General features: G+C 48.6%; 2 protein-coding genes across 2 annotated transcripts; both read right to left on the bottom strand.

Annotated features, from left to right (window-relative positions):
- Positions 1 to 34,441: 34,441 nt before the first annotated feature.
- Positions 34,442 to 51,943, bottom strand: CNGA2 (cyclic nucleotide gated channel alpha 2). The gene is made up of 7 exons (XM_005700487.2): positions 51,549 to 51,943; positions 40,346 to 40,481; positions 40,020 to 40,112; positions 39,304 to 39,474; positions 38,156 to 38,263; positions 36,940 to 37,046; positions 34,442 to 36,592 (listed from the first exon to the last, which is right to left on the bottom strand). Exons 2-7 carry the CDS (start codon positions 40,453 to 40,455, stop codon positions 35,190 to 35,192), a joined length of 1,992 nt encoding a protein of 663 aa, XP_005700544.1. The 5' UTR covers positions 40,456 to 40,481; positions 51,549 to 51,943; the 3' UTR covers positions 34,442 to 35,189.
- Positions 51,944 to 55,135: 3,192 nt separating this feature from the next.
- Positions 55,136 to 61,628, bottom strand: FATE1 (fetal and adult testis expressed 1). Its single transcript, XM_005700486.2, has 5 exons — positions 61,467 to 61,628; positions 60,403 to 60,521; positions 56,936 to 57,042; positions 56,489 to 56,564; positions 55,136 to 55,724 (listed from the first exon to the last, which is right to left on the bottom strand). The coding sequence occupies exons 1-5, from the start codon at positions 61,573 to 61,575 to the stop codon at positions 55,593 to 55,595; spliced, it is 543 nt and encodes a 180-aa protein (XP_005700543.1). The 5' UTR covers positions 61,576 to 61,628; the 3' UTR covers positions 55,136 to 55,592.
- Between the last annotated feature and the right edge of the window lie 9,246 nt (positions 61,629 to 70,874).

Here is a 70,874-nt window from a genome sequence, read left to right as displayed (position 1 = left end):
GGACATGGGCAAGGAGGGTGACGGGAGGAGAGAGTTACGAGCGAGGCCAGAATGAATGAATGCTGGTAATCCAGGACCACTAGTGCTCCACTTGGTGGGTCAGGAGGGGTCAAATCTGACTAAACACTGGAAGATTTAGCTCTGCTTCCAAAGGGTGCTTCAGATATGTCAGCTTGGCTCCCTGCAGACCCCCTGCAGGAAATACACTGCTCCCATCCAACGCCTTCAGGCCTCTGAACTGACTGTGAAAGCCCAACTGGTACTGGTCACCCCTTTGCAGCTATCCTCTGCTTACCTTGTTGTGGGGCCTTGGGTAAGAAGATCCTTTCTATTCCTGGGCCCCAGTCCTCCCATCTGTAAAATGGAAAGCTGGTCCAAATGACTCCTGACTAAGAACCTTCCAACATTCCAACCATGTTGCCTCATGAACTCTGAGGTGGGAGGGTACTGGACTGGATACACAGTTGAAAAGGGTGGGGCTTAAAACAGGGACCTGGCCAGCAGGAAATGAGGCTTAGAAACAGCCTCCACTATGAAAATATGAAGGGCTGTGTACTCACACAGCATACCCAGAGCCAACTGGGCCTTGGATTAGGAGGTAGAGTGTCTAGCTCAAGAAGCTAGGCAGGCAGACAAGGACCTTAGATTTTCCCAGGCATGCAATACTAGGAACATACTCTACTGGTTCTTGAGCTGGACACTGGTTTGAGAGGCTAGAAAGCCTGAGGAGAACAGGGTCAAGGGAGAGAAAGGAGGAATGAAGCAGCCACCATAGAAGAGAAATTCAGGGAAAAGAGCCAAGATGTTTAAAGAAGCTATTTCATAAATGTTGCTTTATGATATATAATATCTCCCTGGCCTCTCCTTGAAGCCTTCAGTGAAATGTCATATTAACTGTCAATATATTTTTTGCTTTTGGATTTATCCCTTTTGAGGTCTGTGCAGTATGCTGAGACAACCCTCCAGAAGGGCCTCATGCCAGAGCAGGTGTCACCCAAGGAGGCCACGGCAGCTTTGAGTTACATATAGAAGAGTTTTACTAGTCTGGCTTGTCTGATAGCCCACCAGGTACTCTGCCACCTCTCTCTCCATATGCCCCATCCTGGGGCAAGCAGGCTACAGAATACCCTCTCCTCAGAAAGGGTGAGCAACCTCAAGAAAGAGTCAGCAGAGCAGGGCCTAAAGGTTTATTTCATGTTGTGGTCACTTGAAATGTAGACTCTGAGTCTCAGAGATCTAGGGAGTCACATATACAGTCTAAGCTCATCAGTATCATTGAAATGGACTGAATGTGTCTCCCTCAAAATTCAAATGTTGAACCCCTAACCCCCCAATATGATGATATTTGGAAGATAATTGAGTTTAGATGAGGTCCTGAAGGTGGGGCACTCATGATGTGATTAGTGCCCTTATAGGGAGACCCACCAGAGAACTCTCATGCCCTCTTCTCATCCTCATCCTCCCACTCCCCTCCCCTCCCCACTCCCCACAGTCCCTTTCTCATCTTCCTTTTTCTTCTTCTTTTCCTTCACTTTCTCTTTATCCATTTCTCTCTTTCTCTCCCATGTGAGGACATATTGAGAAGATGGTCAAGTAGCCATCTACAAACAAGGAAGAGAGTCATCACCAGAACCCAACCATACAGGCACCTTAATCTCAGACTTCTAACCTCTAGAATAGTGAGAAATAAATGTCTATTATTCAAGTCTTCTAGTCTATGGGATTTTGTTAAGGCACCCCAACTAAGACAACACTCCTAAGAGAAAACTAGAGCTTTGGCCTTTACATCAGCATCCTATGGGGTAGGTATGAAAGGAAGTGTTAGCCCCCTTCTACAGGGGAGGAAACTGAGGCCCAGAAAGTAGCCTCACTTGGCCAGGTTCACAAAGTGACCAAGTTTGGGGGCTGAGATTCAAACCAAGTACTTTTGAGTTCAAGTCCAGTATCTTAGCCCCAATTTCTCAAAGTGTGGCCCAGGGACAATATGTTTCAGACTGCCCTGCTGAGCTTTCTGAGCAAGCATAACCAGGGTGCCCCATCCCAGACTTACCAAGTCACAGTAACTGAACATAAACCCATGAATCTGCAGCTTAGCCAGCCAGCTGTTCTATGATGTTTAGACTTCCCAACAACAGAGAAGATTGTATCAGCTTGCTCAGGAGGCCATAACTGAGCCTCATAAACTGGGGGGCTGAAAAACAGACAAATGCACTGTCTCCTAGTTATGGAGACTTGAAGCCCCAGATCAAGGTGTGGGCAATTGGTTGCCTCTGAGGGTTTAGAGGGCAGGATCTCTCCCAGGCCTCTCTCCTGGGCTTGTTGACAGCCCGTGTCCTCTCATGGCCTTCCCTCTGTATATGTCTGTCTTAATCGCCTCTTTTTATAAAGATACAAGTCCTATTGGATTAAGGCTTATTGTAATGACTCCATTTTGATTTCATCTCTTTTAAGACCCTATCTTCAAATACACTCACACTCAGAGATACTGGAGATAAAGGCTTTGACATAAGAATCTTGGAGGCACAATTCAGCTCACAAGAGAAGCACTGACTGAAAATACAATTCCTATGCTCTATTCCTAGTGAAAAACAAGTTGTTTCTCTTTCTGTCCCCCTTCCTCCCACTGCCTATTCCTCTATAAACAGCAGCATATTGTCTTAGAGCACTGACTGCAGGAGGCCCTGCTTCCTGTTTCTGTATCTCCCCACCCAGTGGAGGCCTCTGAGGACCCTCAGGAAACTGGGTCTCAACCTCCCTTCCGTGATGGTGGGTGTGCACAGGGTGATGTATGGCATGTGGCTGGTGAAGAAATGCTCTGACCCTCAAGTGTGCAAGTCAGCTCCACCTGCTTGTGTCCAGATGCTGTGATTAACCCCAAATCAAGTGGAAGACATGCTTCCAGTAGCAGAAAACACACAGCCACCACTTTGGTTCATCACCAACATAGTAAATATTGTCTTTCATATCCTGCAGCTGACAAGTTCATGTAGCTCATGAAAGATTCAGGGCTCATCATCACTTGCAAACACCAGCATGCCAGCCGGAGAAAACAGAGGGTGGACGCAACCTCCAGGAGGGAGGCATGAGGCGACCCTCTCCTGCCACATCTTGTGTCCTGAGCCACAGTGATTTCAGGCGTAGTGCCAAGTGGAACAGCCTAGCTTTGCCCACAAGTCCTAGCATTGAGGTTGCAAATCTCAACTGAAGGGGACCCGAGCTATCCTGGGCCTTTGGATGCTCCTCCTACAGCACAAGTGGCATGCCAGAGATGCTGAAGCTCTTGTCCCAAAGACCTTTGCCCTCACTAACCTTTCACCCTCTCTGGAAGGCCTGGGCAATTTCCAAGGATCAACTGTAATCTTTACCATCCCAGAAATCTTCGAGCCCAACCAAAGGCCATGTCCTCTGAAGTCCCCAGCCCCTGGCATAGATTCCCGGTTTCCTTTTGCTCACAGCACAGAGTCTAGTCACACTGGGAAACTCAGTGTGTTCTGAGAGCCAGCCCCAAGGGCTGAGGTGATAGGGAGGGAGGTAGCAAGGCTATAAAGACCTCCCTGTAGCAGGATGAGAGAGAAGAAGGGAAGCAAGGCCTATGGATGCTGCTTTGTGACAGTCCTGCCCCTAGGAGCAGAGAGCTGGAGGTAGAGGGAGTGTATTGGGAGAGAAGGAGACAAACCAAGAGCTCAAATATGCAAAGGCCCACCCTGCAGGGACCCAGCATGCTGTGCGAGGCTCTTCCCCTTGCCTACTTGGGCATTTTGCATGGAGACTGTTCAGAGAATCCCTGCCTGCTCTGGAATGGTCCATCTTCACTCCTGGTGATGTAGGTAAAAGAATGAGAAGGGGGGCGGGTCTCCATCCCAGCATGGAGGCCTCTTCTGAAGGAGGCCAGAGAAGCCTGTGAGGGCCCACCCTGGTCCCACCAAGCTCAGCGGGCAGGAGCTAAGTCAATTCCAAGGACCATGAAAGCAGCTGCTGCGATGTCACTCCATGAAGACAGCTGTGTTGCACTGGAAGGCTTGATGTCATCCCCCAGGCATCTGGGTGGGATTGCAGGGCCCCCTCCAGCCTGCTTTTGCCTTATTTGTGTGTATACATCTGTCTTTTTCACTTAACTGAGAGTCTCTCCAGACCAGCAATGGCCTCTGATCCATTTCCATCACACTCATCCCATAGCCCACGCCCTCAAACCTGGCACAGAATAGATGATAGCTCAGTGTTTGCGAGGGGGCCCAGTAACCCGAGAAACCCATAAAGATGAAGCGTGAAGTCAGCACTGCAGATATGGGTCAGGAGATCAGTAATCCCAGGACACAGCTGGAGCTGGAGTGATGTGAGAGCTGTATGTTCATGAATTTAAAGAAGAGCTGGCTTGCTTCCCCACTCAAGAGGGCTGTTCAAGGTCTCTTAAAGAAGCACTGGGCTCTCCAAAAGTTTCCCACACCCACACCAGCTTGGTGAGGCATTTCTCCCCCATCCCTCCTCCTCTTCTTCCTTTTCCTCCTCCTGGTTCCTATTCCTCTTCCATATTTGCATGTGTATTGACTTTCTCCATTTTCCCAGCAATATATGCTCATTAAAGAGCATTTGAAACATTTCAAATAAGAGAAAGAAGAAGAAAATGTCCTCTACATTCCACCCACCTGAAGATAGCCATGATTAATATTTTGTAGTGTTTTTTTCCAATATTTCCTCTAATCCTTCTGAGCACAGAGGGTTTATGTGTGTTTGCTTTATTTCTACTGCTTAGCGACAACTGACAACCAGGTGAGGAGGAGGAAGCAGAATGCGGCAATGTAAATGTCAGGAGAGTGTCCTCTGAGTTCCTGCCGTGCTTCTGATGTACTCCCTGGTGGTTGGCATGCCTGACCCTCCCAGCCTACAGGTTTCCCCTCTGCATAGTGGGATACTGGATTAGAGACATTCAACACTTTGTTCCAACATAAAGATGCTTGGAATCCATTAGGGCATAAGGAAGGCTTCAGGAAGAGGTGGTGATGAGAGCTGAGATTTGGAAATGGAAACTCTGTTAAGAGATTTGGAAAAAAGCAGTCTAGGTAGAAGAAAACGCAGTTGCACAGACAGAAAGGTTTGAAGAAACAGGCTATCCTGGAGGGCAGCCCCTGAAGGGTTGAGTGTGTGGGAAGTGTCAGTGGAAAGTGAACTGGGGCCAGACACCAGATGCCTGGCATTCCTTCACTTGAAGACCATCAGCATCCAACATGGGTTCCAAGCACAGGGACCTGGGAGCCTATAGAGTACAGCATGGCTGTTGCTGGGCAGTGGGGGGTGCGGTAAGCAGGGGACAAAGCCAGCTACTGCTTAGCCAGTTACGAGATCTCAGGGCATGGAAGCATGTAGACTCAAAGAGGGCTGAAGCCAGAGCCTAAGGACACCACCAACTGCTAGCACAGTACAAATCTGAGGCGAAAGGGCTTCAAAAACCTGGAATCCCGCGGCAGATTCATGTTGATGTATGGCAAACCCAATACAATATTGTAAAGTAATTAGCCTCCAATTAAAATAAATAAACTTATATTTTAAAATAAATAAATAATAAACACTACCTAAAGAAAAAAAAAAAAAACCTGGAATCTGAATGAAGCAGCAGAAGCTCCAATAATACAACTCAAATAAAGAAGGGGGAAAGTCCTAGAAAGAGTAAAATGATGACTCAGAGACAGAGTTTAGATGATCCTGGATCTCAACCAGCCTTATTCTCATGACTCCAACACTGTTGTGGACAAGCTGGAAGGTGAGGGGTGAAGATATTGAGAGAAACAGTCAAATTTCCTAGGTAAGAAGGTTAGGGATAAGGGACTGGGCATTCATTCATCTATCTATTTAACAAGCATCTCCAAAGGCCTGCTGAATGGCCAGCCCTGTGAGAAAAAGTGCCTGCCAAGCTCTTGACCCTCCCTGTCAAGACTTACTTATGAGATAGGCATATCAGAAACAGTTGATCATGGCCCAGAACTTTGTTCCAATTTAAATAAACTTCGAGGGAATAGTGGTGCTGAGATTATTGCATCATGGTATTGCAGCTTGGCTTCTGACAAACATCATTAACTGGATCAAAGAAAATGTAGCCAGTGTTTCCAATAATCCATAATACTTTATTATCAAAAAATATAATAAGAGAATTTCAACTTTGGGCAGAAAAATTTGAAAGTCAATTAGTCCAGAACCATTATTATGGATTTAAACAGATAAGTATACATATTTATTAGACTCGGTGTTTCTAAAAAGAGACACAGGTTTCTAAATGCACACAGCTGAAGAAAGTCCCCAGCCACCTACCTCCTGCCATCATCCACCAAGCAAATGATATAGCCTGGGTTGAAGAGAAAATCCCCCAGCATGGTCTCTGGTAGGCTCAAGGCCTTCCAGATGTTTTTCATCAAGTTATATTCCCAAGGCAACCAGCCAGCATTTGGTCTAAGTTCAGCTGGACAGGCCTGGCGGCTGATTGGGTAACTTGGGGCATGAGTATGTCTGGCCTCCCTGAGAGAGCCCTGTTCACCTCAGAGGTATCTGCCATGGCTTCTTGCCCCCCCCCCTCCCCCGTCTCTCCTCTTTTCTCATGACAGTGCAAAAGGCAGAAGAAACGTCAGAGTTCGTCATAAATATCCAAAGGTGCTTTTTCGGCAGGCAGTCACCCACCTCAGCTAGTTTCTGAAACAGGTGTCCTATGTAAGAACTCCAGTCTTCTAGAAGCAACCGTGAGCCTCTTTCCCCACACCTGCTCTGAAAGGAAGAATCTGATTGGCCTAGAGATCCACCTCCTACCCAGTTTGTTTTGCCTCAACTAATCCTGAGAAAAACCAGTTGTATCCTTTAAGCCTTTATCAGTGGCCATTCTCTCTTCCTTCCTCAACAAGAGATTTGGAGTCTCTTAGGAAGACCCTAGAAACCCCAGCATGCGCTGGGGGCAAGATGGAGCCCAGAGAAGGCCCTGGCAGCAGCAGTGGTGGCCCTGATGGCAGTGGTAAGAATGGAGGGTGTGGCCCTGCTCACTTCTTTCAGGAGGAGGAACCTCTGCTTGGCCCCAAAGGTCCTCAGCTACATTATCAGCCTGATACCCTGTCCAGCATCTTTACTTTCTGGTCTCCTTGTTGAAATGCATCCAACACACTGCAGAACCACAAAGCAGCAGGCTTTTCATGCAGATCATAAAGGCACCTTCATCATCAACTCCCTTCATTATCTGTTTGCCCATGATAAAGTCGGCTCCATTGGTGTGACTGGGCCTCCCCTGGCCTCTATCTAGAGCCATCACTGTGCTTGCTGCTCTGGCTGCAGATTAAATATCAATGGGGCTGATAAATGGCCTCTGCAGCAGGAGCCAAAATACCAAGTCACCGTAGAGCAGCCAGTGGCAGATGATCCAACCAGGACAACCCTATACAGGGAGCCTTGTCCCTGGAGCCATAAGTGTTGCATCCACAGCAATGTACCCAAGCTCACCTGTGGTTCACCAGGCTCACAGGTCTGCCCAGATGGAAGGATGCCAAGCAAGCTTGCTGATGCCCCAGCTAGCTAGTAGCCCCAAGAGTGCAAACACCTACAATTTCCCTCTTGGTGAGCCCCCAACCCCAAAAGACATGGGCCTGGGCTTTCAGACCAGGCATGCAAGACAGTGCTTTATGGATGCAAACTAGGAGGTGACTGGAGGGAGGCTGCAGGGAGCCCTAGGAGAGGGGGACTGACAAGCAAGCTCCACATTTGCACATTTCTCCAGCATCCCTGGTAACCAAATCCATCTCTGGGCCATGGTATGTGATTTCGCCTCCAAAATGCTTGCTGCTCTGAAAGGTAAGGGATGGATTCAGAGTGCTGCAGCCCCTAGGACCTCATTCTTTTCCATACTAATTGGCAAGTTCATCTCCAAGGCTTTTGCGTCATTGCAGTCTCCCCATTCTCACTCTTGGTGAGTCATATTTCCTTGAGGGAGGGCTCCCTGGTGTCTCTGCTGCCTGCAATGCCACCAAGTGCCACTGTGGTTCTGGTGATGGGCAAGTGGGGGGGGGGTGATGAAAATACCATGGTACCAGTGAAGTGAAGATCACAGCTCAGTGCTGGGCACAGCTGAGCACAGCTCCTGTGGGGCTCCATGCCCCATTCCAGAGTGGGATGCTGCAGTGGGGCCACTGGCCAGTGAGGGAAGCTAGATGAGTGAGCTTTGATGATGAAGTCTTTCACTCCTGGTTATGCATTTGTTCATTACTCATTTGTTTGCTAATCATTCATTCATTTGTGCATAATTAATTTGTTCAAGAATACTTTCCTGAGAAGCAAACAAGACTCAGACCTTTTCAACAAGAAGTTTCTAGGCCAGAAGGCTCCCCATAGAAACAAGATGCCCACTGAACTATGAATCAGCCAGACCTGTGCTAAGAGCTGAGAATCCTCTGCCCAGAGTGCTGTACCTCTTCTATGAGCCCCTAGTGCTGGAAATGGAGACCATCCATCAGCTGGAGAGCTGGCCCAGCCTGAGACAAGACATGGAGCATTTCCTCAGACTCACAGCTCAAATGTCCTTACAAAACAGTGCAATCTGTTATTAGGATCAGGGATCACAGAAAGCACTTGCTTTTTGATGTTGGCAAAACAACCTTCCAGGAACCAACTGCTTCCTCTAACTTGCAGCCTGATGGCTCATCTTAGGATTTCCTTCTGCGGCCCACAAGCAGATGGGCCTATTCTTTCCTCCCCAGGACAGACTTTTAGAGGCCTCCAGAGGGTGGAACTCAAAAAAAAAAACTAAGATCATGACATCCAGTCCATCACTTTATGGCAAATAGACAGGAAAAAGTGGAAACAGTGACAGATTTTATTTTCTTGAGCTCCAAAATCACTGTGGATGGTTACTGCAGCCATGAAATTAAAAGACGCTTGCTCTTTGGAAGGAAAGCTATGACAAATCTAGACACTGTATTAAAAAGCAGAGCCATTACTCTGCCAACAAAGGTCCATCTAGTCAAAGCTATGGCTTTTCCAGTAGTCATGGATGTGAGTAGTAGGATGTGATTAGTATGGATGTGAGAGTAGGACCATAAAGAAGGCTGAGCACTGAAGAATTGATGCTTTTCAATTGTGGTGCTGAAGAAGACTCTTGAGAGTCCCCTGGACAGCAAAGACCTCAAATCAGTGAATCCTAAAGAAAATCAACCCTGAATATTCATTGGAAGGACTGATGCTGAAGCTGAAGCTCCAATACTTTGGCCACCTGATGTGAAGAGCCAACTCACTGGAAAAGAACCTGATGCTGAGAAAGACTGAAGGCAGGGGAAGAAGGGTGCAACAGAGGATGAGATGGCTGAATGACATCAATGACTCAATGGACATGAGTTTGAGCAATTTCTGGGAGATGGTGAAAGGACAGGGAAGCCTGGTGTGCTGCAGTCCATGGGGTCACAAAGAGTCAGATATGAGTCAGCAACTGAACAACAACAGTAGAGGGTGGCCATATTCCCCTCAAGAATCTGCTCTTCTCTGTGATGAACAGTCCTTTCACTTACCTCTCCTCTTCACCCATCCTGCTAGTTTTCTTTTTCACACTCCAAGTTGTCCCCAACCCTGCTCAAGTCTGGGGCCCAGAACTAAGCTTGAGCTTCTGGGCTGATCTGCTCAGTGGAGAATGGCTCCCTGGACAGCTTGTTCTCTAGCTACACCACACTCTGGACTCCTTCTGAGATTTGTGGTGAACCCTGGTAGGAATTTTTCTCTTGACTTTCTTCTGAGCTAGAAATCTTGAATCAGGGGCACAAAATTTATTTTTTTAAAACATGATGTTTTCCTACATGACTCTTTAAAAATTTATTTTGCCAAATTTGGCCAGGATGCTTCAATGCACACTGGCTATATGCTTCTTTCAAAACTTTGTATTGTTGGCAAATTTGGCAAAAATGCTTTCTGTGTCTTCAGATTTGGGGCTGATCTGGATAGGATCAAAAAAACAGTTCTGAGACATGTCACATTCAATGTATGTTTAATGTTGAAACCCAATTCTCAAGGTAAACCCTTTTGGTGTAGTTGCTCAGGTAGTTTTGAGTCTACCCAGTCATACAAACATTTAACTCATACTTCTGAGATGGCCAAGAGAGTCTGGCTTGGGTGTTTTAAAACATTTGGACTCCTAAAATGTCTAAGTGGAAGGTCCCTTAGTGACCACTTGTCCCCTTTTTTTTTTTGTTAATACAGGTAAAACAGACTCCCAGAGAGAGGAAGAGGTTGCTGAAAGCCAGCAGTGTGGCAGAACAGAATGAAGTTCTTGCCCCACACAATACAAACCTTGTCCTCCCTGCCTTGTGGCAGATTCTGTTTACAAGAGGCAATGGACAGTAGCATCATCTCTGTCTCTAGAATATGTAAAGCTTCCTTCTTTTTTTTAAATTTTTTTTTTTGGCATATACTTGATTTGCAATGCTGTGTTAGTTTCAGGTGTACAGCAAGTGATTCAGTTAAATATACACACACACACACACACACACACATATGCATGTATATTCATTTTCAGAATCCTTTCCCATATAGATTATCACAGAATATTGAGTAGAGTTCCATGTGCAATACAGTAGGTCCTTGTTGCTTATCTATTTTATGTACAGTAGCGTGTGTATTTCATCCCAAACCCAATTTGTTCCTTCCACCCATATACATACCTATCCTCTTGGTAATTGTTAAGTTTGTTTTCAGAGTCTGTGAGTTGGTTTATGTTTTAGATGTAAGTTAATTTATGGCAAATTTTAGATTCCACATATAAGTGATAGCATATGGTATTTGTCTTTCTCTTTCTCATTTCATTTAGTATGATAATCTCCAGGTCCATCCATGTTGCTGAAAATGGCGTCATTTCATGCTTTTTAATGGCTGAGTAACATTCCATTTTATATATATATATATATATATATATATATATACACAGAGACACACACACACACACACACACACACACATATATATACGCCACATCTTTATCCACTCATCTATCAATAGACATTTAGGTTGCTTCTATGTCTTGGTTATTGTAAATGGTGCTGCTGTGAACACTGGGGTGTATGTATCTTGAAGCTTCCTTCTAATTGACTTTGGAAATAAAAACAAAGAAAAGCCACCCCATAGTCTATTCTCCGGTACAGCAGTAGAAAGTCAGAAAACATTATTCTTTCTTTCCATTTGGCATTTCACAGCACCCAGTTCTCTGATACCTGTGTCAAGGCAAATCCCAGAGTGCTGCGGCAGGGACCCTAGAGACACAGACTGAGGTGTGGGACATAATTGTCAAGGCTGGATACAATCTCCAAGGATCATTCCAGATGGCAAGACTGAGGCTAGAGGACGAGGCAAACTAGGGCCAAACCCCTCAGCAGGGTGCCCAGATGGCCATTAGTTATTTCAAACTCTTCTCTGTGGGTGAGAAGCCTGTGTACCTACCTTCATACATACTTTTCACAGTTTGTTCTTGAAAGGAAGAAAAGCAATAGATATAAAAATTTTGCCGGTAAACTTCTTAGGTGGCCAATAAGCTTATTTTTCACTTGGCTTCCCTTGATATTCTTTCTTGTTTCACTTAACTTCCAAGTACGGAGCTCGTACATCCCTTTCACTGAGAGGAAAAGGTTGTTTATCAGAAGCTGAGCCAATCAAGCCGCGAGTTACACACATTTGTGCCTCTGACTAGACCTCTGAGCCTTTCTCACCAGGGCCATCTCTCTGTGGCTCCTAGCTCTTCATGATCATGTGTCTCTGTCTTTCCTTGTGCTCTTTGTTGTTTTGCGCCTCTCTCCCAGATTGGGTCTCTTTGTCACTCTCTCGCCATTGTCTCTTTTTCACTCTGTCTCTCCTCACTCTGGCCAAAGGTCCACATCCCAGGCCCTGAAACCTGGAGGTTATAGTGATTCTAACCCCTCTCAGAAGCACCAGCAGTTTTTCTCCAAATGTATAGCTGTGGCCCTTGTCCCTAGCTGTCTAACTTTGAACAATGAGTGTTCATGGAACATATGGTGCTGAGGATTTTGCACATGCTTTTCTCAAAGGGGGAAAAGAGGGGGAGTGCTCTTAAGCTTGGGAAAACGTAACATAAGAAATAAGGTGAACACTGGGACTCCCTGGGGCTTAGCCTGGCTGACAAAACTGCACCCAAGCACTTAGAGGTGGCTTACAATGAATGAGAGATACCTAGAGTCAGATGAAAGAGGAAGAGTCTTCACTGGGAGCATTCTTCCATGTGCCACACCTCTTTCCTAGCCCCTCCTTCCTCTTCCCCTCCAGACCCCCCCCCCAAACACACACACACACACACACACACACACACACACACACACACACACACACATCTATCTAGCCTGGAGCACAAGGTCTGCTATAATCTCCAACTTCACCCTCTAGCTTGCCCCTTATATACCTTCATCAGCCATTCCAAGATCCCCATCTTTCTCTCAGCCCACTCTCTTTTTCATTGCTTCATGCATTTGCTCATGTTGTTGACTCACCTAAAAAACCTTTTGCTCCTTCTTCACCACCCAACTGATGTGCATGCATGCTCAGTTGCTTCAGTCATGTCTGACTCTTTGTGATTTTATGGACTGTAGCCCAGGTTCCTCTGTCCATGGGATTCTCCAAGCAAGAATACTGGAGTGGATTCTCATGCCCTGTTCCAGGGGATCTTCTTGACCCAGGGATAGAACCTGCATCTCCTATGTTTCCTGACATTGCAGGTGGATTCTTTACCGCTGAGCCACCAGGGAAGCCCACCCAGTTGACGATCTCCTGTAAATTAAATTGCTGAAAAGGACTGCTCATCCCCCAAGATCAAATGAGAAGTTGCCTCAATTACTCAGCTTTCTTAATAACTTTTTATTGAGTATCTACTACGTGCTAGATACTCTTCTAGCTACTGGAAGCAGAGTTGAACAAAACAGATGAAGCTTTTGGCGTTAGTGAAAGAGAAAGATATAGATCAGATGAGCAGACCGATAAAGATAAATGACATCTGGGCTAAGAGCTACGACAGGAGCATCTGGGATGCAATGAGAACACATAATGGAGAACTTGATCATGCATAAGAGGTCTAGGAACTCTTTCTTGGAGAGCTAATGCATGAACTGAGGCATAAATAGGAGGAATTACCTAGGTTTCAGCCAAGGAGACCACTATGTGCAGACACTTTGAAGTACAATGCTCATCTGTGTTTCAGAAAGAGCCAAGGAGTCAGTGTAACCAGAACATAGTGGAGGATGGGGAGAAAGGCCAAACACGAGGTCAGAGAGGTAAGTAGAAGCAAGATTAAGTAGGGTGTGGAGGCCAGGAGGAAGAGTTTAGACTTTATTCTTCACGACATGGAAAAACTGGAAAGTTCTGAACAGCAGTTACCAGCTATGTAGAGATCCTTTTGGCTGTGGTATTGGGAGTAGACTTTGAGAAAGTGGGCAAGAACAGAGGCAAAGAGACCATTTAGGAGGCTAATGAGTCATCCAGATAAGAGATGATTGTGGCTAGGATCAGGATGATAATAATATGGATGGAGAAAAGGAGATATTTGAGAATTAAAGTTGACATAATTAAAAATATATTGGGAAATGGATGGGATGTGAATGGTAGAGATATTTACTAAGTGGAGAATACAGGACAGGAGAAACAACTTAGAGAAGAACTTGAGTTTTGCTTTAGACCAATTGAAATGGAAAATGATCACATTAGCTAACCTGTCCTTAGTACAGTAGAGGACATTCTGTGTTCCAGGTTCCTTTTTCTCTTTTTGCATGTCTTACCTCATTCCTTCTCAAACCTCATAAGGTACATGATGATGATAATGATGGTGATGATGAGTTTCATTTTTTGATGAGGTAACTGAGCCCTATAGATTAAATAATTTCACAGCTAGTCAGTGAAGGAGCAAAGATTTAAACCGGGCAACTGGGCCCAGGAGTCTACACCTAGGTACAAGGCTCCGGTGCTATTAATACTGAGTTTGTTGCCTTACAAGGTCCAGTGAGTGATTAGAGCTATGGATCTGGTGATCAGAGGGGAGATCTTGGCTAGAGCTAGAGGATTAGCAGTCAAAAACACAGAGGTCATCACTGAAGTCACAGAAGGCAGATGAGCTGGCCTAGGGAGGAATCATCAGTATACCTTGCCCTCAGCCTTCCAGCATCTGCACATCCATTCATCCAAAGGTCATTCAAGAGGACCATTCAGGGCATGTGTCTGATAAGACACCATGGTTACGGACATGAGTGAAGCCAAGTTCCTGCCTATGCACAGACTGCTGCGGAAGACAGCAGAAATCACAGCCAGCTTGAGTAATGCTTCATGGTTAAAAACACTGGGGGCTGGGGTGGAGTTGAGATGTGGTCCCAGAGGATAGAGATATAGAGATACTGATTCTGTTTCTCTGACAGAATCCTTTAGATAGATGACTGATTGATAGGTAGATTGATGGATGATAGAGAGATAAATGTAGATTTATTGCAAGGAATTGGTTTATTCAATTTATTGCAGTCAATTTGTGACTCAATTGTGGGGCTGGCTAGGCAAGAGTGATAGCCATATGACAGGCCATCAGGAAGAACAGACTGGAAACCCTCATGCAGGAGCAGATGCTGCCATTCATAGCTGTGATGTCTTTCTCATGGATACCACAGTTTTTTTTCTTGAGGCCTTTCAACTGAGGCCCACCAACATTATCAAGGGTGATCTCCTTTACCTCAACTCAACTAACTGTAGATATGAGCCACATCTTCAAAACACTTTCACAGCTACACCTGTACTAGTGTTTAATTGAATAACTGGGGCTGAAGAATTGATGCTTTTGAACTGTGGTGTTGGAGAAGACTCTTGAGAGTCCTGTGGACTGCAAGGAGATCCAACCAGTCCATCCTAAAGGAGATCAGTCCTGGGTGTTCACTGGAAGGTCTGATGCTAAAGCTGAAACTCCAGTACTTTGGCCACCTCATGCGAAGAGTTGACTCATTGGAAAAGACCCTGATGCTGGGAGGGATTGGGGGCAGGAGAAGAAGGGGACGACAGAGGATGAGATGGCTGGATGGCATCACTGACTCGATGGACATGAGTTTGAGTGAACTCCGGGAGTTGGTGATGGATAGGAGGCCTGGTGTGCTGTGATTCATGGGGTCACAAAGAGTTGGACACGACTGAGCAACTGAACTGAACTGAACTGAACTGAACTGAACTGATAGCCTGACCAAGTTGACACATAAAACTGCTCATCCATCACAGTCCCCACATTAGGGACATTAAAGAGCTTTTATTCAACAAATATCGAGTGATCTTCAGGCACTGAGCACAGATTAGTAAAGAAGCTAGCCCTCATGGAGCTGACAACCCAGCCTGGTCTATGTATTGGCCCTGTTAGGGATATTTAATGTAATTTAGTTTAAATTAAAAGACACTTGCTCCTTGGAAGAAAAGCTATGACCAACCTAGACAGCATATTGAAAAGTAGAGACATTACTTTGCAAACAAAGGTCTGTTTAGTCAAAGCTATGGTTTTTCCACTACTCATGTATGGATGTGAAAGTTGAGCTATAAAGAAACCCGAGTGGCGAAGAATTGATGCTTTTGAACTGTGGTGTTGGAGAAGACTCTTGAGAGTCCCTTAGACTGCAAGGAAATCCAACTAGTCCATTCTAAAGGAAATCAGTCCTGACTATTCATTGGAAGAACTGATGCTGAAGCTGAAACTCTAATACTTTGGCTACCTAATGCGAAGAACTGATTCATTGGAAAAGACCCTGATGCTGTGAAAGATTGAAGATGGGAGGAGATGGGGACAACAGAGAATGAGATGGTTGGATGGCATCACTGACTCAATGAACATGAGTTTGAGTAAACTCCAGGAGTTGGTGATGGACAGGGAGGCCTGGCGTGCTGAAGTCCATGAGGTCACAAAGAGTCAGACATGACTGAGTGACTGAACTGAACTGAGGGATGTTTATTTTCTTTCTCCCCTTTGGACTGTGAGCTGCATGCATCTCCAGACTTGGGGCTATGTATGATTCTTCACCTCCTTCAGCAGGGCTCAGCACAGGGACTAGCAGCTAGAAGATGCTAAGTAAGTTTTAAGGCAATGAATTTGTCTCTGTGGCCATGGGAGAAAGTGTACATAGATCAAGCATCTTAGCCAACAGCCTGTTTGAAACATGGAGTGTTCAAGTGGCACAGAGCCTCAGCAATCACTGTGGCAGGCACATTCCATTCCTTTGACATCAAGTGGCCCATGTCCCTCAACATAGTCTTTCTTTGGCCTGCTCTGGGAGCTTTTGTGTAGCTGTCATTCTGTAGTAAAGCCCACCCCAAAGCTCTTCCACCTTCTGGACCACAGCCTCTGGAGGGCAGCCAGAGAAGTTGAGCTTCCGGTTTGGGAATTCCACTTTGGAAACCATGATGTACCCGTTTGGGCCAGGCCAGGTCTTTGAAAAGTCAACATATGCTTTATTTATCACTTACAGTGCACAATGGGAAGATCAGGGCCCCCTCAAAGAAAGACTGGAAAAGCATCTTGTTCCATCGCTCTTTGAGCTTTTAGGAAGGAATTATGGCAGCTGCCCCCTTCACAGGGATTGAAGAGGAAATTGAGGAGCCAAGACAAGCATAGAACCAACTGGGTCCTCAGTGGGTGGACCAAGCCCAAAGGCCCTTATCCCAGGGGAGCCTCACAAGTGGAGTAGAGGCAGGACAGCTTTTGCTGATCAGAAGCAGAGGCATTGTGGCCTCAAACCTCCAGGCTGGACATGAACTCTACAAGAACATTTCACATGCTAGTGCTGATTCCTAAGTACAGTAATAAGAGTAGGTGTCTAGGTACTGTTTTAGAAATTTGACCTGACTACAATTCATGGGGTCGCAAAGAGTCGGACACAACTGAGCAACCGAACTGAACTGAACTGAACAACGGAGAAAGGTGAGATTTTTGTCTTTTAGAAAATATTTGCTGTTGTTTAGTCACTAAGTCATGTCTGACTCTTTATGACCCTATGGACTATAGCATGCCAGTTTCTGAAGCCCATGGGATTTTCCAGGCAAGAATACTGGAGTGGGTTGCCATTCCCTTCTCCAGGGGATCTTCCAGACCCAGGGGTGGAACCTGCATCTCCTGCATTGGCAGGCGGATTCCTTACCACTGAGCCATCTGGAAGCCCTTTGTATAATATATCTTGTGACAGAGTAGAGATTGAAAAACTAGTCTTTCTATCTCAGACAGATTGAGAAGAGCTGCTCTAAACTAGAGGTTCCGCAGCATAGGGGTGGACTCAGCAGGGTAGGAACTGGCATTTGTGTTTTTAACCCACCCCCAAGTGAGTCTAAAGTCCACCTGTGAACCAGTAGGCCAGTGTTGTAGAACCATCTCCACCTCAAACATATGTTCAATCTCCACCTTCCTGTGGCCATGCAACCACTCTTTGCACACCTCCAGGGCCAAGGACGGTACCCATTCTGAGGAAGGGGCCCTGACCTTAAAAAAGTGCTTGCTCAGATGGAGCTGGATTGCTGATGGGTAGCTGGGCCCTGTCAGACTCCACTGGAGTGATGTCTATGGTCATAGGGTGCCTGGGTCAAGTCTTTCCACTGACCTGCTTCTCAGGCTAAGTCGTTATTTAGACTCCTAGCTCCTCTTCAAGGAAGTCCTGCTGTGCACACCACCTGTGCCTGCAGAGCCTACTGCTGGCTTCCTCACTGCAGTCACCAGAGCTACCATGTCCTTTTCTCCCTCCTTCTGACCCATGCTCCTTGCTTGCCTGATAGAGTGTGGGAAATTTTGATGTATAAAGATTCGTTTAACTGCAGTGTCATTAGCACTGAGTTGCCATGGCCACCCCTGCAATGTCCCCACATCTGGCTCTAGAACTATTTCCACTGTCTCCCAAACCATCCTCTGCTTTGACCATAGCCTCCTAACTATGCTTGATGACCTCCCTGGAAGTGCCCATTGGTCTTCAGCTCTCACTCCTTCAAAGCAATTCTGGCTTCTCTGTCCCTTTACCTTGTCTATCTGGGTGGAGACTGAGTGGCAAATATTTGTGCTTTGGAGCCTGAGTTGTCTATGGTCTTTGAACACTGTGTGTTAGCATGGCATGGTGTTCATAGACAAGGACAGGGGCTCAGAAAACTACCACCTGACTAACTCACTGGGCATCTCTGGAAAAACCTACCCCTCTTTAAGCCTCAGTGTCCACATCTGTAAAATGGGGCTGCCTTCCTCAGGGACTTCTTTAGGGTTCTGAAATAAAACAAATGGCTTGAAAGAACTTTATCATGGTTGAAGTAGTAGCTGCCATAAAAGAGTAGCTCTCCTCAGGACCCAAGAGGAAAGAGGTCTTTCCATTCTGCCAATGCTGTGAATTTGTTTATATGGGAATTGAGAAATTGACAGAATAAAGGCCTCAAAAGACGTTAAGTCAATTTGTATAGAAGAGCAAAGAGAAAGATTCATCCTAATAAACAGAGCAAAGAGAAAGACTTGTCCTGCAAGATAAGATATAATACAAAGTTAAAGCAATTTTTTAAAAAGCAGTATGTACTGGTGTAGGAAAAAAAAAAAAAACAGATCCCACGGAAAATAATAGCAATTTAATACATATGTTGAAGTTGGAATGACAAACGAATAAGCAAAACAAGCATTTTTAAGTAAATAGTGCTGAAAAAAATATTACATTCCCACTTCACACCACAAATAAAAAGTGATTTCTGATTTAAAAACCTAAATATAAAAGGTAAAACCAAAAAGGTATTGAAAGAAAATGTAGAATACCATTAGGGCTTGGAGAGGACAGGGATCAGACTAAAAATAAAACCTTCAAGCCATACAAATGGATAGGTTGAATTAAATAAAAGTAAGGATTTCTATTCATAAAATGATATCATTGGGAATAAAAAGATAAATGACCAAGAGGTGAATATATATGTGATGTCTAAAACCAAACCAACAAAAGGAGATCGTTCAGAAAAAAGACAGGAGTTAAATTTTAAAAAAAAGAAAAGAAAAAACAGAGAAAGTATTGCTTGTTTAAGCAATTTTCATAATAGCCAATAAACCTGGGGATGGATGCCCAAACTCGCTAGTAATCAAGGATATGCAAATTGGAAAATACAATAAGATTCTCTTAGCCCCTATCGGTTTGGAAAGTATTAGAAAGTGCGAAAATGCCAGATGTCAGCAAGGACTAGGTGAAACCAGAGCCCCCGTGCCTTCCTGTTGGGACTATAAGCTGAACTATCTTTTGACACATGTGCACCTATAGCTGATTCATGTCGATGTATGGCAAAAAACACTACAATATTGTAAAATAATTATCCTTCAATTAAAATAATTAATTATTTTTTGAAAAAAGAAAGAAAAGTAGGGATCATAATATCTACCTCACAGAGTTCCTTTTTTTTTTTAGTTGAGAAAAGGACATGTATCTAAAAACTATAGAAATCCAAAATAAAAATGAACTAAATCTAAATGCAAAAAAATTAATTTTTATCAGAGTATAGTTGATTTACAATGCTGTGTTAGTTTCAGGTATACAGTGAATCAGGTATACATATATCCACTCTTTTTTTAGATTCTTTTCCCATATAGGTCATTACAGAGTATTGAGTAGAATTCCCTTTGCTATATGATAGATTATCTATTCTATATATAACAGTGTATATACGTCAGTCCCTATCTTCCAATATATCACTCTCCCAACTTAGTCCCTGGTAACCATAAGTTTATTTTCTACATTTGTATCTCTTATTTCTGTTTTGTAAATGAGTTCGTTTGTAGCCTATTTTTAGATTCCACATATAAATGATATCATGTTATTTGTGTTTCTCTGTCTGACTCACTTCACTTAGTATGATAATCTCTAGGTCCAGCCATGTTGCTGCAAATGGCACTATTTCATTCTTTTTCTAACCTACTCTTTTGGAGAGGAAACCAACAAGGTTTAGTAGCATTAAGTACACGTGTACTCTGTGATCCACTGAGCCCACATCTGGGAGTCTATCCCAATGCAGGTACCATTGGGACATGTCCAAGGGGGGCCATGGCATGAAACTGGGGACAGGCCATTTTTCCATCTGCAGGAGAATGGATAGTATAAATAGAATTCTAAGCAGCAGCAGTTTGAAGTAACCAGATGTATGTGCAGCATAGAGTGATCTCAAAATTATAGTGGTGTTTTTTTTTTTCTAAGCAAGAAACAGAACAAAATTTATAGCACAATAATATTTATGCAAATTAAGAATACATACACAAAACAACACTATATTTTACAAGAACACATACATATTCAGAGATGCATCTCAAATGCATTAGAGTGGGTGTCCATGAAAGGGAAGAAAAGAGGTGAGGATCTGAAATAAAGGGGAAAAGACATAGAAGGAGAAGGGTCCTCATATACCCCATAGGTGATTTTAGTAGCCGGCCCTGAAATGAGATATGCATTTAATTTCAACTCTCTACACCCGAAGTCCACAAATAAATCGCAGTAATAAGGGTTTTATTTTTTTTTAAGTGTAAAGAAGGGAGAGGAGAATTGGGGATGGATGCTTCATGAATGTGAAGTTTACTTTTGGGGTGACCAGAATGTTGTAGAACTAGACACGGGTAATGGTTGTATAATAACATGAACGTACTAAATGCTAATGAGGTGTATACTTTAAAATTGTTAAATGATGAACTTCATGCTATGTGAATTTTACCACAAAACAAGCAAAAAAGGGAGAGTGGAAGAAGAGCAGAAAGGAAGACAAATCAGCCATTCAGGGCTCCTTAGAATGCAGTCCACTGACCTTGACTCTCCTAACCAAAACCCTGTCTCCAGTCCACTGGTGCTCAAGGCCAGATGCCCCACTGCAGCACAACAACCTCTTGGGCCTGGGCAAGGGCCTGGGCAAGGGCCTGGGCAAAATTGATGGCAATGCCCTGGGCTTGGGGCAGGAGGCCTGGCTTCTGGCCCTAGCTTGGCCAGTGCCTCCTTGGGGAGCTAATCCTGGCCCTGTTTGTCTCTCAGGCTATGGCAAAGCTTGGGTGGACTGATGTGTGGGAAGGTACTCAGCACTTGATAGAGAGCCACACCAGTGTAAAGGATTATTGGGGATTTTTATAACCATGCAGAATTGCTCACAAGGCAGTTTCCTCTCCCTTATACTTTCCTGACATGGCAGCCAATTTCCATCTCTGTGACTTGGGACTTTTGGATGCAGTATCACAATCCTTACCCTCTTCCCCAAGGCTTGCCAAAAATTTGGTCATCCTCTTGATGTCAAAACAACAACTGAAAGGCACACGGTTCAGGGGGGTGGTCAGGGGCCAGAGCTCAGAGCCCATCCCTCAGACACAGGACAGAGCTTTAAACCTACAGCATGTGTGTGCAGGTTCACGTCCATGCACTAGGCTGCATGCCCAGGGGCCTTCATCCTCACCCTGCTCAGAGATGACCTTAGAGGGGCCAGCTCTGGTAAAGTGGGACACTTCGAGGCTATAGGACAAGCTGCTGAGAGGTTTTGGGATATTTCCTTTCTTTAGATGGGTGCTGACTCATCAGAAAAGACCCTGATGCTGGAAAAGATTGAAGGCAGGAAGAGAAGCGGATGACAGAAGATGAGATGGTTGGATGTCATCATCAACTCAATGGACGTGAGTTTGAGCAAGCTCTGGGAGATGGTAAAGGACAAGGAAGCCTGTCGTGCTGCAGTCCATGGGGTCACAAAGAGTCAGACATGACTGAGTGACTGAACAACAATAAGACGGGCACTGGCAGATCTATAATTGTTTGGAGGTCCCTGCAGCTCTCTCACTGGTACTACTGGGGCTCAGGGTGTTTAAGAAAGCAGCCCTCCCCAAGGTCTTGGTGTTCAAGTCCAGAACCTCTGGTCGGGGAAAATCAAGGCTGGAGCTGGTAATGCTAACATTCTAATGTGTGCTTCTCTTACTAGAAATGTCTGGTCCTATCTCTCTGCCTGGACAGCTCCTAACCATCCTTTAATACTTTCCCTAATTCTCACGGACAAGGTTGGTCCCTGCTTCCCTGGGCTTCATAGCAACTATTCATTGAGCCCCTACCGGGTGCCAAGCACAGTGCCAGGACCTGGGAACACAAAAGGGATCCAGATGTGGTCTTGCACTCACAGAGCTGGCAGTCTAGTTAGGAGAGAGAGAGAGAAATTGCACAAAGGAAGAAATAAAGGAGGACAATAGAAATAAGCAGTGCTGGCTAGAAAATTAAGATGGGATGATGAAATAGAGTGGCTAAATGGCCACTTTAGAATGGGTGGCCAAACATGGTGACATTTAAGCTGAGAACTGAATGTCAAGAAGAAGCTGGTAATGTACAGATTGAGGGCAGAGGATGCAGGCAACGGGAACAGCAAGTGATTAAGCAAACATTACAGAACCTCTGCTACCACAAAACAATGATAAAACACACAGTGCCTTGGGCAAAGTACCCTGCCGCCCAGCTTGTAGCAGAGATGAAAAGAAAACAACAGTCAAAAAGCCACCCCTCCCTTCAGGGCTTTGGAGGTTTGCCCCCTCGGGTTTGCCTTTTCATTCATCCAGTTGCTTCTGGTGGACAAGAGCTCAGAGTGCTGGAGCCCTGGCCCTCCAACAGGAAGTACCTTGACAGAGCTGGCGAGGGGATGCAGAGACAGTAGACCCATGTGCCAGGTCTGACTCTGCCACTTACTTGCTGCACATCTCTGACAGATCACTTAAATGTCCTGCACCTTGGTTACTGTCTGGGCAAAACCGGAAACCAGCTTGTTGAGTTAATGAGAGGCTTCAGTGAAAGCACCTATGTATGAATATAGGGCCTGAAGAAAAATGCACCTTAATAAGCTAGTGTTACCCCAGTCGAAAGACCATGGTAGTCTGTTACTCTGCTTAACATGAGGACCCCAAGGCCCAGGCTTGCCAAGTGTCACCCTAGATTTGCTTCTGGCCCCAGGTCTTGGACAACCTAGGCCCTGGTTGGCCCTCAGTGTCTCCTGCACAAGAGGCTTGAGACTCTGTTTGTGCAGCCACTCCCACCCCCGCTCCTTTGGGTCCTTCTTGAGTCGACAGAATGCTCTTGCCACTGTCCTCTGGCAGGGCTTGGCACAAAGACAGAAACACACACAGTAGGTGATCACCCTGGGGGGCTCTCTGTGAAGGGCAGAATCTTCGTTTGGCTAGGGATGTAGTTATAGGGGTCCACAGCTTTTCCTGCTCTGATGCAGAGCTCAGGACTGGGTTGTTCTAGGGTCCCCACCACCTTTAGGAATCCCCTGTGCCCCACTGCCTCCTTTATGGTGAACAGCAGAGGCAGTAGCTTCCCAAGGACGTGTGCCCTACTGCCCCACGGCCAGCTGTGAGCAGATGGATACAGTAGCAAACTGAATGGAGGTGGAGAATGAGGTAAGTGGGAAATGAAGAGCCGGGACATGGGCCTTGGGGCTAAGAGATACAGGCAGGGGCAACAGGCAGCTAAAGATGTAGGTGATGGGCAAGGATGGCCAGGCCCTATGGGAAGAGGCTGGCATGGAGGACCATCCACCCAAGGGAGGATCTTAGAGACAAAACGGTCATCCTACACGAGATCTGCCTGCAGTTCAACCGTGCTCATGCACAGATGGCTCACCTCTGGGGGTGCCCATCAGAGGCAACTCCCATTGACAGCACTTTGACTAGGAACCCACTAAAACCTAGCAACCTTCAAGGATCCCCTTCCCTGTTGTCTGGGCTACAAGCATATGGCACATCAGCTCTGAGCCGGTCTCCCCCTCCTGCCTGACTCCCAGGGCTTGCTGTTTCCCCTGTGTCCCAATGAGTGTCCCTGAGGCAGTGCTTAGAACAGTTAGAGGGGTGGGGGAGGGCTTAGCTGCTCCCAGGATTCTGCCACTTGGGATGCTGGGAGAAGTAGAGGGGAAAGGCAGGGGTTCAAGAAATAAGAAAGCAAAGACAGAGGAGCACAGGGCAGGGAGAAGGAGCGGGAGGGGCAGTTTGGTGGAGAGATGAAAGATGAAGAGAGTTTGACGGTGGAGGGAAGAGCTGTGAGGAGGGAAGGAAGGATGGTGGAAGGCAGAGAAAGACCAACACAGAGCATCAGGAACAATGAGAGGAGAGGAGAGGGAGGAGAGAGACTGGGAAAAGAGGGCAGAGAGCTGAAAGGATGACCAAAGGCGAGCAGACATGGGTAAAGGATTCTGAGGACAGGGATGCAGAGAGGAATAAGGAGAAAAAGGATGGGATGAGGAGTGGAAAACAGGCATGAAGTTAAGAGTAAGGAGCGGAGAACAGCCTTGGGGGAGAAAGAAGAAAGGAAGGAGAAAGAAGGAGCAGGAAAGAGGCAGAGGAAAGGCCAGAAGGTGCAGGGACAGCAAGAGAGCTATTGAGGGAGAAAGAGGAGAGGAGGGAGGAGGGGCAGGAGAGGGCTAGGGGCACAGGGACCAGACAGAAGAGAAGGACCTGGCAGAAGAAGGGAGGGAGGAGGTAGACGGCAGAGGAGAGAGATCCAGGAAAAGAAAGCCAAAGAGGGTTAAAGGCAGGGGAGGACCATTTCAGGTGGCAGCTGGGACCTGGGTGTGAGGGACAATCGGCCAAGCCTGTGAATACCCATTTCAAAGAGGATGTGGCCATGGCCGGCTGGCCAGGCTCCTGGGAGACACTGTGGCATTCCCCAAGAGTAAAGCCAGCATACTTGCACAAGCTGCCAAGATTGTCTTCACTCCAGAGTGACACTTGCACCATCCCTCCCCTTGGGGTGAACCCCACCACCCTGCAGAGCTGTGCACTCAGTGCTGGGTACTGGGTGCTGCCTGGCTTCCAAGGAAGTCAAGTTGTGCCAGCTGTCATCACTGAGGCCATGAGTCACCAGAAGTCTCCTGTCTCTCTTCCCTCCCTCTCTCCTCCTCCGCTTCTTTCTTCCTCCACTCAGAACTGGCCACACACAGCCTGACCTCTCCTGCAACTCCCTCCATGCGCCAGTGAGCCTCACAATGGAAGCCAGGCAGAACCCAGTTGTGTGGGGCATGTTTCACAGCTGGCCACCCCCTGCAGCCCCCACTCCTCTGTGTAGCAGGGGCAAAGCTGCCTCCAGCTCCAAGCTGTGGCTTTGCAGGGCCACGAGCCCAAAGGACTACATGTCTGCAAATGCGAGGAGGGCATGACACAAAACTAGCTATGGTCACTGGCTGTAAAAAAATATCCTCTTGAAACAACAGGCAAATATGAACTAATGGATGGGATTTATGTGCCATTAAGAAATGACTCAATGCACAGCAAGATTTGAAAATATAAAGTGGAAAGTTTTGTTTTGTTTTGTTTTAAGAGGCAAAAATCAAATTTTAGGCAGATTCAGCTCAGATTCTTCAAATGTCACCCATTAGTGCTTTCTCCATGTGGCTCGGATGTTATCTATGGACTTAGGTAAACAACCCATCAGAAGCCTGGGTTAGGGGGCCACTGTGACTGGGGGTGGAGGGTGGAAGGGGCTCGGGAGCAGCTTCCAGGTCACATGCTGTCAGGGCACTGACCTGCCCACACCACAGGGTTCTCCTGTGGAGAGTGCCGGAGCTGTCCCGTAGCAGGCACAATTAGCTCTCAGCATGTCTGCACACTACAGTCACAGCCTGCCTTGTCTCTGGGTCAAAGAAAGCTGTTTTCTGTTTCACAGGGTCAGAACTGAAAAGGAAGTGCAGGAAGGAAGAGCCTGTGAAATAAGCTGTGTTCCCGGGACTCTTTGCAGGCAAATTTCCTCTTTCCCAGACCCTGTTTGCCACCCCACCGGCCCCTGCCCCCACCCCACATCTGCACAGAACTGGTTTATCTCCTGAAACCACTCTCTGCTATGTATACACTGGACACCCACTTGTTTCCTAATGGGCCATCCGTTTATTTCCTAGGTTTAGAAGGAAACACAAAGCCAAGCACGTTCAAAAATAGAGAATAGAGTGGTTTCTTCATTCTGACAACCAATATTCATTGGCATCTACTCTGCACCAAGCACTCGACATAGACAAGCAGATGGAGCCATAAGAAGGGACTCAATTCAGTGGGGCTGGGGGATCCCTGGAGTCCCCCAAATCAGGGTAGCTTTAGGAAAGTTCAGTTTCAACTTGAAAACTGGGGAACCTGTACCAACCCTTGCAAAAGAGGGGCAAGTAGGGAAAGGACAAGGGCCCTGAGTGGCTTCTGTGCCCAGCAAGAGGAGGCAGCGTTCCTGGCCACCCAGAGAGCTCCGTGGTCTGCAGGGAAGGCTCTACTAGGCCTCTCTTTCTAAGCACATTGCCCATCCAAGTGCTCTGCGATGAATCGATCCGCAGAGATGACTCACAGGCAGACAGCCAGCGTGGTCACCAAGCCCTGTCTGCATTCCCAATTTGCCTGCTCGGGGTTGTCGCCTTGCTAATGTTATTTACCAAGCCTGATGCCCCGAATGCCTGTCCCCGGACCCATACGAGAGAGCCCTCCAACCATTGCCTCTGGACGCCCGTCACACCTTGTCACGGCCTCCCTGAGTTCAACAGTTCTGAGCAGCCTATCTACAGACTTGCCTGCTCACTCTTTGGGCTGCAGGAGCCAGGAAGGTGGCTTAGCGTCCCCAGCCTCACCCTCTCAGAGCAGGTCCCAGAGGGAAATGACCCACGGCTACCTCCCTCCTGCCTCTCCTTGGCAGGAAGGGGGTGTCAACAGGGAGGGAGAGAAGGGGCGAGGGGCGAGGCTCGAAAAGGGGATGGGAATATGGAGACCTAGGTCGGGCGCCCAGGGAGACCTCCCTCCTGCCATGCTCGGTGCCTACGGCTGCCCATCTCTCAGCATCCAAACCCCTTCTCGCCCCGGGGGTCTTGAGGTGCCCGCGCTCCCGGGAGTCCAGGACCAGCAAAAGTGTTCCCGCGACGTGGAGGGTGGCCAAGGGCTTGGAAAGAGCCGCGGCCCGCTCCATCGGCGGAGCGAGAGCGCCCCCACCCTGCCTTGTGGCCAGAGGTGGAACAGCAGCGGGGCGAGCGGTCCTGAGCCCAAGGCAGCCTGGCCAGCGGGCACCTCTCAGACCCGGCACCTCTCAGACCGGGCACCTCTCAGGCCGAGCCCAGGCGGCTGCCCTCCCGATCCCAGACTCCTCCTCACCGCTCCTCGTTGGGCCTCCAAGACCTGGGTCCCAAGGGCTGTCTCCTCCCAGCACTGGAGGGACCAGCTATACCTTGGTGGGGCTGGGGCAGTTCTACCTCCCCAGAATTAGAGTGTTGCAGAGACTTTATTGGTGATACAGATAAGAAAACAGAGGTTGCAAATTCAAAGCAAGCCTTTGTTCGTGGAGAATGCCAAGAACATCTGATTATTACCATGTCACAACTGTCCCCATCCAACACTAGCCCTAAACTCTCTAACCACCCAGCTTGCACTCTTAGATCAACAGAGAGTCCAGCTAGACTGCAGATGCTCAGACCCTCAGGAGTACTACAGACCCCAGTAATACCCACTCCTCCAGCTGGCTTCAGATTCCATCTCTCCGGAAAGAAATTGGAAGGACTTGGATGTGGCACAAGTCCAGATTATGAAACTGAGTTGGCATTTAAATGACCTATAACAAATTGCCCAAATTTTATTTGCTTACTCAATTCAGTAAAAGAGAAAAAAGAAAACCCATCTAATTAAATACATTGATCTGTAGAAACTGGCAACTCTGAAAATCTGCCTGGATGTTAGCCACTTGACAAATTTGAGTGATGCAAGGATATGAGTGGAAATAAGACAAACCCATTCTCCTCCCACCCCCAGAAGGGCTGCAGGGGGCCCTGAGAAATGCATTCCTTAAAATAAGTTGAAAACAGCTCAAAACAGGAAGAAACTTGTCCGAGTTTAACCAGTGAGGCCAAGTTAATTCTAGGGTCTGTGGAGCCCAAGAGAGCATTCATTGGGTTCATGCACCACTCCAGCAACAGACTGGGACCCTTGCCTCGCTCTTCAGCATCCTTTCCCCATTAGCACCTTGAATCTGGACCTGGAATGTCACCTCACTGGCCCAGACAGCTCCTCTGCATCCTTCAAGGCAAATTTAAGGTTCTCCAGGACAAATCTGTCCATGGAGGACAAAACAGCAACTTGCTTAGATCGCCTTAGAGCACTGTCCAGTTTGACTCAGGTGCATACAACTAAGTGGGAGGTTCTGGAAAAGGACAGAGCCTCACCAAGCCAAGCAAGGATGATTTGATTGGAAATAAAGACAGAGTCTTCTTCCTCAACTTCCCTGCTGTGGTATACTCCAGGTTTCCAAAGGTAGATATTTCCAGGCCCCCAGCATGTTCCTGGGCTCTCAGGGCAGGGCCACTATCAGGCCCTCCACAGGCGCAGCCCTAGTTCCAACCAGAGAACTGAGCAAGTTTGGACTTATGCTTAGCAAACCTTTTAGCTCGAGATGCATTTTCATCACCCTCCTGATCAGGGCTAGCTGGTGTTAGGCCCTAAATCAGGATTGGCTTGTCTTTCTAGGGAGATGTCTGCCTCGAAGCAGACTAAGAAGCAAAATCATTTAGTCCTTGGCACCTCTGTCCATGCCAGGGGGAGGTGACCTGCAATCGAACCCACAGCCAGTATGGCAAGCTATTGCTCACAGTGGGACCAGATGGCACCCATGCCTGCCTACGTGCACTCCCTGTTTAGCTGAGCGGATTTCAGGGTGGTAACAAGGGATACCAGTGTGGAGGTGACCGTGGCATCCGGGAGAAAGCTGGCAAAGTCCCAGACTCAAGTGGGGCTGGTGGAAGTGGGAGAAGTGCATGGATTCTGATTTTATTTTGAGAGTCGAGAGTGTTTCCAGGCTGATCGGATATGGTGGATGAAACAAAGAGGGGAGTTCAGGATGGCTCCAATGCTTAGGCTTGAGCAACTGAAACAGTGTACATGTCATGACTGATGTGGCGAGAGAAAGCTGGCTTGGAGAAAAGTAATTAAGAGGTGAGTTATGACCATCTTCATCTTGAAACAGCATCATCCATGTTTCACCTTCATGGGTCACTGGAATAGTTATTTATGTAATCCTTTAAATCAGTCTTAAATCAGCTCTCCTTTTTTAGGTCCATGCTAAGGAAAACTCTGAAAGAGATGGGAATACCAGACCACCTGACCTGCCTCTTGAGAAACCTATATGCAGGTCAGGAAGCAACAGTTAGAACTGAACATGGAACAACAGACTGATTCCAAATAGGAAAAGGAGTACGTCAAGGCTGTATATTGTCACTCTGCTTATTTAACTTCTATGCAGAGTACATCATGAAGAATGCTGGGCTGGAAGAAGCACAAGCTGGAATCAAGATTGCCGGGAGAAATATCAATAACCTCAGATATGCAGATGACACCACCCTTATGGCAGAAAGTGAAGAGGAACTAGAAAGCCTCTTGATGAAAGTGAAAGAGGAGAGTGAAAAAGTTGGCTTAAAGCTCAACATTCAGAAAATGAAGATCATGGCATCTGGTCCCATCATTTCATGGTAGACAGATGGGGAAACAGTGGAAACAGTGTCAGACTTTATTTTGGGGGGCTCCAAAATCACTGCAGATGGTGACTGAAGCCATGAAATTAAAAGACGCTTACTCCTTGGAAGGAAAGTTATGACCAACCTAGAGAGCATATTCAAAAGCAGAGACATTACTTTGTCAACAAAAGTCCATCTAGTCAAGGCTATGGTTTTTCCAGTGGTCATGTATGGATGTGAGAGTTGGATTGTGAAGAAACCTGAGCGCCGAAGAATTGATGCTTTTGAGCTGTGGTGTTGGAGAAGACTCTTGAGAGTCCCTTGAACTGCAAGGGGGTCCAACCAGTCCATTCTAAAGGAGATCAGTCCTGGGTGTTCTTTGGAAGGAATGATGCTAAAGCTGAAACTCCAGTACTCTGGCCACCTCATGCGAAGAGCTGACTTATTGGAAAAGACTCTGATGCTGGGAGGGATTGGGGGCAGGAAGAGAAGGGGACGACAGAGGATGAGATGGCTGGATGGCATCACTGACTCAATGGACATGAGTTTGAGTGAATTCCAGGAGTTGGTGATGGACAGGGAAGCCTTGTGTGATGCGATTCATGGGGTCGCAAAGAGTCGGGCACAACTGAGCTACTGAATTGAACTGAACTGAAGGAATAATATCCATAACAACGAGTGTTTTGTGGGTTAGTAGTATTTTTTCTGAATGCACATTAAAATAGTAACAACCAGGCCCCCTTGCAGTTCAACCCTGATATTTCTTCTATACCCAGCTTCTAGCCAGGTCTGGGCACCTGGCACACAGACTTGGACAGAACCGTTGGGTTTGAAACCTAGGACCATCTGAGGGCATCTACAGGGATCACAGCAGGGCATTCAGGGAGACAGACCTGGTCCTACAGCTCAGAGAGGCTCCGTGAGGAGCCACCTAGCTACCTCCGCGGGCACCCCTCAGCCGTCTGCTTAGGGGTTCACTGAGGAGAGCCCACCACCCTTTCCTAAGGTCCATGCGCCCTCTGGTGGCCAGGTTCCTTGTCTCTGTGCACTGGGGGCTTCCTGGCTCATTGTTTCCAGAAGAGAGGAAACTTCTGCCTTGCCCACCGCGCCCCCACACCTCCCCCCGCCCGGAGGGGGCAAGAGATCACACTAGCTTTAGGCTCCAGACTGAGGGACAGATAGATAGTGCTGAGTCTGAGACTTGGGCTGGGCCAACGTGGGGGCGGCAGTCTGCAAGCCAGGCAGGAGCCACTGAGGGTCAGACTGAAAGGGGAGGGAAAGTGGTGGGCAGGAGAAAGGGCCTCTGTTTTCTATAGTAGGTCATCAACGCAGAGAAAAACAAATTCATGACCATATACCAAGAGGGCAATTTACCTTCGTGGGTGTGTTCAGAGGAAAAGAAAAAACATTCCAATTTAAATATTTTTTAAGAGCAGGGAACTTCAGACTGTGCTGAATAAAAACGACACATAATGGAAAATGTACTTCAGTTCTTATATTACAGCCAGTTATGGGAGAGAAGCGGGGGTGGCGGCCAGAGACAAGCAGGAGCCAGTCACGTTGTTGCAGAGAGAGCAACTGAGGAGGGGGCTGGGCAGGCTGATAGAGAGCACAGAGAGGAACACTGTCTGCCTAAGGTCCACACCCAGGTGCTCACATGGGGCTTAACATAGGTGCCCACATACACACATTCACACGCTCACATGCCCCAAGCTGCACGGATATTCCTGCTGTTGCTCCTTCAGCCTTTTCTCAATGAACAGTTGGTAAAGAATCCGCCTGCAGTGCAGGAGACCTCGGTTCCATTCCTGGGTCAGGAAGATCCCCTGGAAAAGGGATAGGCTACCCACTCCAGTATTCTTGGGCTTCCCTGATGGCTCAGCTGGTAAAGAATCCGCCTGCAATGCGGGAGACCTGGGTTCGATCCCTGAGTGGGGAAGATCCCCTGGAGAAGGGAAAGGCTACCCACTCCAGTATTCTGGCCTGGAGAGTTTCATGGACTGTATAGTCCAGGGGGTTGCAAAGAGTCTGACACAACTGAGCCACTTTCACTTTAAACTGTGTTTAGATGAGAAGAGACCAATTGCCAAACAGTCACTGGCAGTCTGGGTGCAAGGGGGTCTCGCCTTGAAGGCTTTGAGTCTGTGAAGGCTCAGAGAAGGAGGAGCTGAGTCTTAGAAGAAAAGGCAGAAAAGACTGATCCAGGAAGAGGGAACAGCATGAGAAAAATCCTAGACACCTAAGAGAACATAGGCATTCAAGGCACCACACACACACACGCAAAAATGGGTGATTAAACTTAAGGAGGTCTAGGAAAAGGGAAGTGGAGAAGCAAGTGAGAGCTGAAAGCCCTGAAGTCTGCAACTCAAACCAGTGAGCTCCCCCTGTGACCCAGATGTGTCACTTGCTGTTCCCGGGGGAAAACCAGACCCAAAATGCCATGTTCACCTGGTTGATGTGGACTGGAAATCAGGCACCCATTGGTGCTGGACTGAGGGTGAAATGCTGCAGACGTCTTGCAGAAACCAAGGCCATATTCTTCAGTGCAGTCATCCTCCTGCCTCTGGGCCCAGTGCCATCCTAGGGCTACAGACTGTGGAAACTGATGGCCTTAGCACAGCCTTAGCCATGAGAGTCTGGGCAAGCATCTGGCTGGGTCTCCAGGGATTCCAACTCCTAGCGGCCTAGCCTCTCTGGAGGTGAAGATGAGAGCCTTTTCTTTCAGTCCTATACCCTAAGGGAGGGCATTCAGAGAACACGGGCCCATCACAAATGCTGCCACCCTGCCACTGCCACTCAGTGACCAAGGCCTAGGCATGGAACATGTTCCAGATCTCTGCAAGTAAGTCTTCCCCTGATTACAATTTACCACTGTAAGCTACAGAAGAAGTCAAGAAATTACATTAAATTTTAAAAGAAGTCTCCCTAAAAGAATTAATTTCAATAAAAATAAATGGTGACACCAAAATTCAGGCAACAAAAGAAAAAATAAACTGGATTACATCAAAACTAGAATTTTCTGTGCATCAGAGGGCATGATCAACAGAGTGAAAAGACAACCCATGGAATGGAGGAAATTTGCAAATAATATAACTGGTTTGGGTTAATTTCCACAATATATAAAGAACTGCTACAACTCAACAACAACAAAAGAAAAAATCCAATTAAAAATTGAGCAAAGAACTAAATTGACATTTCTCTACAAAAGACATACAAATGGTCCAGTCAGCTGCATACAAAGAGATGCTCAATGTCAATTACATCAGGGAAGTGAATCTCAAAACTACAAAGAGATACCAACTCACACTTATTAAGATGGCTACTGTGAAAGACAGAAAAAAAAAAGCAGAAAGCAACAAGTGCTGGTGAGGATGTGGACCCTTGTACACTGTTAGTGGGAATGTAAAATGGTGTAGTCATTGTGGAAAACAGTATGGCGTTTCATACTGTTCAAAATTAAACATTGAATTGCTCCATGATGCAGCAATTCTACTTCTAGGTATACACTCCAAAAAGTGACAGCAGGAACTGGAACAGACAGTTGTAGACTCATATGCATAGTAGCATTATCCATAGTAACCAAACGATGAAAACAATGCAAGTATTCATTGATGGATATGTAGATAAGTAAAATGCAGTCTATCCATACAATGGAATGTTATTCAGCCTTAAAAAGGGAAGAAAATTCTGACAGCTTTTACAACATGATGAACTTTGAGAACATTATGCTAAGTGAGATAAGTCAGTCACAAAAGGACCTACACTATATGATTCCATTATGTGACGTATCCAGAGCAGTCAAATTCTTAGAGAGGAAAGGCAGAATGGTGATTGCTAGAGCTGGAGGGAGGGAGAATGAGGAAAGACTGCTTACTGGAGGCTGAGTTTCAGTTTCACAGCATGAACTGAGTTCTGGAGATTGGTTGCACAGCAACGTAAATATACTTAACAGTACCAAATTGTACACTTTAAAAAAAAGATAAATGTTAAAATTACTGGAAAATTGTGTGTGTGCTGAACCACTATTAATAGAGAGATAGAGAGAGATAACTGATATGCACAGAGACACCCGAGTCTGCAGCTAGATCTTCCTGTACACTAGTTAGCAATGTTCTTCAGGCCCCGGATCACCTGGTGGTACCCACTCAAGTATCTACACCTTCAGGAGAGCCTTCCCAAATCCCCAGATGTAGCCTGCATGACTGTAAAGACATGGTTGCTGGCAAATGCAAGCATTGGAGTTTGGATGTGCTCGCTTATCACCCCATTGACTAAACTTCTCCAAACACCTCCTTTGTGCCAGGCATGTCTCCAAGGCTGCCAGCAGAGCAGTGAGAGAGGTTGTCTCGGCCCTGCCCACAGAAAGCCCACAGTGGAAACCAGATGCATCAAAACAGACCCCACCGTGTGATAAAGAGCCAGGACTGAGACTCACGAGCAACCTAGAGCAGCCTAGAGCCTAGACTCAAGATTGCCTAGTATGGAAGCTGATTCAGACAAGGGAACCTTCTCCCAAAATGTGGTACCTGAGCTGAGTACAGAAGGACCAGTAGGGCTTAAAGTGAAAGTGAAAGTGGCTCAGTCATGTCCTACTCTTTGCGACCCCATGGACTATACTGGAGTGGATAGCCTTTTTCCTTCTCCAGGGGATCTTCCCAACCTAGGGGTTGAACCCAAGTCTCCCTCATTGCAGGCAGGTTCTTTTACCAGCTGAGCCACAAGGGAAGCCCAAGAATACTGGAGTGGGTATCCTAGCCCTTCTCTAGGGGGTCTTCCTGACCCAGGAATCAAACCAGGGTCTCCTGAACTGCACGCAGATTCTTTACCAACTGAGCTATGAGGGAAGCCCTAGTAGGGCTTAGACAGGCAGCGAAAAACAGCAGAGGGGATTCCAGGCAGAGTCTTGGGTAAGGGAAGAGAGAAATAAGGGGAAAAGAGATGGGTTGGGAGGGAGGAAGGGAGAGAATCTTAATAGCAGAGTGGAGCAATCACCACAAAGAGTTCAGAGGAATTTATTAACTTGTAAGTGTCTCTACTGCAGATGTTAACTTGGAGAGTCATCCACCCACCATCAGCCTCAGGGCCTCCTGAGAAATGCTCTGCATAGAGGGGTGATGGCCAGACTCCTGCCCACTGCCTTCTCCGGATGCCTTGCCTGCTGGCCACCTGCTAGTTCCTCACTCCATGCCCTGGGGTGGATTGGAGACCAGGAGCATCCTCCTCCCCCTGGTCCAGAGAAGACCACAGGGCTCCCACTCTGGGTTGGCAGACAGAGGAATCAGCAGAGCAGGACTTGGAGTGAGCATCTCCTCCCTTCCCCCCTCCACACCTTTTGCCTGCCTTGGAAAAAGGACACTGGGACCAGTGCTAGGTGTCTGCAGCCAGTGTTCTAACTACGTACTGCTGCAGGGAAATGGACATATTCAGAACACAGAAAAGAACCAAGTGGGAGGTAACCAGATGCAAAAGAGCCTGGAGAGCTGCTCCTTTTCTCTTTCTTCCTCAAACTTAGACAGGCTGAAGCTTCTGGAAGCCAAGCTAAGCACAGTCTGTGACCTGCACAAGATTAGCTGTTAGTCGGACTTGGAGGAGGGCTTCTGGATGATCAAGCCCTAAACCTTCCAGCAGAGAGGCTTCTGGGAGAATTCAAGGGGATGTGGTAATACATATATATGTGGGGACCTACACAGCTCTTCCAGCCCTGGGGTCAAGGCCAAGGCTGGAAGGGCAATTGGGCTAAGCCATTATGGCTTCTCAGCAGGTGGCTCCGGGCTGTTCAGCCCATCTGACAGGTAGTCATCCTCATTATTCTGCTTCATCTTGATTTCCAAAACTGTGATGCGCTGCTTGAGCTTCTGCTGGGCTCCCGTGTACTCGGCCAGCAGGCGGGCAAAACGAGTGTACAAGGTGTCCATGTTGGTCTCCAGCTGTTCTAGCTTTTCCTGCACATCTACTTCCATGCTGGCTGCCACCTCATTCTCATCCAACAAGCCCTCCTTCATCAGAATCTCCCGGCCTCTCTCCTCCAAGACCCTCTTGGCATCAGGGTACTCAGTCACAGCTTCCATAAGATCATCCTTGGACAAGCAGAACAGATCAGAGTAGCCAAGACTGCGGATGTTGGCTGTGCGCCGATTGCCCATTTTGCTGCCCTTAATATTAAGGATACTGATCTCTCCAAAGCAACTCCCAGCCGAGAGCAGGGCATACTGAGTGACACCATCATCAGCCACCACTGCCAATTTTCCCTCCTTGATTATGTACATCTCCTTCCCAATATCCCCCTTGCGGCAAATGTAGTCCCCAGGGCTGAAGACCTGAGGCCGGAGCTTTAATACCAGTTCCACCAACAGGCCAGCCTCACAGTCCTGAAAGATGCGCACTTTCTTGAGTGTGGACAGGTGGACGTTGATGGCTATCTCAGCCCTAAGCTTGGCTGGCAGGTTTTTGAGGACTTCCCGCTCATCCACACTCTTCTTATTGGTCCACAAGTAGTCAAACCACCTAATGACCTTGGCTTCCATCTCCTTGCTGACCTTTCGGAACTGCATATAATGTTTGACGGCATCAATCTTGGCCTGGAACTCAGCCCGGGTGGCATTCATGTTGGAGATCATGGAGCCCACATTTCCCACAATGGTGGCAAAGATGAGGACACCAATCAGGAAGTCAAAGATGACAAACAGGTACTCCTCATCCTTTACAGGGGGTGGTGTCTCCCCAATGGTGGTGAGGGTCAGTGTAGACCAGTAAAGGCAATAGATGTACTCCCTAGACAGGTAGCCATACTCAGGGTCAGTGATGTTGGGGTAAACCCAGGTGTCTACCCCAAAGCCGATGGACTTGGAGATGGCATAGTAGATGCAGGCATTCCAGTGGATGATGACCAAGATGTAGAGGATCAGGTTGCTGATTCGGAAGATGTTGGGGTAGCTAGTGCGTGTCTCAGTGCGGTCAAAGAACTCAAACATGCGGGCAAAGTGTAGCAGGCGGTTGAAGCGCACCTCAGGGTTGTGGATCCCCACAGCAAAATAGATCAGGTCTGTAGGGATGATGGAGGCCACATCCAGCTTGAACTGCATGGTGTGAATGTAGTTGTCCCGCAACTTCTTGGTATCTTTCACTAGTAGCCCCTGCTCCAAGAAACCTAGTGGAGACACAAGCCAATGTATATCACCTCTGACTTCATACCTGTCCCTCCTAATAGACTAATGCTCAGGAAGGAGCATATGATCACTGAACCCTCCTTCCCAAGAAGGGTATAGGAGGCTCACACAGTATAGCTGGCCATAAGTATCCTAAGAAATCACCCCCAGATCCAAAACTCACTGAGCATGTAGGGAAGTTGAGATTCAAAGAGGGAAAGGCATCAGCCTGTGTCCCAGCCAGATAGTTGAGGCTAGCACCATGCCAAGGGGATTTCCTGAGAATTTGGATTCAAGCCTTTGGACTCAGGGGTCATGCTGCTGCCTGTGCATCCCAGTTATCACTTACCTGTGCGCAGTCGGATGAAGAGGTCTGCGATGTAGACCACATCTGAGACGTAATCCAGCACAAGCCACACTATGTAGTAACCTTTCTGCAGGTCACTGAAGCAGGCTCTGCAGGAAGACAGTGCTGGGCTTCACCCTCAAAGCCATCCAATGACTCCTGAAGTCCCCAAACTGATTGGCCACAAGCAGAGCTTGGGAAGGCCACCAGGGGCACTGATGAGTCACAGTCAGTCTGCTGCCCAGAAGACACGGATTCACAAGTAACTCCTACTCCAACCCTTATTATACATAGACTTTGCTCCTGAACATTACTTGTCTGTCTGACCCACTGGACTGTGAGCTCCACGGAGACAGAGACCACCTCTTAGTATTACAACATACCTGGTGCCCCATGTGCTAGCCCAGAGCACATCCTAGCCCAGGATTCAAGTGCTCAACAGAAGTGAGTTGAATGAAAAATGAGTCATTGGAAGAATGCCCACAATACACAGTTGACTAGCCTCCATGTTTGGCTCTTCAACACACACCTACTGAGAACCCAACATGGAGCACTGGCCAACCCACCCGAGAGAGAATGGTAGCTGGGCTTAGACTCAAGGCAGTGGGAATGAAGAGAGGTTGGAGACTGCAGGAGAGTGTTAGGAGGAATTGTGTCTTGCTGCCTGGGTGGGTAGGGGCCACGGGAGAGGGCAAAGGAAGGGATAGAACCCAGGATGACTCAGTGAGTGTACAAGTCAAAAATAGGAGCAATTTACTCTGACTACTTGGTTACACTTCGAATGAAACCCAGCCCCCTCCTTGGTGCCCAAAGCCTGCAGCGCCAGCCTGCGCCTGCCTCTCCAACACTTTACCTGAAGTCCTCCAGACCCTCTCTCATCACTCAGGTCTTAGCTAAGGCACCACCTCCTCAGAGAGGTTCACCCTGACTGCCTTTTCTCTAGTATCAGTAGCTCCCTGCCTCCAATCCCTGAAGTTGGCTTGAGCACTGGTGTATTCAGGTTCACTGTCAGTGTTCCCATAAGCCTGAGAGCTCCAGGAGTGCAGAGACCATGTGTGCCTTGTTCACACATGGTCTCTAACCCTGAGCACTGAGCCTGGAACCCATTAGGTGCTCAGTTAAACCTCTGGTGAATGAATGAGTGAGGTAGCGTGGGCACTGTGTCCACAGCTGGACCAGGTTGCTCGGGCCACCCCCTCCCGGACCACTTTCTGCTCACCTGGCCACCAATAGGCACCAGTTGTAGAGGACGGGCAAGGCAATGAGAAAAAGCCAGCGGTAGTACCAGTCCCCGGCTGGGTCCAAGACAAAGAGTTCAAACTTCTTCCTGAGGAGACACACAGAGACCAGGCTTGGGAACCAGCTCCCTGATGTGGCAGCACCCTGGTTCCCAGAGGCCAGAGGACCCTGAAAATGCAGTGCCTTGCAGGATGCCCAGGGTGATGCATGGGTTTTCCTAGGGCCTCATCTATGAGAAAGCCACAGCCTGGCACTGGGCATCTAACTAGAGCTTGGTGGGTAAGAAACAGCCTTCTTCTGATTTTGACCCTACATGGGCCCATTGACTCTTGTGCTCTCTGGAGGCCTCTTGCCAAGAGGGTGTGTGAGAGAGAGTGCTGTCACTGAGGCAGGCCTCGGGCCCCAGGGAGGGACTTACACAGCATGGTGATGAGGGCTCAGGTCAGGTCCCCACATCCCTCCTGGGAAGAGAGAGGGCCTCTGAGTGAATGTGCTTCCTGCCCGTCCCCGCTATTTGGTCTGGCCTCCAGCTCCCGAATGACTTTTCCAGATGCCCGGTCCTGCCTTGGCAGGAGCGCTTTTCCTCTACTGGTCAGAGGTAGGGAATGTCGGCCTGGCCAGACATCCCCCATCGCCTACTCCTTCCTCAAAGAAGAGGCCCTCCAGACCTGCCTTCTCTGGCCTCCCCACTCACTCTGTCTTACTTACTTGTTTCGGGGCCTCCTCCCTCCACCACCAGCCAGGCAGCCTCCAGCATGGCCTCTTCACACCCCCACTGTGCACTCACACGGGTGCTGGGGTTGACATGGGCTCCACAGCACTCTCTAGTTGCACCCTCCTCTGCACCCTTGGCTGAGTCCTCTTCCCACCCACATCCACGTGCCCTTGCCCCTTGCTTCCTGAGCAGCAGGAGAAGCTCTGTGAATCGGTGGCGAAGGTAAGAGGAGCCAGCAGGGGATCCCAAGGCCAGTGAGTCACTGGCCATTAGAAAGACTCTGGGCACAGACCAAAGAACATTTTAGAGTTGAAAGCACAGCAGGCCTCCCTGGCTGTGGTCTGAGGAACCCCACCAAGCCCTCCCAACACATGCTTGGGGCCCTTCCCATCCCTCAGGCTGGACTGCTGTACTTGGTGCCCTTTCCCTCGCCGTCCTTGTCGCCTTTGCCGTCCCCTTGCTGTGTTATCACGGTGTGGAGCTCAGGCCCCCGGAAACGCTCAAGGAATGAGTCAGGTCTAGGCTCCTCCTCACGGAAGTTCCTGTTAGCCCACTCTCTGAGGACCCCCATCAGGCGTGCAATCCTAGAGCAGAGAGAGAGAGCGTGAGGCATAAGAGACCTGTGCTTTGGAGAGAGGACCCACGCCCAGGACAGGGGATGGGGCTTGGGCATGACTCAGCCCAGCAGCCTGAAGAGGCTACTCTGGGAAGACTTCCTGTAGGAGGTGTCATTTCTGTCGATTCTGAAGAACAAACACGGGGTCTCTGGGGTAAAATGGAGATGGCACTGAGGGAGGACAAGTCAGGAGAAAGATTGCTTCAGGCTTTCTGATTTCTGCATGGAGCCTACAACTCTTGGCTGGAGACCTCAGAGCCCTCCACCTGAGCCCCTCTGCTGGGAAGACAGTCTCTTCCTGACACTGCCACAGACAAGTCTGAAGAGAAACCTCCACCGCCCCTCCAAACTTGCTGACAGGAGCTTTCTCTAGAGAGAAAAATTGAGCTAGGGCAGAGCTGACAGGGCTTCCTAGAGCTCTTGTTAGAAAGGCCCCTGGGACCAAGAGGACCACATGATCTGACAGGCCCCACAGGAGGGAGGGGATAGTAGCAGGGCAGTGGTGAGACCCACCTGCGGAAGCCACCCCTCCTCTGCTGGGGGGCATCCATCTCTGCCAGTCGCTGTAGCTCTGAGGAGGTGTCATCATCGGCCGCAGACTGTGGCCTACAGAGGAAGGAGCAGTATTGACTGAAGGCTTTGTTTGTTTGTTTGTTTCTGTGCATGCTTCATATCCTATTAGCCCTCCCCCTTCCTAGGAGATAACCTAAAAATCCCATGGTCCTTTTAGAGGCTGCACTTGAGCCAAGGATTGTTTACTCTGTGACAATGAGGCAGAGCTGGGAGGAAGTAGCAGGCTCAAGGCCATCTCTGAAATGGTCCAGCCTCAACAGACTCACCGGCTGCTGGCCCTGTGGTCATCTTTGCCATTGGCCTTGATGGCAGGAGGGGCATGGTGGTTGTGATTATTGGCTGGGGAGCTCTTCATGCCATTGGCTTTTTCTGTCATCCTCCATGTACAACCAGGACCCTCACCTGCCAGGGAGAAGCCCAAAGAAAGTTCACAGAAGACCCCAGTACCCACATAAGAAGCTCAGGTGAGCACTGAGAACAGCACCAGGGCCCAGTTGGCAAACCCCCGCTCCCTGCAGTACTGCTATGGTGGTACAGGGCAAGATGCTGGTGCTCTCCCCACCCTGACAGGTTATTTAAAAGGCAAACTGTGCTAAACTTCAGTGTGTGTTTCTTTTTCTTTTACCAGAATGAATTCTCTGACACGTGAACTAAACAAGCTAAAACAAAACAAGAAAAAACCTATTTCAGCCATCTTCCAGCGACCCTGTTTGCAGCTATCTGGCAGAGACTGAAGCCACTGAGCACCTCCAAACTAGTCACTGCCCCCGAATTCCTGCCCCATGAGAGGAGATGTACCTCTTTGGCCCAAAGAAGCTGTCACCTGCCTGCTCAGCTCTCTGGTTGTCTGCAGGTGGGAGTCCTGCCTCCCATTGACTTCTGCACCAGGGACGTGGACTCTGGGGGTCCTTCCTTTAAGCCTCAGTCACATTCTTTCAAGCACCCTGAAGCTGAGGAACAAACAGTGAGTGGGACTGAGGGTGAGACGAGAGAAAGGAGAGCACCCACGGGCTCTATAAGAAGTGGTACAAGTGAATACTTTCTCCTTTGGGCTATGGGGAGCTTTGCAAGGGCTAAGCAGGAGGATGACAAGGACAGTGTTATATTAGAGAAAGAGCCTTCTGACTGCTAAGTGGAGGCTGGCCTGGAGGGAGCAGAGAGGTGGAGAGATGTGCAGTGGAGAAGTCTGGAGAAGACGGTACAGATGAAGCCTGAGAGAAGGAAGAAGCCATTGGGAGTGGAGATTGAGGGAGAACAAGTGGGCGAGGTCACACAGGAAGATCTCTGGAGAACCCTAACATTTAAGAATTGAAGAGAGGAGGAGAGAGCCACAAAACAGACCAAGAAGGAGCATCCTGAAAAGGAAAAGTCCAGAAGAGAGACCTGGTGTTCCAAATGTGTCTTGCACAGGGTCAGGGAGGGTGTGACAGCCCTTCCCCACTGAGGCTGCCTTGCCAGATTTGCTCAGAAAGGATAAGCGTACCCCATGGATGACCGGTGGCCCCAACTGCTGGAGCTCCTACTGGAGCCCAGCCTTCTCCAGCTTCGGAAGCGGTCCCCATGGTGACAGCAGGCACGTCAAGCTCTGTGGTGAGTGGTAATAACAAGCAGCTTCAGAGCCTCTCACCTGCTGCTCCCTGTGGGAACGCATCACCAGGATGCTAATAAGGGCACCTGAGGGACAGGAACTGGCATCCCTGTGTCCTAACTTGGACCCGAGAGGTGGCCAACCATGGTGACAGAAAGTTCCAAGCAACGCAAACAAAGCTGGGGCCACCTGCACTAAGCAGGCTTTCAGGGCTGGCCTCCTGGAAGCCTGAAGCTGAAGTGGGGCTGGAACATTGGCTCATGAGTGGTACTCAGTAGAGACCTGTTCAGTGGCTGAATGACTGGGGTGGAGCAGTGGAAGTAATGGTCCCGTCCACGGCAGGGGTGTAGAGGACACTGCTGTGGGAGGCGGGACCCAGAGTACAGAGTGAGCTCTGCTTATAGGAAGAAGGCAGAGGAGGCCGAGGCCAAGGCCAGCCCAGGGAGACTGCAAACTCCAGGCCGAGGACTCGGGATAGCTTCTTGCTGATAGAGAGCCAGCATCGGCCCTGTTTGCCAGCACTCGGACCCCTCCCATCCCTCCTGGTCATCTGGGATAGCAGTGGCCCTGAGCCCACAAGGGGGGCAGCCCTGGGGGCACATGACAAGTCATATGCCCTCTCTGAGTTTCTGGCACCAAGACAGATTCCTCTCCCATGATCCCTGCTTCTTCTCTGCCAGAAACAAGCTCTTCCCTCTGTCTGGCTGCCACCCACACTGCCCTTCGGGAGAACTGCCCCTTGGGCTGCTCACTGTGGGCACCTGGGCGGTCAGCTATCCACAGCCCACAGGTAGTTAGGCCAGTACTTCTGGTCTGCATGCTCTCTCCAGAAAGTTCATCCAGTCCCAGGCTTCAGTTACCAGCACGTCCTCAGCCAGGCATCTCTTCCAAGGTGCCCACCCATCTCTCCAGTCTCTGTCGGGCATCTTCTTTTGTGAGGTGCCTCAAACTCAACCTAGCTAAAACTCAGCTTGACACCTTCACCTACAAAGTGGCTTCCCCTCTAATTTCCCCACCTCAGAACATGGCCTACCCTCTACCCAGTCACCCAAGCCAGAAACCTTCAGTCACCACCTCCAAGCAGTTTCCTTCTCAGTTGATTATCCCCTCTACAAAGTGTCAAAAAATCTTTCCATTCACTGCCCTCTGTCCCCAAGGCCCTGGCCTAGTCTCAGCCTTTCCAGTCACCCTCCAAGCCTGAGGCGAGCATCTGACCAGCCCCATGCTCAGTGGGGCCTGGACTGGAGGGAAGATGTGGACACCATCAGGGTTGCTGGCAGTTCAAGCTCTCAGAGGGGAGGAGCACTCTTGTAACATAATAGCAGAGGAGGCTGAGGGGAGAGTTCTGAGGAGATTATGGAGGCCAGGCCCCAGGAGAGGGAGTCTCAGGAAGGGAGGAGCCTGAGATGAGAGCTGGAGCGGCCCTATGTCGAATGCTAGGGGCCTCACTGGCTACCTCGTCAAAAGCAAAGAGGGCATGTTTGCAAGGTTTCTGATTGAATGATAGGAGGTGAGGAACAATAGATGGGGAATGTAGCTAACTCTTTCTAGAAGCTTGAGGGAGAGAGAGTGGGGACTGGGAGATGTAAGTTTGTAAACTTTTTGTGTTGCTATTATTTTTACCATTGTACAGAAAGGACATAAGGAAGCAAATTAAAAGGTTTCAGGAGGGATTCGACAGTGAAAATATCTGTGCTCCTAACCCCAGTTGGCGCTACTGCTGGTAAAGAACCTGCCTGCCAATGCTGGAGATGAAGAGAGAAGGGTTCAGTCCCTGGGTCAGGAAGATCCCCTGGAGGAGGACATGGCAATCCACTCAGTATTCTTGCCTGGAGAATCCCATGAGCAGAGGAGCCTAGAGGGCTACAGTCCATGGGGTCGCAAAGGGTCAGACATGACTGAGTGACTTAGCACACACATAACCACAGTTAGGGCTGGAGCTCATGACAGATGAGGATGTGAGAGGTGACTTATGAAGAACACGGAGCAGAGGGGCTGGATGAACAGGCCAGAAAGGGGAGGAGGTGATAAGCAAACATGTTAGATGCAGCTAGGGAAAAGTGAGAGACAGGTGAAGAGGCTCACTCATGCCAACCCCCAGCATTTTCAGCTAAACAGGAAGGGTTTCATCTTCAGAGGCATCAGGCAACAGTAGATGCACTGGGGAAACCAAGCAAGTGTCCACGCAGGGCTAAGCTGCATGAGGAAGACAGCAAATATAGTTGGGAAAGACAAGAGATGGACAGCGAACGTAGATAGGAGGGAGGCCTTCAAACCAAGAATTGTGTGTGCATGTTAAGTCACTCAGTCGTGTCCAAGTCTTTGAGACCCTGTGGACTGTAGCCCACCAGGCTCCTCTGTCAGTGGGATTCTCCAGGCAAGGATACTGGAATGGGTTGCCACTTCCTTCTCTGGGGGATCTTTCCAGCCCAGAGATCAAACCCATATCTCTTTATGTCTCCTGCAGGTTCTTTACCACTAGCACCACCTGGGAAGCCCCAAACCAAGAGTAAGACACCCTATTTCCACAAAAAACCCAGCATCAATCGTGGTGCACTTCTGAGCCTCTTTTCTCCTCATCCACAAGTTGAACATCCAGCACAAGACTTTTACAGAAACACCAGCCTGGTCCCAAGAGTCTCTCGGACCCTGGCTGAAAGCATTGTGAGGCTGATTCCTTCCGAGATGTTAAGACCAGGAACAGAAGAAACAAGTTAGAAATATAGCCAAGGCTAGAAGCCAGAGCTGCTACTTTCCAGTCTGTGGCTCATTCAAGTCTCACTGCTGCCCAGTGCCCTTATATTCATTCATTCATTCCATGCATATGGCCAAGACACCTGCTGTGCACCAGGCCTCCAAGGGGCTGGGGTGAGAAAGATGAGTCTGCAGAGTCTCTGACCTCAGTATTTCTCCCAGAATAAAAGGGAAAGCCATGAACACAGTTCATCCTCAGAGTCAGTTCTCTGTCCACATCTACTGTGTTTCTCAGCAGCATTTGGCACAGTTTAGACACTCTCTCCTTGAAATAACAGGTTCCATGCTCCTGATTCTCCTCCTGCCTCACCGGCCACTCCTTCTTAGTGCCCTCTGATGAAGCCTCCTCCTCTTTCTTAGTTCTAAACTTTGGAGTGTCCTGAACTCAGTGTTTGAGTAGATGTCTTGTATTTTCTTTCTTCATCATTTCTTCATCTAGTCTTCTGGCTTTAAACACGTCTCTATACTGATGACTTGCAAATTTCAACACCTATCCAGCCTCTCTCCTGGACTCCAGTTTATCTCCCTGACATTACCATGTGAATAGACATCACAGGCTGAATATGTCCAAAACTGAATAGTTGATCTTTCCCCTCAAAACCTTATCCTCCAGTATGCATCTGCATCTCAATAAAGGTGACGCAGTTCTCCCAACTCAAAAACTGACCAGAATCTACTGTATAGCACAGGGAACTCTACTCAATACTCTTACATCCTATATGAGAAAAGAATCTGAAAAAGAGTGAATATATACGTATAACTGGTATTGCTGTATACCTGAAACTAACACAACATTGTAAATCAGCTATATTCCAATAAATGTTTTAAAATGCCTTAGAGTCATCCTTCACTCCTCCCTTTCTTTCATACCTTCTGCTGCTGTTGCTGCTAAGTTACTTCAGTTATGTCTGACTCTTTGTGACCCTGTGGACTATAGCCCGCCAGGCTGCTCTGCCCATGGGATTTCCCAAGGAACAATACTGGAGTGGGTTGCCATGCTCTCTTCTAGGAAATCTTCCAGACCCAGGGACTGAACTGGCATCTCCTGCATTGGCAGACGGGTTCTTTACATTAGCACCACCTGGGAAGCCCCTTCATACCCTCACACCTACGTGATTCATCTGGTCATATGCAATTCACGTTGTCCCCTTCCAAACATACCCTGTATCCGACCACTTCTCACTGTCTCCACCATTAACATTTAAGTCCAAGCTACCATCTTTTCTCAGTGCCTGGTACATGGTAGGTGCTCAATGAATATTTGCACTTTCCCTGTACATTACTCTGTCTCTCTACTTCTGCTACTCAGATTAGACCTCTGCTATATCAATTTGTTGATTTTAAAGGAGTACATGACAGTTCTGCTTCTGAAGAAGATGGAGTAACAGGGGTCAGGTATATCCTCCAGAATGAAATTCATAATGTGTTGCAACCACTTCAAGTTTACCAGGTATACAAATAATTTCTCCAAAATAAAGATGAAACTACCAACCAAAATAAACCCAGAACTTACACAAATACAAAATTACTAGACAGGGGTATTAAAACAGTTAATATAACTGTATTCCATATGTTCAAAAAGTTACATAAGGGTATAGAATATATGAAAAGACCCAAATCAAACTTCTAAATATGAAAACTATAAACTATGAGATAAAAAAACATACTAGATGAGATCAACAAGAGATCAGCTATTTCACAAGAAGATATCAGTGAACTTGCAGACAACACAATAAAACTATTCAAAGGGAAGCACGGGGGGGGGGGGGAAAGAATCAGAAAAAGAAAGAGCGAAGCATCAGCAAATTGTGGGAAAATTTCAAGTGGCTTTAATAGAGGTGTACTTGAAGTTCCTAAAGGAGGGAGAGGTAGGAAGTATATTTAAAGACATAATGGCCAAAATTTTTCCAAATCTGATTTTTTTAAAAAAACTACAAATCCACAGACATAAGAAGCTCAATGATAACCAAGAGAAAAAAGCATGAAGAAAGCTACACCAAGGCACACTGTAATCAAATTGCCCAAATCCACTGATAATGGGGAAACCTGAAAAGCAGCCAGGGAAGTAAAACACATTATTCACAGTCACAAAAGTATGGATGGCATCCACTGCCCAGTACTAAAGACAAGGGTAACAGCAGATTCTCTTTGAAGAGCTTCAGGCTTTCCTTCCAACTCCCAGTTGGACATTAGTCTCTGGCTGCCTTTGGACAAGGACAGCTTCAGTCAGTTCAGTTCAGTTCAGTTCAGTCGCTCAGTCATGTCCGACTCTTTGCAACCCCATGAATCGCAGCACACCAGGCCTCCCTGTCCATCACCAACCCCTGGAGTTCACTCAAACTCATGTCCATCCAGTCGGTGATGACATCCAGCCATCTCATCCTCTGTCGTCCCCTTCTCCTCCTGCTCCCAATACCTCCCAGCATCAGACTCTTTTCCAATGAGTCAACTCTTCGCATGAGGTGGCCAAAGTACTGGAGTTTCAGCTTTAGCATCATTCCTTCCAAAGAACACCCAAGGCTGATCTCCTTTAGAATGGACTGGTTGGATCTCCTTGCAGTCCAAGGGACTCTCAAGAGTCTTTCTCCAACACCACAGTTCAAAAGCACCAATTCTTCGGGTTTAGCTTTCTTCAGAATCCAACTCTCACATCCATACATGACCACTGGAAAAACCATAGCCTTGACTAGATGGACCTTTGTTGGCAAAGTAATGTCTCTGCTTTTCAATGTGCTATCTAGGTTGGTCATAACTTTTCTTCCAAGGAGTAAGTGTCTTTTAATTTCATGGCTGCAGTCACCATCTGCAATGATTTTGGAGACCAAAAAATAAAGTCTGACACTGTTTCCACTGTTTCCCCATCTATTTCCCATGAAGTGATGGGACCAGATGCCATGATCTTCATTTTCTGAATGTTGAGCTTTAAGCCAACTTTTTCACTCTCCTCTTTCACTTTCATCAAGAGGCTTTCTAGTTCCTCTTCACTTTCTGCCATAAGCGTGGTGTCATCTGCATATCTGAGGTTATTGATATTTCTCCCGGCAATCTTGATTCCAGCTTGTGCTTCTTCCAGTCCAGCGTTTCTCATGATGTACTCTGCATGTAAGTTAAATAAGCAGGGTGACAATATGCAGCCTTGACATACTCCTTTTCCTATTTGGAATCAGTCTGTTGTTCCATGTCCAGTTCTAACTGATGTTTCCTGACCTGCATACAGGTTTCTCAAGAGGCAGGTCAGATGGTCTGGTATTCCCATCTCTTGAAGAATAAGGACAGCTTATTTTGTCCCAAATCACACTCAGTGCATCACCACTGTTGGCCTTTAAATATTTGTGACTGACTGAGACTTCAAGCCTTCAGCTTCTGGCCTTCAGTGCAGCTTGGCACTCAAATTTCTCCCCTAAGAATATGTCCTTGCTCATTCTCCCCATGCACCACTTCGCCAAGTTCTCAAAGTCCTGGGATGAAGCCCGAGTCCAGACTATGCCACCCCTCTTGCCAGGACCCACTGGAGAGGTACAAGCCGTGCCTGAGGACAGGCATCAGTGTCTGCTCGTGATGCTCTGCATCCCTACTCAGCACTGGGGCTGGCTCCTGGGAAACACTCCATACATAATGGTGGAGGGAAGAAAGGAAGGCAGGCAGGGAGGTGGGGAGGGAGACATACAGGCTAAATCTTGGTACGGTTCTGAGGAGTCTTAGAAAACAGAGCTCAGAAGAGGGAACTAACTGTTGGTGAGTGACACTGGTTTCAGTGGGTCTTCCCAAAAGGCTGACAAAACCCTCCAGGTGACCAGGTTTCTCAGCTTCTTTTATAATTCAGGCCATTCTGGCCTCAGATTCAAGATAATACCAGCCAAAATATTTCCACTGTGACTGAGAAGGGAACTCTTCCATGACAAACAGCCCAGAGAAGCAGATGCTAAGTCCCAGCCAGAAACTAGTGTCCCAGATAGTCAATTCTAGCCAATGCAGTAGAAAAAGTCCTGAACAGCAGGCAGAGAACAGTGCCAAGGGGAGGGTCATGTGCATCACGGGTGGCTGGTAGGTGGACAGGCAAGCAGACATTGACAAGGAGAAACAAGAGGAAGCTAGAAGAGAGGTGGGGTGTAGGGAGCAACTTCTTGTTCAGGAAGCAGCTACCATGGGCTACTAGCACTTGATCTAAGTTGACTTCTTTCATTCTCACAGCAATCTGGCAAAGCTAATGTTATTACTATCCGCATTTTACAGATTCACACCTAAGCAGCATGGCTCGAAAAGCACGCTTAACCACAGGGCCAGCCTGGAAGGGACTTGGGCTTTAGTACTAGGAGGAGACTTGTCCAAGGCTGCAGCAGGCACAGCAGTGACCCCTGCGCCCCAGGTCTGGAGGGACAGTTAGAAGGGGTTCAGCTGTGGATAGGCAGCCCCAAGCTGAGGGTAGAGCAAGGGCTTGGCACTCACTGGGCAGGCATGGGTCCTTGGTGCCAATTTGCCTCTGGCTATCAGCAGCCACCCTGCGGTCAGGCTCCAGGCTAGCACCTCCATGGAAAAGATGCTTGACAACTATCTGCTGAATAAATGAAATCTCCAGTGGGACACACGGAAAAGGCTCTGCCCAACTGGTCTGGCAGAACACCTGCTGGGTCACTCCTTCGACAAGGGACTGGAACCTCTAGTGTGGACACCATCACATCAGAAACTTTCCAAACTTGGACTGCTTTTGCCACCTGAGGCTTTATTTCTTTATAGATCAATATGGGACTGGTGCAGTATATCTGACACCAGTCATAGTCAGCCCCCACCCCGCAGGATACACTGGACCCTAGAGATAGCAGCCCATGCCCCTAGCCCCTGCTGTCCTCACTGAGAAGCCCTCCCTGAGCTCTACACCCTCAGGTGCCCACATGCCAGCTCTATCTCCTAGAGCCAGTCACTGGGCCCCTAGACTCAATGTGTCCCAGACTGACATGACTCTCTGACCTCAGCCCCAGCCCCAGTGCCTTATCTTGAGAAAGGCACATCTCTCCCTACCTATGCTCAGTCTACAAACCTAGGTAGGAGTTATTCTTGACATTTCCTCCCCATCCTCAAATGCTATTGGTTCTACTGCTGAAATTTCTCTCCAGTACCTTCTGTGTCTATCCTGCCTGCTGCTGCCCTAGGCCTGGCCTCAACCCTGTCATAGTCTTCTGACTCATTGCTTCTTTGCCTTCATATCCCCAGCTTGTTCTCTCCTCTACCTTCTATACCCCAGGGTGAGTTCAGTAAGTCTTCATCCAGATCTATGTGTCACTCCTGCTTCTAAAACCCATGGACAGATGCCCTCACCAAAGAAATAAACTTCATCAGGGCGGGGGCTTGTCTGTTTTGTTTCATCACTAAGTCTCAGAGCCTAGCCCCATGGCAAGCACATACACATTCTGGATGTGTGAATGAATGAATGAATGAATGAATTCCCTAAACTTGCTCTGCACATTCCCAATCCACTCCTTGTTTCGTGTTCACTTTTCCCCACTTTATTTGCATCATAGACTTATGTCCTGATCACGATTTCCATGCTTCTTTTCTATCCCTGGTGAGATGATCACATCATGTGAGTAGCGACCAGGAGTGCCTTGTTCCCTACTGGGTCCCAGGGCCAAGGAGAGTGTCAGGTACTCATTGAATGGATTGAAAGATCATCTACATAAAAAATACAAACTCTGTATTTGGACATTAAAACCCCCTTCTTGATATGACCAGAGCCATCTTTGAAGCTTCCTGTGAAACCATCTCATGTTGGAGCCTGTTGTTGGGGGGAGGTGGCCCGAGCAAGTACTGGCAGTTCTGATGCCAAGGGCCCACCAGGCACACACCATGTCAGCCACAGCTGGGACTCAATTCCGTGTGCATGTACACAGCACAAGCACTCAGAGACCCTCCCTCTGGAGAAGTCAGCCACCATTTGACAAGTGAAACTAAAAGTTCTATGCATGCTCCACCAGCAGCAGGGCCCAGACACTGGCAAGAGATAGACCGAGCTGGCTGCCCATGCTAGCTGCCTTCTATGACCACAGTCTGACAGGGATGGAGCAGACACTGGATGGTCTGAGCTCAAGGGGACATGCAGGTCAAGCTCAGCTGGAGGGCCAAAATGGGGAGCCTATCCCTGTCCCAGGCCTGCAGGCTGGTTCTGGAATCTTCCCTCAGGCAGAAGCTGTAATGGGCTTCACTGTAGAAATATCTGCCAAAATGGCAGTGGGGCTGGCTCCCAAAGCCTGAGAGACCCACAACAGGTGCCCTCCTTCGAGGATCTCCTGAAGAGGGCAGGGTGCAACTCAAAGAGCCGAAAGCAAAGGCTGCAGTCCCAGCAGAGTTTATGGGAAAAGCGCCACATGTACATTGCCCTGCCCTACATCCATTACTCCTCACATGCAGGGAGCCAGGGAGCTCCCAGGGGTGCAGTCCCCATGCTCTGGCCTCGGATGCCCATAAATGCCCTGGGCAGGCTGGCAGTGAAAGCCAATGTAGCAGGTGAGGCCCACAGACTCCCCACTTTCTCCCACCCCACCTCTCCTGACCAGGTGCACTCTTGGCCCCTATGTTGTTCCCTAGGAGGTGGCAGTGGAGAAGGCAATGGCACCCCACTTCAGTAATCTTGTCTGAAAAATCCCATGGACAGAAGAGCCTGGTGGGCTGCCATCGATGGGGTCGCTAAAAGTCGGATATGACTGAGCGACTTCACTTTCATTTTTCACTTTCATTTTTCACTTTCATGCATTGGAGAAGGAAATGGCAACCCACTCCAGTGTTCTTGCCTGGAGAATCCCAGGGACGGGGGAGCCTGGTGGGCTGCCATCGATGGGGTCGCACAGAGTCGGACACGACTGAAGCAACTTAGCGGCAGCAGCAGCAGGAGGTGGCAGGGAGGGTGGTTAGAGCACAGGCTTGGAGAAGGCCTAGCCTCACACATACTCAGTGCCTCCATACCCCTAAAACCCCCAGGGTTTCACTCATGCACTTGGGCAAGGAACAAAGTACCCCCACACAGCCACTTTCTCTCAGCTTCCAGGACAGACCAGGCACACAAGGGCCCGTGTCAAGTCCAGCTCCAGAACCAACACACATAGGGCTCCAAACCTGACCCTAAGGAGGCCACCGACCTTTCCTCACCAGTCAGACGGCTTCCGAGGCAGGATGTTCCTTGGCCAAAGTCTATAGGTCTGTCCAAGAAGCTTCCAGGTCAGAGACGAGCCCTCGGGGGCTCATCAGCACCAAGAGACAGTAGAGACCTCCCAAAGCTTCTGGCCCCAGACCAGGGGGATCCCCAAATCCCCATGCAGCTTCTCAGCCTCTCAGTCAAAGAATTGCCCGCCCTGCCTGAGGCCAGCAGGGGAGGCTCGCAGTGGCCCAGAGGAGCCCATGCCCACAGCTGAGGCAAGGTCAAGGCCTTGGCCCAGGGCAGCACTTGCCCACTGGAGAAACAGTTCTGCCCACTGGCTGGATGCTTGACCTTCTCACTGTGGGGCCCACACACCCCAGGCTGCCAGTAGGTGAGGGCTGGATACTAGGCTGCCTGGCGGTGGAAGCTGCTCATCTGCCCAGACCCAGGAGCCAGCCCCTCCCAAGCTCCCTGAGGAGCCCTCCCTTACATGGAACTTGTACCGCTCATGACTTTGTGTCTAGGGACCCAGCGTCACCAGCTCACCACCCCCATGCACCTGCCTCCTGGCCTTGTTCACAGTCTCAGCCCACCTACCTGGCCAGAGGGCAAGCCAGGTGGAAACTTGGGAGAGACAAGAGGTACTTGGGGCGGGGCAGGGTTGGAGGTAATCCATTCCTTCCCCTCCAGGCCTCCCTGGACTTGGCGTCCAAGAGGGGCCACGGTTGGGGAAGTGAAAGTGGGTAAGAGCACTTGGGTGGTGACTCAAGAGGGCTGGATTTCTGGCTGCTGCCAGGTACACAGACCCCCTCCACACACCCTCTCACCCCACGTGCCGCCTCTCCCAGCTGCTGAGACAAAGGACCTGGAATATGTTGAGTTCCAGCTTTTGGAAGGGCTGGAGGGAGTTTGAGGGCCAGCCCAGTGGAGCAGGTATATAGCTTTCCCCACCTGCACACACGCAGTAAACAATCCACCCACGAATACAAGAGACGTAGGAGAGGCGGGTTCTATCCCTGGGTTGGGGAGATTCCCTGGAGAAGGAAATGGCAACCCGCTCCAGTATTATGGCCTGGAGAGTTCCACGGACAGAGGAGCCTGGCGGGCTCCAGTCCATGAGGTCTCAAAGAGTCGGACACCACTGAGTACGCAGGAAAGGGACTCATAGCTGGGGGGCCCAGCCTCTCTCCAAGGGCTGCCTGGGAGGGCTTGCATGGCTCCTCTGCACAGAGCCCAGGGCATGCACAGAGACACATGTCTGCACATGACAGTCAGAGTCTGCTGGGGTGCACACCATCCAATCATGGGACTTACCTCCATGCAGGCACTTGACGGGGCAGAGGCTATGGGGGAGGACAAGGGGCTTTGTTAGCTGCACATGCCATGTTTTCTATCTATTTCTGGAGGACGCAGTGAAGCAGGATGCGTGTGATCTAATACCTTAAAGACACAGTGTGCTGGCTCGAAGTGAGAGTGCTGGGGGTAGTGAAGGTCCGAATGGACTGACTTTCCCGCGGGTTTCCACAGAAGGGCAGGCCTGTGTGAGCAAGGCAAGGCCAGCCCTCCCTTTGGGAGGCCATTTGGCTGGAATTATTCCCTGGAGACCCTGGTCAGAGACCACCCCGCCAGCCCCTTCACTTCTGCTGGGTGCCAGGTTAAGAAGGCAATGGAAGGTTGCCCCTCCCCTCCAGCAGCTCCTGATCCAGAGGGGAAATGGCCATGGCCACCAAGCCTGGGCCACTTGTGGGAAGTAGCACAGCAGAGCACTAAACAACCTGCCTCAGAGGAGCACCCCCACCCCAACTATCAACGAGTCCGTCTCCTCCGCACTGGCCCAGCTTGTCCATGAGGAAATTCAAGGTGGAAAAGGGTTGGGCACCTGCTGGAGTGCTTTGGCGAGGCCAAGGCAGCTTGACAGGGAAATATCAGCAAGTGGACAGATGTTCCAGGTGAACTAGGGTCAGAGGGCCAGGCAGACCATGCCAGCCCCCACAATAGGACCCCCGTGGAGTCCTGAAGAGGAGGCCAGCCTGGAGTGGACACGGTGCAGGCAGGCAGGGCCCAGATCAGCGAGCAGTCACTGCGAAGCCTGGAGGGGCGGCCACCTGGCCTGGGAGGCGTTTCTCCAGGGGCCGCCACACTGTTTGTTTGCATCGTAGCTAAATTGCTCCCAAGGGTGAACCTTTGTTTCACAACATATTTTCAACCAGACTTTTTCTGCAAACATGTCTGTGTCCGCTCACACACATGCACACCGTGTCCCAGAGGGCAGGCCCGGCCCTGCCCTGCAGCACCTGGCAGCCTCTGAGCGTGGCCATGGCCTGATTGGAACAGAAGCAAGGAGCACCTTCAGGAGCACTGGAGGGAGGGAGGGGTGGCCTCCTGGTCCTCCCTGGGCCTTGTGGCCAGGCCCTGCTTCGTCCCCATTTTTCAGGGCTTGTCCTCTGGCACCCCAGTCCCACCCCTCTGCTCTGGGACCAGAGAAGGAATCTTCCAATGGTTTCTTTGCCAAATGCTCTTATTTCTGCTCTCAGCAGAGCCCAAGATCCAGTGGTCATGTGCATGGGATGGCACAGCACTAACAGGAGACCCATACTCTACTCTCAGAAGTATCACAAGCCCCCGAGTGTAGGGAGAGGAGGAACCCCCCTTCACTGTATGAGGCCAATGAGGGCCAAAGAGGGGGTGGAGTGGAGTCAGAGCAGGCTCCAGGACTCAATTTTCTTCCCCTCACCCTCCCTCCTCACTCATACACACACACTCTCTCTTTCTCTCTCTCTCACACACACACACACACGCACATGCCATCATGTTTATTTTATATCTAATGACTAGCACACTCTCTCACCTTTAGAGATGGAGAAGCCTTGACCGACTTGGGGGCTGGGATAAGCTTTGTTGAGCCACTAAAGCCAATAACAATGTAATGATCCAGGTCCTTGCCCGCGGAGAAATGTGTATTTAACCCTTGGTCCCAGAGAAAGGGCAGCAGTTCTTTTGATGGCCTCCTGGCCCCCAGCACATTGGCCCTGAGGCCAGGCCCGAAGCAGTGACACTCCTGCCCTCTTAGGCCAAGTCCCAGTACCCTACTCAGCACTCTGTCCTCTATGAGAACATTTCAGAGCTGTGGACACAGAGGAGAAGGGTTCAAAGTCCCTCTATGTGATCTCCCATCCAGCCTCCAAAGCTGAGTTGGGGCTGGTCCCCAATCGATCTGTTGGAGGAAGGCCAAGCCCTAGACCCTAGGGCTGTCTCAGGTGACCCCAGGGCCATGTTTCCCTTCTTTGGGCCTCACTTTCTTCCTGAACAAATGGAAAAGTTTGTGGTCCTATCCAGGAGATTTCTCTGAATGAGTCCCTGCAATGTCCAACTAGGACAAGCTGCTCCTGCAAAACCATGTCCCCATAAGCATTTGCTGGTGGAAGTCCCACAGGAAGGGCTTTGCCAAACTCTGCCCCTAAGGAGTGCCTCCCCCAACTGGGCTGGCAATGGAGAGGCAGGAGGAGCCTGGGAAGGAGGAACCAAGGATTTTGTCCAGAGGGGCTGTCCCCATGTGAGTCCTGGATGCAAGAAATTCAGTCACCAGGGTTTGCTGCTATAACTGAACTTTTATTGAGAATATTCTGTGTGCAGAGCCCTGAGCACAACCTTGAAGAAAACAGGGAAGACACAGCCAAGCCCCTGCCAAGGATGGAACAGAAGAGACACTGAGGGCCCAGAGGCAAGGTCTAGCTCCAAGATGGTCACCATGGAGCCCTGACAGGGAAGGAGGAAGCACCTACCACTGCTGTTACTGTGGGGACTGGAAACCACCATCCTCTCCCTGCAAAGAGGCTGGATCTCAGTCCATTCTGACCTTCGCGATTCTATACTTCCTCCACCTCCCAGCAGCTAGGGCCTCCCTCGGGCAGAGGTGGAAAATGGTGGCGATGCTGTTGAAGGCTGCTGAAAGTTAGAAGGAGGATGGGCAGAGGTGGCTGAGGGAGAGAAGGGAAGAAAGGGAAGACTGAAGGGCTCTAGCTGCACGGCGGACCGGCAGGAAACATCACTGGCGCATCCACAGCCACAGGTTGGCGATGCAGGAAGACAGCAGCATGGTGAATAACAGCACCTCCCGTTGGTGCCAGGTGGCACTCTGGTCCTCCAGGTAGCGCAGACGCTCAGTAATCATGAACAGCTGCAGAGAGACCAGAGCTAGCTGGTGAACAAGGCTCTTCTAGGGAAGTCCACAGCACACCAATGGGGGTAAAATATGACTTTAGACCAAGGAGGGCCTCTTCTGTGCTTTGGGAGGAAAAGGGCCTCTGGGCAAGAAGCAGGCAGAGCAGCTGACCAGGGCTGGGGATGGGCCCAGTGTAACCCAGAGACTGGGCTGTCTGTGTTCTCAGTCCCTGCCACCTTGCCCCCACCATCACCAGTTCTTCCCATTGTCTGGAAGAAGCCAGCCCATCCCAGCTGCCAGGGAAGGGGATGGGGTGCAGCAGCACCAGAGTAAGGGCCTCAGGATGGAGTCACATGCAAGGCCAGAGAGGGCCACCAGGGAAGACATCCCTCCTGCCCATGCCCATGCCTGCTGGGGTCTCAAACCATGGAGACCTGAACTTGGCCTGAATGAACATGACCCCTGGCTCAGACCTCTTGGCATCACTCTCTATGAATAAACTTCTCTTATCCTCTGATGTCCCCTCTTCCTCCTCTTCTCCTCCCTTCTCCCTTCCCACATGTCAGGCAGAGAGATGGGGTTGAGCCTAGGCCTCAAGATAGGACACTGGAGACAAGAAGGCTGGGTGAATGGGGAAGCAAGCCTGATTTCGCCTCCACTGCTAGCAGATGAATATGATTGGAGAGGCTGGGTATCCTCAAGGTGGGTGGCCCCATCCACCCATTCACCATGATTCTGCCTCCCACCTTCAAGTGGGTCCCTGGCAATCAGACACTCACCTGTCTTCTCATGATCTCCATCTCCAGCTCATTGAGCTCTTCCAGACCAATCTCAGCCAGTGTATTTAACTCTCGGCTGCACAGAGAGTTAAACACAGAGAGTCAGACCCTCTGGTGGTCCCAGGAGAGCCATAAAGGCAGATGGGTAAGGTTGTGGACTCCTCTGGACCATGAGTCTGTCCGCCTGGAGCTCTCCCCTTCTCTGGTCGCAGGTCCTGAAGCCTGAGGGCTGGGAGCTGGCCCTGCTGTGGGATGCTAGGAGGCCCTGAACAGGCAAGGGGCCAGGGGGCTCTATGGCTGTGGTGAGGAGGCAACAGAGTCCCCATACTCCAAGCATGGCCAGCTGTTCACTGCTCCCTGTTGGGCAGTCTGCTTGCCAACTCCCTGGGTCCCTGCCCCAAAAGCCCTGTCCTTTCTCTCCCACAGGGTCCATGGGATCCTTCTTACCGCTCGTACTGGGACCTCATGCCCTGGGAGCCGCCAGGATTCTCCTGGGGTCGGGCACCGCCATCGCCTTGTTCTCCCACCACTCCAACTCCCCGCAGCTGCAGCCCCTAGGGAAAGGAACCATCAGTCAAAGTATCCTGCTTGGGCCCATACTTTGGGAGCATCAGCACACCCCATTGGGAGTCACGTGGAGCCTGATCCTCCAGAATCAGAAGAGCCTGGGAGCCACACAGGTTGGCTGCCTGCCACCACCCCACCTCCACCAGGCTCCTCTGGCCGCGGGGCTCTCCAGGCAAGACTTCAGGAGTGAGTTGTAATTTCCTACTCCAGGCAATCTTCCTGACCCAGGTATCAAACCCACGTCTCCTGCATTGCAAGCAGTAAGATACCTCAAAAACAGCATTAAAAGGACAGTGTGTGTCAGGAAGACTTCAGGACTATAAAGAAGAATTAGATGGAGTCTCTCCTAGAAAAATTTCCGCAACACCCCCTTGATTTTCTTATAGATTGGGATCAGAATGAGAAAATGCTTTTTGAGAGAGTTGAAGGCAAAATAAGGATGTTAGTAGGGTGTATTGTTTGTTTGTTTGTTTGAGGTAAAATATTTTATATTTAATACATCAATATCTTAAGAATTAATTTAACAACATATGCAAGCCTGATGATAACTTGTGATCACCAATCATTTGATAGGTCTAACTGTCCAAAGGAGTTGTCATTTTTTTCTTTTCTTTTTAATTTTAGAAACTCTCTACTTAGAGTTATATACATTTCAAAACATCAGATTTTTATTTACATTTGATGGGGATTTTTAAAATCTATGAATTGCAGCAAGTGCAGCTTCCCTCTGTCAATTATTTCCAAAAATGTTATTTTTATTTTCATTTATTTTTTAAGGCACACTACATCATTTTTCCCAAATGAGCAGAGTAGTATTATGATTCTTTTTTCTTTCATGTTGTGGTTCTCTCAGAGGCAATAGCATTTCATTAACATTTTACCCAAAAATAAATAATGAATAAATATATAGAATTTATACATTTAATTCTAAGTGTCTAAATTTAATTTCTACAATCAATATAAGGACTCTATTTTTTTAAGGTGTATTCCTCTAGTCCTAATAGGCAACTCTAATTAATCTAGAGATTAATTAAATCCCTCTCAGTGCCCCCACCTTCTACATCAAAGTTAAAACATAAGCAGCTTGCCCACATCCAAGGTGAATATAGCTAACAGAATCAGCCACAGAACTACTAGACTTCAGTGATTTCATGAAACAATCAGGTCTCCCTCCTCCTCAAAATGGCTGCCTTTTCCCCATATTTAATGCATGTGAAGAAGATATGGCAGAAAGTGAAGAACTAAAGAGCCTCTTGAAAGTGAAAGAGGAGAGTGAAAAAGTTGGCTTAAAGCCCAACATTCAGAAAATTAAGATCATGGCATCTGGTGCCATCATTTCATGGCAAATAGATGGGAAAACAGTGGAAACAGTGTCAGACTTTATTTTGGGGGGCTCCAAAATCACTGCAGATGGTGACTGCAGCCATGAAATTAAAAGACGCTTACTCCTTGGAAGGAAAGTTATGACCAACCTTGACAGCATAATAAAAAGCAGAGACATTACTTTGTCAACAAAGGTCTGTCTAGTCAAAGCTATGGTTTTTCTAGTAGTCATGTATGGATGTGAGAGCTGGACTTTAAAGAAAGCTGAGTGCCAAAGAATTGATGCTTTTGAACTGTGGTGTTGGAGAAGACTCTTGAGAGTCCCTTGGACTGCAAGGAGATCCAACCAGTCCATCCTAAAGGAGATCAGTCTTGGGTGTTCATTGGAAGGACTGATGCTGAAGCTGAAACTCCAATACTTTGGCCACCTGATGTGAAGAGCTAACTCATTTGAAAAGACCCTGATGTTGCGAAAGACTGAAGGCAGGAGGAGAAGGGGACAGTAGAGGATGGGATGGTTGGATGGCATCACTGACTCGATGGACATGAGTTTCGGTAACCTTCAGGAGCTGGTGATGGACAGGGAGGCCTGGCATTCATGGGGTCACAAAGAGTCGGACACGACCGAGCGACTGAACTGAACTAAATGCAACAACATGGCCACCATTTTCTCTACAACATTCCCTCAAATGTTTAGTATAATTTTAAAAATTCATTACAGTGGAACAAAATGTAACTCAGCTGATTTTCTAGAACATCAGGTCTTCCTGCCTCTCCAGTCAGTTTACCTTCCCTCTACCTCCTATAACCTTTGCAACAGTATAACAACCATGTTTCTAAAATTGCCAGCATCTGCAGCAAAAGTAGCTTACTTATCAGATGGGCTACAAAACATGAGACTCACATGATTGCCTGGAACACTCAGGTCTCCCTCCTCTCCAAAGGTGTTGCCTTTTCCCAGTAAATGTGCAGTGGTTTAACAACCATGTTTCTAAAACTTTCTGTCACCCAAGATGAATGTAGTTAAAAGAATTGGCTACAGAAGGATGATGGGATTCATGTGATTCCCAAGAAGAGTCAGGACTTTCTCTTCTCCAAAATGACTGCCTTTTCTCAGTATCTTTTGCAACAGTATAGCCACCATTTTTTCTAGAACATTCCCTCACTCATATAGAATGTAACTTAAAGGATTGGCTACAAAATGCTCAGATTCAGTTGACTGGATTTCCTAGTAGCCAGAGAGCATAGGCATTTCACTTGCCTTACCCTAGTCCCAGCCCTAAGATAGATATAGATACATGTATATCTATATTTATATATGCTTAGAGATATATATACAACCCTGTATATTCATTGGAAGGATGGTTGCTGAAGCTACAGTACTTTGGCCATCTGATGCAAAGAGCCAACTCACTGGAAAAGACCCTGATGTTGGGAAAGATTAAACGGAAAAGGAGAAGGGGGCAGCAGAGGATTAGATGGTTAGATAGCATCACTGACTCAATGGACATTTATTAGAGCAAATTCTGGGAGATAGTGGAGGAGAGGGAAGCCTGGCATGCTGCAGTCCATGGGGATTCAAAAAGTCAGACATAACTTAGAGACTAAACAGCAACTATATATATATATATATATATATATAATGATTTTTATACTTTTGCATATTTCTATATAGAAATATATATAGAGAGAAGTAGACAAGTAGACATAACATATAGATATATACATATAGAGATTCAAATATAGAAATATTTACTAATTTATTAATAAAAGAAAGTAGATATGTACTCCACAAGCAATGTGTGTTTCAGACATTCTGGACCCTCAAGGTTGAACTAACAGAGAATGGCCATGATCTCTCGCCAGACCTTGTTGCCCTCATTTGCCTGCCCAGAACACAGGAGCTTTGTCCTTCCCCCAAAGTCAACATATGCCCTGCTTGACCTACCATCTCCATACCAGAGCTGCTACAACTGTAGCAAACTCCCCCAAACTCAAGCTAGCCACCAAATGCCATACAGTACCACCTTCTTGGACTGGTTTGCAGCCATATTCCAAACCGCAGCAGAGCCAACAGCCTTTGGATCCACCTTCTGTCGCCGCTGAGAAGCACCCAGCAACCGAGATATATGCTCCTTCATTTCTAGGAAGAAGAACAGAGGCCCAGGGAATACCCATAGAGGCTATCCCAAGGTTTCATGGGCACAGAACACACCAAAAAATAGGATAGGGTCCCCCAACATCTTAGGAAGCACTCAACACCCATTCTCTGGCATCTACTGGCTAATCTCAGGTCTCAATTTCTTCATGTACTCAAAATATAGTAAGTGTTTACTGAGTGTCAAGCTCTGGGCTAGGTTCTTAAAGAGCAAGCAATGGCCAAGAAATAAGATCACAGCAATAAAAAATTGATTGTTTGTGTGTGTACAGAGAAAGTGGTAACGAGAGTGGGGGTTACAGGATATAATCCATCAGTGCAAATCAAGAGATGCATGCTCCCAAAACAATAAAAACAGGATAACAAGACAGAAGGAAGGGGATACTTCTAGAAAAGTCAGAGACAACACTGAGGCAGAGACCTGAAAGAGAAAGAGTCCAGCCATAGAAAATCTGGGGAAAGAGGGAACACATAGTGAAAAGGCTGTGAAGAAGAAAGAGTCTTGGGATGTTACAGGACAGGCTTAAAGGCACTGTGGACTGAGTCAGCATGCCACAGCAGGAAGTATATTGAGGTGGTGACCTTATGTGGATCTTGTAGATCATGGTAAGGAGCTTTACTCTAAAGGGCAGAAGAAGGTACTGGAAGGTTAGGAGAGAGAATTGCTTTGAATGATCTTATAAATTGAACCCACTGAGTGTTTTGCATTAAGACCCACTGGTGGCTTGCAATGGGAGGGGTGTTCATCCAACCTTCCCCGTCACACGCTACAAAAGGCTCACTTTATCAATCCCATTACCTCACACACAGGTACCCACAAACACATGCAAACACACATTCATGCTTCTGCCAAGCCACACCTGTGCATTTTCTAACATGCATGCACAGGTATAGATACCCAAGGGAAGGGACATTACGGGGGATCCTCACCTGCTGCCACTGAGCGCTCTTGGTTATCCCTAAAGCTTCCAAGAAGCAGGTCTTCATCCTTTGGCACTTGCATCTTTTCCTTGAGGTTAGGGACTGCTCCTCCTGCCATCACCACCAATTGTAAGCAATGGCCAAGAAGGCACAGGGACCAAGGCTCGGAGGAGGCTTGGGAAATCAGCTCTTTGCGGAAGATATATCTGGACACAGGGGTGGAGCCAGACTCCCACTTTGAGTTCAAGCATTGGACCCAGCACCTCCTGTTCCTGCTGTATCTTGCTGGCTGGGTTCAAGGTCTTCTTCTCTGCTACTCTGTAAGCAATTTAGGAGAAGCGATAGGCTCTGAATCTTTGCCTGGGAAAACTGCCCTGGCTCTCAGCTCATCCGATTTGACCTCATTTCTAGATAGAGGGAGGGGCTGGCACAGGACTCCAGAGTTGGTCAGTGGCCAAAGCAGGTTTAGATCCCACCGTGGTTTCTGCAAGGCCAGCTTTGGTTAACAGTCCAGGCCATAGCCACCTTCAGAAAGCATCCTCTACAGAGCACATCCTGCCTTACCCCATCCAGAATTCCCAGGCAAGGGACATGGCTTTTGACACCCTGGATCATCCTGGACAGGAACCATGAGAACCAAAGGAGGGATGTGCAGAAGAGGGGCCTGCTTACTGGAGCCTCCAGTGTCCCCAGCCCTGCACCCCCTATTCTAAGTCAAATTTTCCCTCAGCTTCCCTACTGAATAGACCTCAGTGGTCATGTTTATGGTCCATGTGGCTAGCCTAAGGTCTCCAGTTATTCCATCACGTGCTGGTCTAGATGTTTCTATCAAGGCATTTTTTGTAGCTGTTGATGTCTATAATCAGTGGACTTTAAGTAAAGGACATTGTGTATCCTTGATACTGTGAATGGGCCTCATTCAATCAGCTGTAGGCCTTAAGAACAAAGACTGAGGTTTCCCAGAGAAGAAATTCTGCTCAAGACTACACCTCAACCCCTCCCTAACATTCCAACCTGCTGACTTGTCCTGCAAATTTTGGCCTTGCTAGCTCTATGATGGCATGAGCCAAATTCTTTAAATAAAATTTTCTTTACACACACATATATGCATAGTGAGTCAGTGGTAAAAAAAAATCCACCTGCCAGTTCAGGAAACCCAGATTTGATCCCTGGGTCAAGAAGATCCCTTGGAGAATGGAATGGCAATCCACTCCAGTATTCTTGTCTGGGAAATCCCATGGCCAGAGGAGCCTGGTGGGCTACAGTCCCTGGGGTTGCAAAGAGTCAGATATGACTCAGTGAGTGAGTGCAACAATACATATACATACACATACATACCTCCTATTGGTTCCATTTCTCTGGAGAACTCTGACTCATACAGCCACCGAAGGTGAACCCTCAGCTCTTGGGAATAGCCTCAGAGCTCCTGAGGAAGAGGAGGCTATTTGTAAAGAAACCAAGCACAATTGGGGCCAGGTGGGAGGGAGAGGAGGACAGGGGGAGGGGGAGGAGAGGAAGGGAGGAAGGAAAAAGTGAAGGAGAAGAAAGTGAGGGGCCAACTCCCTTAGAGAGGGCGGCTGATCTGGGTTGCCTAACTCCCTCCCTGGTCCCACCTGTCCAGTGCTAGGAACAAGCTCTCTAGAACAGAGCTTACAAAGGCCCTGCCTGCATTCCTGAGGGCCCAGGAGAAGCCCTTTCCAGCTCTGGTGGAGCAGCTGTGATGAAATCTGAGCTTTCTGAAGGGTCACCTTAGGAGAAAGAAGTATGCTCTGTGGGACTTACGAGCCTGCAAAGCAGGAACCAGCCATAGGTTTCTGGCAGGCCTGGGTTGCCAGATTGAACAGAGAAAAACATAGGATGCCCACTGGCTTTGAATTTCAAATAAGCAATGCTTTTTTTTTCTTTTTTAGCATAAGTAAGCAACATGTGGGCTTCCCTGGTGGCTCAGATGGTAAAGAATCCACCTGCAATGCAGGAGACCCAGGTTCAGTCCCTTTCCCTCACACTCACACTCACACATGAGACATTTGGGAAGTATGTCCACTAAAAAAAGTATCCCATTTAATTGGGTACCCTGTATTTTACGTGGCAGCCATATGCCCTGCCTATCCTCCACAAGAACTCAATTCTTTGGACTTCAGTCTCCCCACTGGAAAATGGAACTAATAGTCTCCTCCCTACAGGGTGGCTGATCTTGAGAGCGGTCAAGTCAGCAGAGCTGAATAAGTATGGACATGCGTGCGTGCTAAGCTGTTTGACTGTGTCCAACTCTTTGCGACCCCTGGACAGTCCATGGAATTCTCCAGGCATGAATACTGGAGTGGGTTGCCATTTCCTTCTCTGGGGAATCTTCCTGACCCAGGGATCGAACCACATTTCTTATGTCTCCTGAATTGGCAGGTGGGTTCTTTACCACTAGTGCCACCTGGGAAGCACCAGGTATGGGCATGACTTTGCACTATTGACCTCAGATCAGATTCCTCTCTGACTACCAACTGGCCTTGACCCTAGTCCCCAGGTCACTCCTAGGCCCTGGGTGCCCGGGTCACTCCTGGGCACTGGGTCACTAGGTCCAGGTGCATACAGAAGAACTGTCCCCTGGTGGCAAAGTACCCTACCACCTAAATCCAAGCAAAGAGGGTGGGGAGACTTTGTTCCCAATCCCTATGCCCCTAGTGCCACCCAGAAACCTTGGCATTTCACCACCTTAACATGTCTGCATCTCTTGGGTTGGGCACCAACACCACAGTTTCTTTCTAAAATTGCCCCAAACTCTCATTCCAAACACTCCAGAAGCCCCACTGTCTGGCTGGACAACCTTAGGGGCCCAGAGAGTGAGAGTACCCTGGGTACAGAGCGATATTCTAAGTCTAAGGGGGGCCAGGAACACGGCCCAGGGCCGAGTGTGAGTGGTGGGCTGTAGAGACCTCAGCCCTAGTGGAAGGCTTCCAGACAAGAGAGCCAGGGAGCCCAAATATCTCCCCCAGCTGTAGGTTAGACTGATGACCTGAGAGTGGGGAGGAAGGGTGCAGAGAACATCTGGCTTAGATGTGTGTGTGTGTGTGTATGTGTGTGTGTGTGTGTTTGCAGTGTTTTACACAAATGAGATCATACATTTGCGGTACGTGCTGTTCTGAAACTTACTTTTTGAAGTGAACAGTGTGCCTTGGGGATCTCCCGTGTCAGAACAAATCTGCCTCACGTCATTTGAACACACACAGTATTTTGCTGCACTTCTGTTTATTGATGTACTCGCGGGCAGTTGGGGTGTCTAGAGCCTTTCTCTCTTATAAACAATGGAGCAAGGAACATTCTTGGACATGCCTCTTTGCAAACGTGTTTTTGTAGAGCTGGAGCCTAGGAGTGGAATTGCGGGGTTCTGGGGTGCACGTGCTGACAGTTTTGAATGCTGTTGACACTGTTCCCTCTGAAGAGGCTGGACCACATGGGACCTCAGCAAGGGGATGAAAGTGCTGGTTTCTTCCCACAGCCTTGTCAGTGAAAGATATTAGGAAACTTTCCATAAGGCATCATTATGATGGGTGAAAAATTATCTCTGTCTCGTTGTTTGAATCTATATTGCTTTAATTATGAATAAACCTGAGCATTTTTCATATGTTTATTGATCTTCTGTATTTCTTTCCTGTGAACTGACTGCTGGAGGGCTTGAATCATTATTAAAATAAGAGCTATTTTATTAACAGAAAGGGTTGGGGGTGAAAGCTCTCCCTCCCTTCAAGCTAAGCATCTCCAAAGAAAACATATCATCTTTTTCCCTAAAGGTGATCCTGAGCATAGAGCCTCCACTGGGGACTAAACAAACCCAGTTAATTGCATACAAGTTCATGTTGAAATCTAAACAGCATCCAATCCCGCCCTCCCCGCAGAGCAAGTGTTCACCTCAGGCTGTATCCTGAATGTCTGCCTGTCTGCCCTCGTCTTGTGTCTGTCTATTTCTCTGCTGCTCAACCTCCTGCCCCCACCAATAGATTCCAACCACTGGCCTCTCCCAGCTACTCAGCCAGCCACGCACTCTATGGAGAGATTCCTGAATGGCTTGAGGTCTGATAGGCATGGCTGCTACTTGCTCCCACCTCCCTTGCAAGCAGAAGTGGGAGGTGGTGAGAACCGAGGCCTGGGGTCAGTACACCTGGGAGCGTATCCTACCTCTGACCTTGGAGCATCTTAGGCAAATTGTTTCCTCTATGCTGAGCCTCAGTTTCTCATTGCACGTGGAAGACAGGGCTAAAATCCAGCTTCCCGCTGTTTCATGGTTTCAGGGAAGTGTGGTGGAGTTCTTCCAGCCCCTCTTCACCCAAAGCAGTGCTCTTTAAGCCCTTTCTTATGTTGGGATTCTATGGAAGAGGCCGTTCAGACCAGTGGTGTGATGATTTGCTGCCCACCGCTCCATGGACAGCAGAGTCTCAGGCAACTCCACATCAAGCCCCAGCTAGTAAGCCTGATTTTGGCTGCAAACCCAGTTCTTCCAGGCATCTGGGAGCTTCCTCTCTACTTGCTAATGAAACTTAGGAACCTGTAAACAATTCTGCTTCCTGCTTCTGGAAGCAGCTGGTACTGAGGTCATGCCTGGAGCCCCAGGGCCCTCCCCAAACCAAAGCCCGGCAGATGTCCCCCCATTCCTTAAAAAAACAGGAAGGACAGAAAGCAAACTTCAAGGATGGTAGCTGGCCCAGGGAAGGAGGGCCACTTCATGAGCAGAGAGAGGGAAATAAATGGCAGGGGACCCAGTCATCAGTGGGAAGCTACAGGGGGCTCCTTGGTTTCCACGTGTGGGCTCATCTCATCCAGAAGGACTGTCTTGAAAAAGCCTGCCTGCATGTCAGGCACTGGGGCTAGGGGCCAGGTCCCCATCCTCATAGTGCTCCTGCTCTGGAAGGCAGATGGAAGCCAACGGGCCGGAAGTCCATGGCTCTATGGGGACAAGATCAGGGCATTTTTTTGTGTGTGTTGGTACTTCCCTTAATACTGCCACATTCTGCTACCCTGGGAGTGTGGGGGAAGCAGCTCCAGCAGAAGTGAGTTAAAGACACTGACACAGGCCCAGACCTGGCTGATGAGCCTACCTGCAGAATGGGACCACTGAGATGCTCTGGGTCCCTTCAGCTCCTCCTGTGAAGGGCAGCCACCTGGACAAGTCAGGGGGAGCTGCAATCACCTAGTTTAGGGTGATAGCTGCTGGCTAATGGCTCAAAGTGTAACTCCGGACTGCCTGCAGGTGGAAGAGAAGCAGGACCAAGAGCAAGCGTGATGACAGGAAGCTCACCCTCTATCCCCTCCCCCCTGGCCCAGCATAGCAGATGCTCACCGCTCAGCTCTTTCTTCCTTTCCATCTCCCCACTGGCCCACAAATCCCTTCCACCAGAATCTGGCAGTAGATTCCAAAACCTGGAAGGCATAAACAACTGCCTATCAGTCCCTCGGGTGCAGGGAATCCTTGTCATGGGTGGGGAAGGACTTCTCTCCTGATTCCCCAGGGATGAGGTTGGACCAGGTGACCTCACCGAGTCCTTGGCCTTGCCTGCCAGGTAACTCCTCACAGAGCGGTGCACCTGCTTTCCATTGTTTCCATATCCAGTGAGAGAAATGTGATGTGCCTAGAATTCAAAATAGTCAGGGGCCAAAGGAACATGGCCCACAATAATGGAGAGGTGGAAAAAGTGCTGTAAAGACGCAAACGCTGAAGCCTCAAAAGCACATCCAGCGGCAGCCCCTCTGACCTGGAGGAAGACACAGAGAGGATAACCTCAGGCGAGTGAGAGAGAGGCCTGGCAAACTAATGACAAGGTCTTCGAAGATCCACAAAGCCGATCCTCTTCCCAGGGTCCTCCATTTTACAGACAGACAATCTGAGGCCCTTGACAGACCAGGGTGTGGGTCAGTTCACATAGCAATTCATAGATGGGGCTTAGATGCAGATCCATGGGGCTATGTCCCTGCCTTTAACTCAAGGACCCTGGGACAGAACAAGAGGAGGTCCAAGGGAGGAAATGACTCACGAGAGTTTCAGGAAATATCTTCTTGCCTTTGACCACTCTGCCCTGCCCTTTACTCTTGCAAGACAGGGCCAACAGACAGGTCATAACACAAGTAGGACACACCAGGGAGGATGGGGTGGGTCAGAGTCCAGGCTCTGTGATCCCGCTGCTTTGCCCTTCCTGCCATGGCTCCTCAAGAGTAGCTGTGTGACCCTAGGCAATGTACCTCGGTGATCCCACCAGAAAATGGTGGGGAAGGGGCCATGGACTGTGAAGCACTCAGCTTCTAGCAGAGTTCTCACTGGAAGCTGGCACCGTGGGATTTTCCCACTGCCCGCAGGCTGTCCTTGGCAGAGCTGGTGGCCCTCGTGCTTGTGCCCCGCTTCAGCTCTATCAGGGACTTATCTCTGTAGCTTCCTGGGCATTTGGCTACTCCCTTCTCCAGGATCACTCTCTTCAGCACAAAAGTATCGCCACATCCTTTTCAGCATTTGATAGCAGTTCCGTGAGGGCAGAGACCTTGTGGGCTTTGCTTGCCTCTTTCTGTCTCCCCTGCATTTACTGCACTGTGTCCCTCATGGTAGAAACTCATAATTATTGAATAAAAATGACCTGAATGGTAAACAAACAAATATTAAGAAACCCAACTCTCTTACCATGGTGTTTTGTCTCACTGGTGCTACCATCCTTTCTCAACTCCTGGAAAAGTGAAGTCGCTCAGTTGTGTCCAGCTTTTTGCAACCCCATGGGCTCTAGCCTACCAGGCTTCTCCATCCATGGAATTTTCCAGGCAAGAATACCAGAGTGGGTTGCCATTTCCTTCTCTAGGGGATCTTTCTGACCCAGGGATCGAGCCCAGGTCTTCCACATTGCAGGCAGACGCTTTACCCCCTGAGCCACCAGGGAAGCCTAACTCCTGGAAAGTGTTGCCCCAACTCTGTCTCCACCATTTTACCTCCCAGACCTCTCCTTACCTGACTATGGCCCACCACTCAACTAAAAGTGTGCCAGGCCAAGGTCACCAATGCCCTCCTGACAGCTCAATCCATCTTACTCATCTTACTCAACTTCCTTGAAGTATTTTGTATTACTGTCCTCTCTCTTCTGCTAAAAACACTCTCCTCCCTTCCTTTCTAGGACTTTATACTCTCCTGCCTGCCTGGCCCATCAAGCCCATACCCAGACTTCATTTAGCATCTTCGTGGTACCTCAAGCGATTCCAATATCTGCTGTTTCAGCCTAGACCTCCCTCTTTCATTCCCCTAAGACACTCCACACCACACACTCAACATGCCACAACCTACTTTTCCTCCAGTGGAAGTGAACCTATTCAACCTTCTAGGAGAATGGCTCACCATCTATCCTACTGTCCTAGCCCCCAAACTCACATGTGAGGGTCCTCCCAACCCTCTCACAACCCAGTCAGTCACTGTACATGGTTCTGTTCCCTCTATGATGGTTAATTGTGTGTGTCAACTTGACTACAGGGTGTCCAGATATTTAGCTGAACATGAATTCTAGATGTGTCTGTGAGGCTGTGTCCAGATGAGATCAACATGTGAATTGGTGAACCGAGTAACACACATGGCCCTCCCCAATGTAAGTGTGCATCACATAATCCATGAAGGGCCTACATAGAACCAAAAGGCAAAAGAAGGGGAAACTTGTTCAGCCCCCCACCCCCGACACACACACACACACACACACACACACACACACACATCTCTTTCCCTTTCCCTCTCTCTCGCTGCCTGAGGACTTGAGCTGGTAAATTGATCTCCCCCTGCCTTTGAGCTAGAACTCACACCACTGGCTTTCCCAGGACTCCAACTAGCAGAGGGCATATTGTGGGGGACTTCCCAGACTCCATAATTATAATTCTATGAGGTGATTCCTTAGGATAAATCAATATCTTTCTATATCTATATATGTATAGATAGGTATATTTATATTTGTAGAACTTTATCTCCTGTGCATTCTGTATCTGGAGGACCCTAATACAACTTCTTAAATATATAATTCAGCGTTTGAATACAAATCTTCCCAGAGGTTTACTTCTGTCTGTCTCCTGTCTCACCAGCCTAGCCGATCCCACAGCCATGTGGGACTGACTCTGGTGATAGTGGGAGCAAGAGGCCATGAGCAAACCTATTTGAAACAACCTCTCTGCCTGCTGTATGGAGAACGGATTCAACAGGATCAAAGAGATAAGGTTGGAGGCTATGACTGTCATCCAGGGAGGAAAGATGACAATGCCAAGTGTGGCCTAGGGGCCCCGTGTGGACTGGCTTCCCTGTCTTTCCAGTCTTGCACAAGTCTTTCCCTTTCTGCTGTCCTGGCTTCCTGTTTCCTTAAAAACATGATGGCCTTGCTGGTCTTCAGGCCTCTTCATGTGAGGTCCCTCTGCCTGGTTTTGTTGTCTTCCATGCTCTTTGCCTTTGATTTATACTCATCCTGTAAGCTTGAGGTTGGATGTGGCTTTTTCAGGAAGGTTTTCTCTGGCATCTTCCACCTCCAGACCCATGGTTGTCCTGTAGCAGAAAGTTCTACATGCTCTGCTGCTATCTCTTATCTCATGCCTCCCCCACCAAGCTAGGCCCAAACTTCTAAACAGGAGGGCCCTTCTTGAGTCCCATGGCCAGAGTGGAGGCAGTGACACTTCCAGGTTGGTAAACATTGCACTCCATCAGCGGCCCTCCCTCTATGCCCAGTGAGTCCCGGAACTCTGGGGTGCTGGCATCCACCAGCCCACCCACTGTGCTCCTGTGATTAAGTGTAACCAGCATGACACAAATGTTACCCAGCCTCTAGAGCCTCTATTTTTACAGTACATAAAGCCCAGTGAAACTGAATCCATCACACAGTTTGAGCTCTTCAGAGAAATTGTTGAAAGCCACTGTTACTGGAGCTGCTAGGCTTGTGATTCATGAAAAAACTTTTGTCTATTTAAAAAAATCTAAAAGGGCACAAATATTTTGTCTGTTCTTCAGGCTTTCAGTCTGCCCATCACTCTCCACAGAGGGACCCTGAGAAAATCATTCTGAAGCCCATGTCGCCTCTCCCAAGTCCACCTGCCCTGTGGGGACCTTTGACAGCTGTCCCGGGTGCACCATCTGTGGCAGGGGAGCATCTGCTCTGGGGTGTGGTTTGAGAATGGCAAGGTGCCCTTGTGTTTGCCAGAATCTCAGCGAAATCGTAATATCCACCCCCAAGCTTTTCCAGAGTGTGTATGATGCGCTCAGGGTTGGGAGAAGGGGCAATAAAGACTCCTGTCTGCCATGAATAGAGTATTATGGAATGAACTATATCCCCTCTTCAAGTTCCTATGTTGAAATCCTGACCTCTGATACCTCAGAATGTGATTGTACTGAGAGGTAGGGTCTTTAAAGAGGTCATTAAGTTTAAATGAGGTCAATAGGGT

This window comes from Capra hircus, unplaced genomic scaffold (genome assembly GCF_001704415.2).
Source record: "Capra hircus breed San Clemente unplaced genomic scaffold, ASM170441v1, whole genome shotgun sequence".
Taxonomy (NCBI): domain Eukaryota; kingdom Metazoa; phylum Chordata; class Mammalia; order Artiodactyla; family Bovidae; genus Capra; species Capra hircus.
The sequence above is the reverse complement of the archived record's forward strand: the minus strand, read 5'-3'. Positions and strand labels throughout refer to the sequence as shown.

Bases quoted from the DNA above. Each gene is read 5' to 3' on its own strand.
- CNGA2 (XM_005700487.2), bottom strand. From the start codon at position 40,455: ATGACAGAAAAAGCCAATGGCATGAAGAGCTCCCCAGCCAATAATCAC. The intron at 39,475-40,019 runs GTGGGTCTCACC...TCTCTGCTCTAG, and splicing joins AGGAGGGGTGGCTTCCGCAG to GATTGCACGCCTGATGGGGG. The intron at 37,047-38,155 runs GTGAGCAGAAAG...GTCTTCCTGCAG, and splicing joins TGGTGCCTATTGGTGGCCAG to AGCCTGCTTCAGTGACCTGC.
- FATE1 (XM_005700486.2), bottom strand. From the start codon at position 61,575: ATGGCAGGAGGAGCAGTCCCTAACCTCAAGGAAAAGATGCAAGTGCCA. The intron at 60,522-61,466 runs GTGAGGATCCCC...TCTTCTTCCTAG, and splicing joins AGAGCGCTCAGTGGCAGCAG to AAATGAAGGAGCATATATCT. The intron at 55,725-56,488 runs GTGAGTGTCTGA...GTCTCTCTGCAG, and splicing joins TGGAGATCATGAGAAGACAG to CTGTTCATGATTACTGAGCG.